This window comes from Oryctolagus cuniculus, chromosome 2 (assembly GCF_051225735.1).
Source record: "Oryctolagus cuniculus isolate XC-2025 breed Fujian yellow rabbit chromosome 2, ASM5122573v1, whole genome shotgun sequence".
In the NCBI taxonomy this organism is placed as follows: domain Eukaryota; kingdom Metazoa; phylum Chordata; class Mammalia; order Lagomorpha; family Leporidae; genus Oryctolagus; species Oryctolagus cuniculus.
Window position 1 is genome coordinate 141,424,960 of NC_142868.1, and position 72,089 is coordinate 141,497,048.

At 40.9% G+C, this 72,089-nt stretch overlaps 1 long non-coding RNA gene across 1 annotated transcript; it reads right to left on the bottom strand.

Moving 5' to 3' along the window:
• Positions 1-17,846: 17,846 nt before the first annotated feature.
• Positions 17,847-33,654, bottom strand: LOC149128075 (uncharacterized). Its single transcript, XR_016229680.1, has 2 exons — positions 33,265-33,654; positions 17,847-18,068 (listed from the first exon to the last, which is right to left on the bottom strand). It is a non-coding gene; the product is annotated as an uncharacterized LOC149128075 (long non-coding RNA).
• Between the last annotated feature and the right edge of the window lie 38,435 nt (positions 33,655-72,089).

Here is a 72,089-nt window from a genome sequence, read left to right on the forward strand (position 1 = left end):
ATTACAGAAGAGGAAAACAGAACTAATTAACTTAGTCATGGTTGATTTAGGCTCCAGCCAGCTTATGGTCTCCTTGTAGGGCTAATGGCAAAAAAATCCAGTCTATAGAAAAATAATGCCACAGGAAATGAAAAAAATTATTGTTTACAAGTGCTACTTGCTGTCAGTGAAACCAAACAGGTGCTGATTTGAATCTGGCTGCTCCACGTCTGATCTAGCTCCCCACTAATGCACCTGGGAAAGCAGTGGAGGATAGTCCAAGTGCTTGGGCTCCTGCACCCATGTTGGAGACTGGATTAAGCTCCTGGCTCCTGGATTTGGTCTGGCCCAACTCTGGTTATTGCAGTTAATTGGGGGAGTGAAAAAGTGCATGGAAGATCTCTCTCTCTCTCTCTCTCTCTGTGTGTGTGTGTCCTTTTCTCTCTGTAACTTCATCTTTCAAATAAATATTTTCTAAAAAACCCTTGAAATGGGATCAAAGAGTATAAGACACTATTACAAATTTAAAAATCACTGAGGAGTAAATACAGTAAATTTAAAATTATCCAATGCTATGATGGAAGTAATATACATATTAGAAAAAGAGGCAGAATTGATGAGGTAGAAAGTAGGGTTTGATAAATGGAGAAAAGACAACTTCTGAAAGAAATTAGCAATGGTAGACAAAACAGGCAGTGGAGATTCAACAAATGGATCCCTATTCTTCATAGAAAACAAAACTAATCACATAAATGGGACATAACCTTAGGAATGTAGTAGAAGCAGTTCTCCTGAAATAGAGGAAGAACTGTATCACCAACTCAATAGGAAAGCACATGTTCAAGGAAAAGTTGATTCCAAATATTGACTTCAACTGTTATCCTAGTGAAATTATCTAAAGATTTATTTAAGATTTTATTTATTTATCTCCACTTATTTGAAAGGGAGATAGAGATAGAGACAGTGATAGTGATAGCAATAGCGATAGAGATAGAGATAGATAGATAGGGAAGTTTCTTTCATCTATTGGTTCACTCCCCAAATGCCTGCGAAAGCTGGGACTGAGCCAGGCCAAAGCTAGAAAACTGGAACGCCATCTCGGCCTTCTACATAGGTGGCAGGGACACAAGTGCTTGAGCTTGCTGCCTTCAAGGAACTGCTTCAGCAAGAAGCTGGAATTAGGAGCAGAGCTAGGTGCTTGCATATGGAATGTGCCCATCACAAGTGGTGTGTTAATCACTGCTCCAAACAACCACCCCCATCTACAGGTTTAAAGTATTATCCATTTACAGGAAGGCAAGTCATATCTGAATGGAAAATTAAAGATTTCTGCATAGCAATTTTCAATATCAATGTGGAACAACATCTGTAGGGTTACAAGGACAGAAAAATGTGACCCAAAGATTTTATACCTGCTGTATGAAAACATTCTGAAATATATACAAGAAAGTGAGAGAATCTAATGACAATAATTTCTTGAGGATACCATATAGCAAAGAAATCTACCCAAACAAGTGGTCAATCAAAATGAGAAATTCAGATATGAAAGACTGTGATGGGCAAGTCATGCCATACAAATCAATCATTTAATGACAATCAAATGAAGCACAAATCCTAAGAGCTCTCAGGGGTAGGCATGAGGGAAGGATGGGAGATGTGGTGTATATCTCAGGATTTGGGTCAATAAATACGATAACCAAGAAACAGAAGCCTAAATATATTATTTAAAATTATAAAAGTAATTACTATAGCAACAACAGATTCTGAATCATGCAAATTAACAGTAAAAAAGAAAACATTATAATGCAAAAAAAGAAATGCAAATAGGACAGCAAAAAATAATGAAAAATGGCAACAAACATCAGCCAAAACCAGTTGTGATCAATCCATGCAAACGGTGTTCACTTTTCAATGCAAGGCCTCTCCAATTGAGCTGAGACAGAAACACCTCTGCCCTATGTATAGTATGAGTCACAGTCAAAACAAATAGGTTCAGAAAAATTAAAAACAAAAGACTGTGTTTATACACACAAGGAAAGAAAACCAGAATAGCAGTGCCAGACAAGTTTGTCCTTAAGGCAGAAAGTATTAAACAAGTCAAAGAATACTAAGTAACAGTGAAAAAATATCCACAGAAGGATTAAACACTTGTGAATATCTATGAACCAAATTATGCAACATCAATCTATATTAAACAAAATATATAAGAAACACAAGTGTCTGTTCACCCTGATTGGATATTATACAATGTACACATGTATTAAAAAAATCACAATGGCACCCATAAATATATAAAATTTTTATGTCTTTGTTAAAATTTGTCTTTTAAAAGAAAAAGATACGAATGTCATTGGTTCATTTACAAATCTTAATTCAGTATCAGGCCCTAAATATCTAAGTACGATCTTCCAAGATACCATGCGCCATGTTTTTCTGATCACATGTAATAAACTAGATATTAACATAAAAATCAAATAAAGGAAAAAGCAACATGAATTCAAAGCTTCTCTCTTAAACTCTTCAGCGAAATCTCAAATAAAATCTAAAATAGTGGAGCATCTACAAAATAATCTAATACAAAAGCACTTCAAAAAGTCCATGGAAAATGGAATTAAAAGGTAAGTTTATTTTTTGAATTCTGTGCATTTGAGGAGGATTCAAAAAGTTAGTGCAAAAATGTGCATTATAGAAAAACCATTCATGGATATCAAAAGTTTTTTTAACTAAAATTAACCTATCATTTAATTTTATTTTTCCATGTTTTTTTTGAAGTATTCTTGTACAAAACGCATATTTGAAGATTAGACCAAAAATATGACCAAATCCCAGGAGTTATCATTACACTACCTTTCTCCAATTTATCTATGTAAACTCACCAGCAGGTTGGTTGATTTTTAAAAAGATTTATTGGTTTTTGTTTATTTGAAAATCAAAGTGATAGAGAGATGAAAAGAGAGATCTTCTCTTCACTGTTTTGTTCCTCAAATAGCTGCAATAGCAGGGGCTGGGTGAGGCCAAAGCCAGGAGCAAGGAGCTCCATCCCGGTCTCCCAGGTGGGTGGCAGGAATTCAAGTGCCTGAGCCTCCACCTGCTGCTTTCCAGGGACGTTAGCCAGGAGCTGATAGCACAGTAGGTGGGACTGGAACTGCACCCCAATATAGAATGACAGTCTCTCAAGCAGCAGCTTAACCAGACTGCACCCCACGTTCCAATTCTTCCCTCCAAACATTTTCCATTTCTTTCCATCTTCATTGAAACCACTCTATTGTAAGTCGTGCTCATCTTTGCTTGTTTGAACATGTGGAATAACCTCATACCGTGTTTCTTGCTTTCACTCTAGTCTTTCTATGATAAATTCTCCATAGGGTAGCTGAATGTACTTTTTGAAAATAATAATGTCATGTAGGACAAAATAGGGGATTTATTCTACTAAATAAAATTCTCATTATAAAGCTATAACAAAAAATATGATAACAACATAGGGATAGATGGACCATGGACCATGACATAGAGACTTTTCATGGCAGACTGGCATAACACAGAAAGATAGGACTTATTAGTGTGAAAGCATGAACTTTTAAAAAATGGGAGTAGGACATATTTAAAAACACATAAAACTGACTCTTATCTTGTTTAGACAACGTCATAGTCAAAGTGGAGGTTCTCTCCTCCCTTCAGAGAAAGGTACCTCCTTCTTTGATGACCTGTTCTTTCCACTGGGATCTCACTCACAGAGATCTTTTGCCAGAGTGTCTTGGCTTTCCATGCCTGAAATACTCTCATGGGCTTTTCAGCCAGCTCCGAATGCCCTTAGGGCTGATTCTGAGGCCAGAGTGCTATTTAGGACATCTGCCATTCTATGAGTCTGCTGAGTATCTCACTTCCCATGTTGGATCACTCTCCCCTTTATTTATTCTATCGGTTAGTGTTAGCAGTTACTAGACTTGTTTATGTGCTCCCTTTGACTCTTAGTCCTTTCATTATGATCAATTGTGAACTGAAATTGATCACTTGGAGTAGTGAGATGGCATTGGTACATGCCACCTTGATGGGATTGAATTGGAATCCCCTGGTATGTTTCTAACGCTACCATTTGGGGCAAGTCAGCTTGAGCATGTCCCAAATTATACATCTCTTCCCTCTCTTATTCCCACTCTTATGTTTAACAGGGATCACATTTCAGTTAATTTTCAACACTTAAGAATAACTGTGTATTAATTACAGAATTGAATTAAACCAGTCATATTAAGTAGAACAGACAAAAAAAACTAGACAACAAAACCAGGCAAGATAAGAGTCAGAGAACTCAGAGGGCTTCCATAGCCTTGGAAACTCATGACTGGAGCATAGGGAGATTACTGATGCCATAGACAAGAGTGTCAATTGGTAAAGTCAACAACAGGAGTCACTGTGCACTTACTCCTCATGTAGGATCTCTGTCCTTAATGTGCTGTGCATTGAGATTTAATGCTATAACGAGTACTCAAACAATATATTTCACTTTGTGTTTCTATGGGGGTGCAAACTGTTGAAATCTTTACTTAATGCATACTAAACTGATCTTCTGCAAAAAAAAAAAAAAAAAAAAGAAATTATCAATTCCCAACTTGACTCTCACTGGGATTAAACATGACAATAGGTCTGATCTGATTTCATCATCATTTAAAAAAATCATCTATTATTTTTCACTTTATGTTTCTGTGTGGGAGCAAACTGTTGAAATCCTTACTTAATGTATACTAAGCTGATCTTCTGTATATTAAGATAATCGAAAATGAATCTTGATGTGAATGGAAGGGGAGAGGGAGTGGGAAAGGGGAGGGTTGTGGGTGGGAGGGACGGTATGGGGGGGAAGCCATTGTAATCCATAAGTCGTACTTTGGAAATTTATATTCATTAAATAAAAGTTAAAAAAAAAAGAAAAAAAAACAAAACAAAACAAAAAAAAACACATAAAACTGTATTGTGAATGTTTATAGACACACACATGTACCAAAAAAAGAAAAAAAATACTTGAGATATCAATGTCAACTTCAGGATATGCTTAGTTTTGTGGAAGGAGAGACAGAAGGGTTCTGTACATATGATACTTTATTTCTTATGAAAAATGTCTTATGCGGGGCTGCCTGTGGCGTAGTGAGTAAAGTCACTCCCTGTGTTGATTCGATTCCCAGCTGCTTCACTTCTGGTATTGCTCCTTGCTAAATGTGCCTGGGAAAGCAGCGGAGGATAGTCCAAGTGCTTTGGTCTCTGCACATCCACATGGGAGACCAGGAAGAATCTCCTGGCTCCTGGCTCTTGGCTTCAGTTTGGCCCAGCTCTGCTATTTAGTGGGTGAACCAGCAGATCGAAGATTCTCTCATTCCCTCTCTCTTTCTACTCCTTCTACTTCTCTCCTTCTCTCTCTGTAACTCTTTCAAATAAATCTTATTTGACTTATGCAAGTAAGGCAACATGTCAAGATTCCCAAAGTTAGGTGGAATTTACATGTTAGTTTGTTATTCAAAAAGTCTGCTTTCAGACTGGTGACTTTTTTTTTTTTTTAAGATTCATTTATTTTACTAGGAAGAGCCACACAGAAAGAGAAGGAGAGGCAGAGAGAGAGAGAGGTCTTCCATCCACTGGTTCACTCCCCAGTTGGCCACAACAGCCGTAGCTGCGCCGATCCGAAGCCAGGAGCCAGGAGCTTCTTCTGAGTCTCCCACAGGGGTGCAGGGGCCCAAGGACTTGGGCCATCCTCCACTGCCTCCTCAGGCCACAGTAGAGAGCTGGATTGGAATTGGAGCAGCCGGGACTCGAACTGAAGGCTACATGGGATGCCTGCACTGCTGGCGGTGACTCTACCTGCTACGTCACAGTGCTGGCCCCGGACTGGTGATTTGAATGAATTGTTGCAACTTTTCTCGTGTTCACTCCTGAGCTTCTTGACTTTCTTTTCTTTTTTAAAATGAAGTTTAGACTCTTTAAACTTAATATAAAAAATTATTTGTTGTTTGAGAGGAAGAGGCAGTAATATAGAGATAGAGATGAGATAGATATATATAGAGAGATAGAGATAGAGATAGAGATAGAGATAGAGATAGAGATAGAGATAGAGATGTAGGGGAATAGAAAACTTCCACCTGCTTGTTCAGTCCCCAAATGTGCATGGCTGAATCCTGAAACCAAGAACTCAATCCAGGTCTCCCATGAATCTGGAAGGGAAAGTGATGGGAACCACGACATGGGAACCACTGAATTCAGCCTCTCAGAAATTATGATGTTTAATATTAATGATGTTAAAATAAGACTTTAAAACTTTTGTCACGTTATTAGCAGGAAGCAGGATTAGGGAGTGGAGCTTAGACTGGAACTCAGATACTTCAATATCCCAAGCAGTGTCTTTTTTTTAAAATTTATTTATTTATTTATTTGAGAGGTAGAGTTACAGACAGTGAGAGGGAGAGACAGAGAGAAAGGTCTTCCTTCCTTTGGTCCACTCCCCAGATGGCCGCAATGGCTGGAGCTGCACCGATCTGAAGCCAGGAGCCAGGAGCCAGGAGCTTCTTCCAGGTTTCCCACGTGGGTGCAGGGGCCTAAGAACTTGGGCCATCTTCTACTGCTTTCCCAGGCCATAGCAGAGAGCTGGATCAGAAGTGGAGCAGCTGGAACTAGAACCGGTACCCATATGGGATGCTGGAACCACAGGCGGAGGATTAACCTACTGAGCCACGGCGCTGGACCCTGCAAGCAGTGTTTTAATTACTGGGCCAATTGCCTGCCCCTGCTTCTTGCTTCTTAAGATGAAATACCTTGTGTGTTTGAGCCACTGCTATTTTGATTTCCCATTACCTGAAGCTAAATGCAATATTACATGGAATAGCTCCATGCAAAAATTTTTAAATGACTAATTAGGATACATAACAGAAAAAAATATTACTGATAACAACAAAAATAAACTCCCAGGACAAAGTGAAAGAAATGTGCTAGATCAACATGAAGAAAACCTTGCTATTCTACTGGAAGGAACAAAAAAAGAAGGCAAAGAAATGAGAAAGCAGTATGTGTTTCCTGGATTTGAAGACTTAAACATTTTTTATCACTAAATTATTCTACAAATTCAGTGAAATCTCCATAAGAAGACCAACAGGATTTGGAGGAATAAGTAAGTGTGACTATCCAGGATGAGTTGCAAAAATAAAAATTAGGCTGGTCTTGCCAGCAATTGCAATGACAAAAACACAATACTTAGAACAGTATGGTACTGATTCAGATACCAGTGCACTTTAAACATTTTATGGAAAAATGGAATCAAAAGATAAGTTTGTTTTCAGTACAGAAATCGAGATTTATGCATAGTTTGTTCATGATACATTTTTCCATGAACTCTTTGAAGATCTCATATATATGTATGATTTTAATTTTCACACCAAAATAAACTTGTCTTTTGATTCCATTTTCCATTGTAGGTAGGTGTGAAACAGAATAGAGCTGAAGAACAAAGTAAATGTGAGTAATAATTGCAGGGTGACAAATGTGGCATAACTAATCATTGGAATTATAGTCCAGTAATCAATGACATATTGACTGACCACGGTTGTTAAGTAAAAGTGGGCTTTCTGCATGACTCTTTATCCCAAAATAAATTCCATATTTGTTTAAAAGTAGATCAAAAAAAACCCACAAAATTCCAAAGCTATAATTATGGCATAAGAAGTATACAGCATGCACAACCTAGGAGCGAGAAAGGAAGCCGCTGATCCTGAGACTTTTTCATTGCAAATTACATGCTTTTTTCTCCTGCACACTATTGTTGAGGTTTATGTAGGGTCTATGTTTTGGTCGCCATGGTATCCTTGGAACCTAGTAAATCTACAATAAATTTGTGTTAGAAACATGGATGAATGACATGTAGATAAGATCAAGCATCCCACCCCCTACAAGGCATCAATTAAAGACAACAAACGAATTGGTGGTGGCTTAGGACTGGCAAAGTGAGTACCTTCTTTAATGCACAATTTATCTTACAAATTAGAGAGAAAAGGATCTGCAATCTCTAATCTAGATCTGCAATCTAATTTGGAGAGTAGACATAGGTAAGAATAAGGGATTTGAGAGAATAATTCCAAATGTTAACCATAAAAGAAATGATCAATTTTGCCTATAGCTAAAGAAACACAAATTAAAATAAGTTCTTGAGAACTTTAATAGTTTGACAAGGATGATGCATATTAGTAAAAACACAGTTGTTGGTGAGAGACAGTGGAAACAGGAATTCTCATACTTTCTAAGTGAGACCGTGGCTTGGGAGATATTTCGGGTCCCATGTAGCAATATCCATAAAACTTTTAAGTGCTGACACCTTTGAGTTCAGTGTGTTGAGGAGATTATCTTACAGACAGCCTTGCACAGGTGGGCAGAAATATTTGTGAGGGAATTTTCATTTTAGCCTTGCTTGTATTAGAGATTCTTTAAATAAATAAATGATAATATATCCATAAAATAAAATGTTAAGAACCATGAGTTGCCTTAAGCAAAACTGTGTGTAGTGAAAGGAGGGAGGGAAAGGATATAATCTCAAGTGAAAAAAGCAAGTTGTACAAGTGCCACCCGATTTCATCTAAGGAAAGCTATCTATGATCGTAGGGAATTTCCAGAAGGCTTCCTTCATATAAAATATTATATCTCCAAGACTACTAATAATACTAATGTTTTGCTTATTTAATTTTTTTGGTAAATATAGCATATACTCTCATTTTGCTTTCTAATTGTCTTTTTGAACTACAATTTGCATTGTGTGTTAGTTCATTCTATTTCTCCCTTGATGTCTTATGGTTTATTGTTATATATAATATAGTATTATAATAATGTAATATAATATAATCACATTATATGTTATATAATAAACTCCTTCTTTCACGTTGTCTCCTTATTTTAAAGATCATTTTCCAAAAGGCATCACTGTCTTTTTATATAGAAAAAGTGAGAAATTAATCATTCCACAACAAATACAAATATGATTAAGAGGTGAATATCTTCTTTCCAGTTTCAGGATTTTTAAAAATTTCCCCATAAATCATACAGTTTATTAGTTTATTTAATAAACACTTAAAGTCTGTGAGATGCAGTTTTTAAAAATGTTGGCTTTTTGGGTCTGGTGCTGTGGCGTAGCGGGTAAAGGCGCCGCCTGCAGTGCTGGCATCCCCTATGGGCCCTGGTTCAAGTCCCAGCTGCTCCACTTCTGATCCAGCTCTCTGCTATGGGAAAGCAGTAGAAGATGGCTCAAGTCTTTGGGCTCCTGCACCTGCTTGAGAGACCCGGAAGAAGCTCCTGGCTCCCGGCTTCGGATAGGCACAGCTCCAGCCATTGCGGCCAATTGGGGAGTAAACCAGTAGATGGAAGATCTCTCTCGCTCTCTCTCTCTGCCTCTCCTTCTCTCTGTGTAACTCTGACTTTCAAATAAATAAATAAATCTTTTTTAAAAAAATGTTGGCTTTCCTTTTTGGTAAAGAATAAGGAATGATGAGCTGGAAAAAGAGAATGTGTCTCTAACAGCTGAGGGTGGAGAAATGCAGTTCTGAAGCCTTTGTGACGCTGGTTCTCTGTTTGTTTACAAGATGACTTTCTGAGGCCATGGCACTCATAAGATGGGTAAAGAGTAAGGGAGAAGAAAAGCATGGGAGGAAGGTGACAACGTTTGGGAAGTTCAGTACCCGGTTCCTGTTTTCTCTCAGAGCCTTTGTTTGACGCCTTTCCATTTGCAGCCATCAGCGTTCCTTCTGCCTCACTCCAGTGCCAGGATCAGGGAGAACAACTTGTGTTGGGACCAGGCCATAAATCATATAATTGGATAGATTTCCACTTTTTCCAATCTAATTTATGGCTGTCTGATCTATTTAAAACATAATCTGGGGATGTCTTAATTTACATACGTTACATAACATGATTTATTAAGGGCACAGGCTAAACCTTTGAAGTTGTACATTCTGAGGTTTAAAACCATCTCTTTGGCTCATCAACTGTGTGGCTTTTTCTCTAGCTACTGAATCTCTGTCTCTGGCTATCTTCTGTAAAATTTAAGAGAGCATCATAGTTGTAGCCACTTCCTAGGTTTGTTAGTAAGTAAGCAATAATGAAATGAATGCCAACTTAAATAACCCAATAAATATTAACTATGACTAATTATCATACTGCTTATATTAATTCCAGGAGCCCACAACAAATAATAGTGCTAAAAGGTGAGTAGTTTATTTAATGTACAATTGCGTGAAAAGATTGCATAGAGCCTGTGCAATAACATCCAAAGAGATGACTGGGCTCCCTGGAGAAGAAGCACTGAGAAAGGCAGGGTAGGACCCTTGAATCAGTCTTCCACCCCGGAATTTCCGTTCATTTATTATTCAAAACAAACTTTCTCTGAGTTGGCTTGCACAGTAGCCAGTATCCTTGAAAGTATGTTACTTTCATCCCAGCTAAGTTGCTGTGTATAATTGCACAAACCTTTTCAACTTCCTTACTTTCTCTCCTTTTGCCTTCTTTTGTCCTCAGTGGCCATGTAGAATAACACTCAACCTATCCACATCACGTACAGAAGGGCACACATTAGATTATATGGGTGAATATGCATTGGGAAGTGTATGACAATGTGTAGAAATGGCTCTATGATTATCATCCTTTGGGATATTTTACTGATTCTTGGTTTCAAACACCCATTGGAACAAAAATATCTTGCCCCCTGAAGACCTTGAAAATAGCATGAGATGGAAAAAGTTTTCTTGATGTTACCTGAAATACTTAGCTGTATGAGAAGGAAAAAATATAAGAAGATGACCTGGAATCATCAATGCCTGATCCACATAGGTACTCTTATCCTCGAAAATCACTCTTAAGAAATAGCTTTATTGAGATACAATTGACAAACAATGGTAAGTATATATTTGAAGTGTACAAAGTGATTACTATTGACTTAAGGATAAACCCATGAAGTCATCATGATAGTCAGGGAACCGAACATATTCATCACTCTCAGACACTTCCTCAAATCTCTTTGTAATACCTCCTGACCCAAGGAATTACTGACACATTTTCTTTTATTTTTAAAGACTTATTTATTTATTTGAAAGGCAGAGTTTCAGAGAGGGAGAGAGAGAGAGAGAGAGAGAGAGAGAGAGAGAGAGAGAGAAAGAGAGGTCTTCCTTCCAATGGTTCACTCCTCAATTGGCTGCAACAGCCAGAGCTGGGCCAGTCCAAAGCCAGGAGCCAGGAGCTTCCTCTGGGTCTCCCATGTGGGTCCAGGGCCCAAGGACTTGGGCCATCTTCCATTGCTTTCCCAGGCCATAGCAGAGAGCTGGATTGGAAGTGGAGCAGCCAGGACTAGAACCGGCGCCCATATGGAATGCCGGTACTGCAGGTGGCAACTTTACCTGCTAAGCCACAGTGCCAGCCCCACTGACCCACTTTCTACTGCTGTATGAGGGGTTCTTCCAAAATGCATGTAATAAAAAAACTGCATGGGTTTCAAAACATTTTTTGTACCCAAATAAGCTTATTTATGAGTCTATTTTCCATGAGCTTTTTGAAGCATAAAATTTTATACAAATGGAATCATAAATTTTTTGGCTGACATTTCATGCACTATAATTATTTTGAAACTCATTCATGTTGTGTTAATTAATCAGTAGTTCCTTCCTGCTTATTATCTAACAGTATTTCTGTACAACATTTTATGTATCCGTTTGCCTACTAATAGACATTTGGATTGTTTTCAGCTTTTGGCTATTACAGATAAAGCGTCTATGAACATTTGCGTATAAGTCTTTGTATGGGGTACTTCAAAAAGTTCATGGAAATGGAATTAAAAGATGTATATTTTGGTGCAAAAATTTCAAAAGCCAAAAGAATTTGAAATGCATGAATAATTTTCTCAGTATATGCATTTCCATGAACTTTTTAAAGTATCCTCATATGGACTTATGCCCTTATTTTTCTTGAATAAATGGAAGGAAAGTAAAACAGCTGGTTCACTCCCCAAATGGCCACACAGGCCAGGAGCTTCTTCTGGGTTTCCCATGTAGGTTCAGGAGCCCAAGGACTCGGACCATCTCTCACTGTTTCCCAGGCCATAGCAGAGATCTGGATCAGAACTGGAGTAGCCAGGACTTGAACTGGCACCCATATGGGTGCCGGCATTGCAGGCAGCAGCTTTATCCACTATGCCAGAGTGCTGGCCCCTTGATCATTTTTAAATTGGCTAATTATTGTTGACTTAATATTTATTTATATATTCTAGGTAAATATTCTTTATCAGTTAGATGATTTGCAAGTGTTTTCTCCCATTCTGTGGTTGTCATTTTGTTTTCTTCATAGTGTCCTTTGAAGTATAAAAGTTTTAAATTTTGAGGAAGTCTAATTTACCTATTTTTTCTTTTATTGCTTGAATTTTTAGTATCATATCTAAGAAACCATTGCCTAACTCAAGGTCAAAAAGATGTTTCTTCTAAGAGTCTTATAGTTTTAACACATTTAAGTTTCTGATCTGTTTTGAATTGATGTTTATATATTATGGGAACTGTGGATAAAAATTTATCTTTGCATATGAGTATTCATTTGTTCCAGTACCAGGTATTGAAAAGATGGTTCTTTCTCCACTGACTTGCTTTTGGAGCCTCTCAAAAATCAGTTGTCCAAGACTGGCATTGTGCTGTTGTGATTAAACCTCTGTCTGTCACCCATATGCACATTAGTTCGAGTCCCAGCTGCTCCACTTCCCATCCAGCTCCCTGCTAATTCACCTGGGAAAGCAGTAGAGGATGGTCCAAGTACTTGGGCCACTGTATTCACATGGAGGAAGCTCCTGGCTCCTGGCTTCTGGCCATTGCGGCTATCTGAGAAATAAAACAGTGAATGGAAGACTTCTCTGCCTCTCCCTTTCCCTTTCCGTAACTCTGCCTTTCAAATAAATAAAATAAATCTTTAAAAAAAAGTAAAACAAAAACCAGTTGTCCTTGTATTCATGGGTCTATTTCTTATTTCTCTCTTCTGTTTCATTGATCCAAATGTCTATACATGGCTGCCATATTGTCTTGATTTCTATAGCTTTATAAGAAATCTTGAAACCATATAGTATTAGTCCTTCAACTTTCATTTTTTTTCAAAAATTTTTGGCTATGGGTTTTTTAAACATTTCTATGTGAATTTTAGAATTAGTCTGTTGGTTTATATAGAAGTGTCTACTGAAATTTTGATTAAAATTGTGTTAAACTATAGAACAATATGGAGATATTGACATGTTAACAATATTGGGTTTTCTGAACTATGAACACAATATGTCTTTTAATTTATTTGAGTCTTTTAAAATTTCTTTAGGCAATATTTTGTAGTTTTCAGTGACAGCTCCTATGTCCTTTGTTTGAGTTATTGCTAAATACTTCAGGTAATTTTATCTTGTAAAATTGATTTTATATTTTAGAGCTGTTTTAGAATAACAGAAAAATTGAGGAATATGGAGATTTGCCATATGCCCCACACTCAGTTTCTCCTAGATTTAACCTTTTACTCTAGTTTACTACATTTGTTAAATTAATCAATGTTGCCGGCGCCGTGGCTCAATAGGCTAATCCTCCACCTTGCGGCGCCGGCACACCGGGTTCTAGTCCCGGTTGGGGCGCCGGATTCTGTCCCGGTTGCCCCTCTTCCAGGCCAGCTCTCTGCTATGGCCAGGGAGTGCAGTGGAGGATGGCCCAGGTGCTTGGGCCCTGCACCCCATGGGAGACCAGGAAAAGCACCTGGATCCTGGATCCTGCCAGGATCAGCGCGGTGCGCCGGCTGCAGCGGCGGCCATTGGAGGGTGAACCAACGGCAAAGGAAGACCTTTCTCTCTCTGTCTCTCTCTCTCACTGTCCACTCTGCCTGTCAAAAAAAAAAAAAAAAAAATTAATCAATGTTGATACATTATTATTAATTGAAGTCTGTGCTTTATTCATATTACTTTACTTTTTTATGTCAAAATGTTTTTGTTATTTATTTTTATGTATTTTAAAGGCAAAGCAATAGAAGAGAGAGAAAGGATGAAAGAGAGAGAGAGAGACAGAGACAGAGACAGAGAGACAGAGAGATCTTTCTCCTCATCCACTGGTCTGTTCCTCAAATGCTTGCAACAGTTGGGGTTGGGCCAGACTGAAGGCAGAAGCCAGAAACTCCATCCGGGTCTCCTATGTGAATGACAGGGACTCAAGTACTTGAGCTATCAACTGTTGCCTCCCAGGGTGCACATAAAGTTGAATCAAAATCATGGGCAGGACTTGATCCCAGGCAATCCAATATGGAATGGGGTGTCCCAAGTGGTGACTTAACCAGCTGCACCACAATGCCTGCCCTACCTTAGTTTTTTTTTTTTAAATTGAAAGTCATTTTCAGGATCCCTTCTACATAAATATCCAACATATCTACATAAACATTACCTGATATTTACATACCTTGTCTCCTTGGGCTCCTCTTTCTATCATCTTGACAGTTTGGGGAGTATTTTGTAGAATGCCCTTCTATTAGAATTTGTCAGGTGTTTTTCTCACAATTAGACTGGGGTTATGTGATTTGGGGAAGAAAACCACAAAAGGAAAGTGCCATTTCATCACACCATATGAAAGATACACGTTATCAATGTGATTTAGGGCAGTTAACCCTGACTATGGCTGAAGTAAGGTTTATCCACTGTACTGTGACTCATTTGCCCCTCCCTTTCCACACAGTACTCTGGAAAGAAGTCTCTATGAGTAATCCATACTTAAGGAGTGAGGAGTTACACTGCTCTCTTTGAAGGTTGAATATCAATATAAATTATTTGGAATTTTTTAATATGAGAGATTTGTTTCTTCTTTTCCTTATTTATTTACTCAAACATTACAAAAATATGAACTCAAGGATATTTAACACCTAGGTGAATATTCAATACAACTTTATTTTGTCACTCAAATTGTTCCAGCTTTGGCCCTGGGAACTCTTTCGGTTGGTGATTGCGCCTCTCTGACCTGTCATCATCAATATGAATGTGTGCGCTTCCCCCAACTTCTTTGCTCTGTGGCACCGCAAATACTCCAGGTCAATCGGGTACATACCTTGCTCCAGGGCTGGAGTCAGCCCTTTCTCCAAGGAGCTCTGCTTCCTTTTATGGAAGAACAGTATTAGAAGCCAAGAGTTGGGTGCTTGTGTTCCTCATTGGAAGGGGGGTTTGTGCTTTCTTCCAGGCCCTCTCCGGTGACAGAGCTAGGAAATCGATGCCTGTAACTATGCAGTTGTTTTCCAAGACAAGAGAAATGTTTATTATGAAAAAAATGCATGACCTGCAAAACTGTTTTTGCACAGAAACGAACTCAAACTTCTAATTCCATTTTTCCATGACCTTTCTGAAGTCCTGTTGGGTTTGTGTACGTTTGTCTCTAGGTTTTCTATTCTGTTCTGCTCACCTATTTTTAACTCTTTTACCAATGTCACACTGCCTTGATTATTGAAGCTTTGTGATGAGCGTTGACATCAGGTAGTATGAGACTTTTAACTGTCTTCTTTAAGGTGTGTTGGACATGCAAGGTCTTTTGCCTTTCCAAACAAACTTTAGAATCAGTGTCCTAATATCTAAAAAATAATTTAGTGGAATTTGATTTGGATTGCATTGAATTTATAGATCAAGATAGGAAAATAACATTTTAATAATATTGACTCTTATAACCTCTAAACACAGACTATTTTTCCATTTATTTAGACCTTTGATTTCTTTAATCAGTGTTGTAGTTTTTTGGCAAATAGGTCTTATACATATTTTGTTCTATTGATATTTAAATATTTAGGTTTTAGGGTAATATTGTAAATTATATTTTAAAATTTCAAATTCTAATTCTTAATTGCTGGTATAGCTTTTGTAAATTAACTTTGTCTCCTATGATCTTGCCATACTCACTTATTTTCAGGATATTTTGGGGGGATTTTCTACATAGATGGTCAAGAAAGCTTTTCTTTTCAACCTATATACCATCTATTTCCTTTTTTTTAATGGTCTTACTGCATTGGTAGGATTTCCAGTGCTATATGGAATGGGAGTCATGGGAGGGATAGAGGGAAAGCCCTTACCATGTTCCCAGTCTTAGCAGAAAAGCTTCTCATTTCTCACTGTTCAGTATGGTCTTGGTTATAGGATTTTGTAGGGGTTATATGTCAGTTTGAGTAAATGTCCCTCTGCTCCTAGTTTACTGAGAATTGATGTCATGAAAGACTACTGAGTTTTGTCAAACTTTCTTTGAGTTTCTATGATCATATACTTTTTCTTCTTTAGTCTGTTGATGTGGTAGATTACATTAATTTACCTTTTAGAAATTTATTTTCATTTCATTGGAAAAGGAGGGGGAGAAAGAGAGAGAGAGATATTATCTATCGACTGATTCACTCCCCAGATGCTTGAAATAGCTGGGGCCAGGCTAGTCCAAAGCCAGGAGCCTCAAATTCAGTCTGGATCTCCGAATTGCTGACATGGATCTTAGCAACTGAACTATCACTCGCTGCCTTCCAGGATGCACAGTAGCAGGAACTGGAATCAGAAACAGAGCTGATCTCTGCTGTGGCCTGGGAAAGCAGTGGAAGACGGCCCAAGTTCTCAGGCCCCTGCACCTGCGTGGGAGACCGGGAAGAAGCTCCTGGCTCCTGGCTCCTGGCTCCTGGCTCCTGGCTCCTGGCTTCGGATTGGCGCAGCTCTGGCCATTGTGGCCATCTCGGGAGTGAAACAGCAGATGGAAGACCTCTCTCTCTGTCTCTACCTCTCTCTGTAACTCTTTCAAATAAATAAAGCAAATCTTTAAAATAAAATAAAAAGAAGCAGAGCTGAGACTCAAACCCAGAAACTCAAATATGGGATGTTGCCTTCAAGTGGCATGTTTTTAATTTTAATTTAATTTATTTTTTTGAGATTTATTTACTTATTTGAAAGTCACAGTTATAGAGAGACAGAGGCTGGGCGGGGTGGGGGTGTCTCCCATCTGCTGGTTCACTCCCCAGATGGCCGCAACAGCCAGAGCTGTGCCTATCCGAAGCCAGGAGCCTAGAGCTTCTTCCGGGATTCCCATGGGGGTGCAGGGGCCTAAGGACTTGGGCCATCTTCTGCTGCTTTTCCAGGCCACAGCAGAGAGCTGGATCGGAAATGGAGCAGCTGGGACACAAACTGGTGCCCATATGGGACACCAATACCGCAGGTGGCAGCTTTACCTGCTACACCACAGCACTGGCCCCTCAAGTGGCATTTTAAGTTCTGTGCCAAATGCCCGTCAGCACATTAATCTATTTTTGCATATTGTACCACCCCTGCATACCTGGAAAAAATTTCACTTTGTCATAGTCTATAATTCTTACTATATATAGTTATATTCAATTTGCTAATAATTTATTGAGAATTTTTTTGCATGTAAATTCACAAGTGATATGTCTATATTTTTCCTTTCTTATAACATGTTTATCTGGTTTTGGTATTAGGGTAATTCTGGCCTCATAGAAAGTTCTGAAGAATTCCTCAGTTTCTGTTTTCTGAAAGAGATTGTGGAGAACTGATGTCATTTTTTCCCTTAAATGTTTGGGCGAATTTACTCATGAAACCATCTGGACTTGAAGCTTTCTTCTTGAAAGTTTGTTAACTTGTGATTCAGTTTACTGAAAGGATATAGGGTTATCCAGATTGTATCTCATCTTACTGAGTTACGGTAGTGTGTATCTTTAAAAGAATTGTGACTTTAAAGCAATTGTCAGTTTGTGTCCTTTCCATTCAACTTATCAATTTGCAAACATAGAGATGCTCATAATAATCCTTTGTTAGCACTTTCAAAATTCCTGAATTGGTACTGATAATCCCTAATTCATTTTTTTCTTTTTTTTTAAAAGATTTATTTATTTATTTATTTATTTTGAAAGGCAGAGTTACAGAGAGGCAGAGGCAGAGAGAGAGAAGTCTTCCATCTGCTGGTTCACTCTCCAAATGGCTGCAATGGCCGGAGCTGAGCCAATCCGAAGACAGAAGCTTCTTTCAGGTTTCCCACACAGGTGCAGGGACGCAAGCACTTGGACCATCTTCTATTGCTTTCCTAGGTCACAGCAGAGAGCTGGATCAGAAGTGGAGCAGCCGGGACTCAAACCAGCCACAGTGCTGGCCCCATTCATTTCTGATATTGACAATTTGAGTCATCTCTTTATTTTTGGTCAGCCTGACTAGAAGTTTATCAATCCTATTGATCTTTCCAAGAATCAACTTTTGGTTTCATTAATTTTCTCTATTGTTTCCAGTTTTCAATATCATGATTTATGCTCTAATTTCTATTGATTTTCTTTTGCTTGCTTTGAACTGATTGACTGAAATTACTCTTTTTCACACCTCTAGCTTCTTAAAGTGGAAGCTTGCACCATTGATTTTAACTCTTTCCTGATATATGCATTTGTTTTAAAATTTTATTTACTTAGAGAAAGAGAAACAGAAAGAGTCAGAGACAGACAGAGATCTCTCATGTGCTAGTTGACTCTCCAAATACCAGCAACAGTTGAGCCAGGCCAAAGCCAGGAGCTAGGAACTCAATCTGGATGTCCCCACATGGGTGGCAGGGACTCAACTACTTGAGCCAGCACCTGCTGTCCCTCAGGATATGAATTAGCAGGGAGTTGGAATAGGAGTGAAGCTGGGACTTGAACACAGGGCCTCCGATATGGAATGCAGGCATCCTAAGGGATGTCTTACCTGCTACACCAACACCCACCCCTAACAGATGCTGCAATCTTCAGGCCACAAATTTCTTTCTTTTTTTGTTATTTTTTTTAAGAAAAGATTTCTTTCCTTACTTATTTGAAAGTCAGAATTACAAGGAGAAAGGGAGAGAAAGTGAGAGGGAGAGAGAGAGAGAGAGAGAGAGAGAGAGATTTTCCATCCACTGGTTCCCTCCCCAAATGGCTACAATAGTCAGGGTTGGGCCAGGCTGAAGCCAGGAGCCAGAAGTTTCATCTAGATCTCCCATGTGGGTGCAGGGACCCAAGCATTGGGCCATCTTCAGCTGCTTTCCCTGGCACATCAGCAAGGAGCTGGATAGGAAGTGGAGCAGCCGGGTCTTGAACCAGCACCCACATAGGATGCTGGCGCTGCAGACAGTGGCTTAACATACTACACCACAGCGCCAGCCCCAAACACAGATTTCTTTCTAAGCACTGCTTTTACAGCATCACGCAGATTTTGATGTTATGTTTTATTCTTTAGTCTAAAACTTTAAAAAATTCCTTGAGACATCGTCTTGACTCCTGTGTTACTTAGAAATATGCTGTCTAATTTCCATATATTTGGGGATTGCTCCAGATACCTTTCTGTTACAACTTCTAGTTGTATTTCATTGTGGTCTGAGGACATTGTGTGATTTCTATTTTTCTATCATTAGAGTGTGTTGATGTGGTGGTAGCTCTGTATGGGCTTGAGGGGAATGTGTATTCTGTTGTTAGATGGAGTGTTTCAGAAATGTCAATTAGATTAAGCTGATTAATAGTTCTGCTCTTATAGATCTTGTATCTTTGTGATCTGTCAAGAGGAGTGTTGAAGTCTTCAACTATTACAGTGGATTTGTCTATTTCTCCTTGCAGTTCATCAGCTTTTGCTTCATGTATTTTGATTTTCCTTTCTTTTTTTTTTAAAGGTGCAATATTTTAAAAGATCCCCAAATGGCTGCAATGGCCAGATCTGTGCAGATCCAAAGCCAGGAGCCAGGAGTTCTTCTGAGCTTCTTCTGAGTCTCCCACAGGGATGCAGAGGCCCAAGCATTTAAGCCATCTTTTACTGCTTTCCCAGGCCATAGCAGAGAGCTGGATCAGAAGTGGAGCAGCTGGGACTCAAACCCATGCCCTTATGGGATGCCAGCAGCACTGCAGGCTGCATCTTCACCCACTATGCCACAATGCTGGTCCTGATTTTCTATTGTCAGGTGAATACATAGTAAAGATTGTGACAGCTCCTTGGAAGACTGACCCTTTATTCTGACAAAATGCTTCTCTTTATGTCTGATAATTTTCTTTTTTTTTTTTTAAAGATTTATTTATTTATTTTGAAAGTCAGAGTTACAGAAAGAGAGGGAGAAACAGAGAGCAAGAGGTCTTCCATCCACGGTTTCACTCTCAAAATGGCTGCAATGGCCAGTGCAGGGGCCAGGCAGAAGCCAGGAGTGAGGAGCTTCATTCGGATCTCCCATGTGGGTGCAGGGGCCCAAACACTTGGGCCATCTTCTGCTGCTTTCCTAGGCACATTAGCAAGGAGATGGATCGGAAGTGGATTAGCCTGGACACGAACTGGCGCCCATACAGGATGCCTGAATTGCAGGCTGCAGCTTTACCCACAATGCCAGCCCCAGATAAATTTCCTTTTCTAAAGTCTGCTTTTTGTAAAATTAATATAACAGGCGTGGGTGTTTGCACAGTGGTAAGGACTCGACCCGGGACACCCATAACCTTGGTTTGAGTCCCAACTCCACTCCTGATTCCAGCCTTCTGACAGTGCACAGCTTAGGAGGCGGCAGGTGATGGCCCAGGTAGTCGGGTTCCCAACACTCACACCGGAGACCTGGCTTTGAGTTTCTGGTTCCTGACTTTAACCTTGCCCAACCCCAGTTATTGCAGGCATTTGTGGAGTGAATCAGCAGATGAAAGATCTCTTTTTGTACTTTGGTCACTCTTTCAAATAAGTAAAATAAATAAATGTTAAAAAATAAAACTAATATAAGTACTCAGTCTTTCTTTTCATTAGTATTAGCTGTACATGTATATTGCAAATTGTAGGTCAAACAATAAAAAATTGGAAAAGAATTACAATTGCTATGTTAGGAGAGGAGGTAAAATGCGCTCAAATGAACTAGAGCCAATCAAGTAGAGAAGGCAGAAAAAGAGATAAAGAACAAATACGCGTAATACAGAGAAAGCAGTTACAAACATGGTAGATATTAATGCACATTATATCAGCAATTACTTTCAAGTATGAGGACTTGTGCTGATTTGCCTTGGGGAATCGGGCTATGTTTAATGTTTTCTGTAGATGTAAGTTTGTAGATGTAAGTAAGATGAAAGTTTTGTCCTGTAAGATGTCACGTTTTACTGGGTCCTTGTTGTTGTCTCCCCTGCTGTCTTTGGGCTTCTCAGAGAACAACTCCTTAAATAGTGTTTTTGCCTATTAACTCCTGCACCTGTAATCCACTCTTTTTATTTCCTCAAGATTTATTTATTTGTTTGAAAAGTAGAGTTACAGACAGTGAGAGGGAGACACAGAGAGAGAGGTATTCCATCCCTGGTCACTCCCCAAATGGTTGCAACGGCCAGAGCTTAGCCTACCTGATCTGAAGTTGGGAGCCAGGGATTCTTTCAGGTCTCCCATGTGGGTGCAGGGGCCCAAGGACTTGGGCCATCTTCTACTGCTTTCCCAGGCCAAAGAGAGTTGGATCAGAAAAGCAGCAGCTGGGACTAGAACTGACACCCGCACGGGATGCTGGCACCACAGGTGGAGGATTAACCTACTGCGCCACAGCACCGGCCCCCTATAATCCACTCTTTATATACTGGAGCCCTGTAATTCTGATAGTGTTTTGGAGACAGGAAGCATTCTACAACCTGATGATTCAATCTCAGTTTTAGTATGCCTGTGCCTCTGTGGCATGGGTGGGGAACCTTTTTCTCTGCCAAGAGTCTTTGGATATTTATAACATGGTTCATGGGCTATAAAATATTATCAATTTAAAAATTAGCCTGCTGAGCATGGGGGGGTAGGGTGGGAAGTATCACTATGTTCCTAAAACTATATATATGAAATACATGAAATTTGTATATCTTAAATAAAATTAAAAATAAATCTTAAAAAAAATAGCCTGCTATAGATTAATTGAATTTTAAGTCTCAGCCATGGTTGCCTTGGCAGGGGCAGACCAATAATCTTGCGGGCCTTATGCAGCCTGCAGAGAGGGTATCCCTCACCCCTGTGGGGTATTTCCCAGCTTCTCATGGCACCCTTGGGTGAGACAGGCCTGTCGGGGGGCACTGAAGCTGGGTCACTGCCCTTCCCCTAGGTGAAGGCTCGGTGCAGTCCAGCCCGAGCAGCTTGGAGAATGCTCCGGGAGTACTTCAGAATGAGCCCTCTTCCCCTCCTCCTGCCAGAGCCACAGGGTACCTCTCTTGGGTTATTCATCATAAGAATTTGGTGAGATTTCTGGAGATGAAACCTACAAGAGTGTGTGTTGGCAGTCCTAGGCTGCAGCCTCCACTGCTACTCCCTAACATATTGGTACTCACTCAGCCTTCGGTAAATTGTCAAAACGACCTTTGAAGAGCTGTTAACAGTTTATACTCACACGTGCTTTTGCTCTGGATGAGCAGATACCAGCTGTGGGTCTCTATTAATCTGGGTCTCTATATTTTGGATAGCATTTTGTCCTGTGACTTCAATTCTCAGATGAGTCCAGTCCAGGAAAAGTTGTTGATTTGCAATTTTTAAATTTTTTTCTAGTTGCAAAGATGGAAGTAATGACTTCTAAGCTCTGTTTGTCAGAGCTGAAACCAAAAGTCCTGAATTTCATACTTTTTGATGTTGTAATAATAGTTTTTAAAATGTTAATTTCTCATAGTTTGTTGTTACTATATAGAAATACAATGAGTTTTGTATTTTGATGCTATGTCTTGTAACTTTGCTAAACTAACTTATTGGCTTTAGTAGCTTTTATGTAATTTACATAATTTAATACGTAGATGGCCATGCTTTATGAAGTTATAGGTACACTTCTGAACTTCCACTTTGACTATGACCTTGTCTAAATAAGATCAAAGTCGGCGAACTCAAAAGGCTTCCATAGCCTTGGCAACTCATGACTAGAGCCTAGGGAGATTACTGACACTATAAACAAGAGTGTCAATTTATTAAGTCAACAACAGGAGTCACTGTGCACTTACTCCTCATGTAGGGTCTCTGTCTTTAATGTATTGTTCAATGTGAATTAATGCTATAATTAGAACTCAAACAGTATTTTACACTTTATGTTCTGTGTGGGTGCAAACTGTTGAAATCTTTACTTAATATATACTAAATTGATCTTCTGTATATAAAGATAATTGAAAATGAATCTTGATGTGAATGGAATGGGAGAGGGAGTGGGAGTTGGAAGGGTTGTGGGTGGGAGGGAAGTTATGGGGGGGGAGCCATTGTAATCCATAAGCTGTACTTTGGAAATTTATATTTACTAAATAAAAGTTAAAAAAAAGGTACACTTCTGTTCCAATGTGAATGAGTTTTTTTTCTTTTCCTTATCATATTGTAATAGGTAGATTCTCTAGAATAGTGTTGAATTGGGTGGTACAAATAGGCACCCCTGTCTTACTCCTGATCAATCTTTCTTCATCAGGTATGAGTTGTAAGTTTGGTTGTTAAGTTTTTCATAGGTGCCCTCATCAACAGTAGAAACATTATCTCTCAGTTCTAGGGGCTGGAAGTCTGTAGGAAAGGTGTCTGGGGAAACAAGCTCCTCTGAGGTTCTGAGTAGAATCTTTCCTTGCCTTTTCTTTATCCCCTTCTTTAAATTTTCAAGAAATTTATTTGAGGGGGGAAGAGAGAGAGAGAGAGAGAGAGAGAGAGAGATCTTCTATCCACTGGGTCACTCTTTAAATGCCTGCAACAGCCAGGAGTGGCCCAAGCTGAAGATGGGAGCTAGGAACTCAATCTGAGTCTCTCCCATGGATCATAGGGACCATCTTTTTTTTGAGCCATCTCCTTCTGCCTCCCGTGGTAGGCCTTAGCAGGAAGCTAGAATTGGGTACCAATACAGGATGTGAGCATTCCAAGCAGCACCTTACTGTGCCAAATGCTTACCCTTCTTGTCCCCTTCCTATTTTTTTTTTAATTTGTATTCATTTTATTTGTTTGAAAGGCAGAGAGATAGAAGCAAAGAAACACACCCAGAAATTATCTCCGGTCCACTGGTTCACTACCCAAACACCTTCAACAGCTGAGGCTAGGCAAAGCTGAAACCAATAGCCAGGATTCAGTCTGAGCCTCCTACATAGGTTGTATGAACGCTAACACTTGAGCCATGACCTGCTGCCTCCCAGGGCGCCCATTAGCAGGAAACTGGAATTAGGAGCAGAGCCGAGACCTGAGCCCAGGCACTCTGACGTGGGATGCTGGCTTCCCCGGGGGCATCTTAGCTACTAGGTAGAACACTTGCTCCTGTTGCATATCTTTCAGGTAGGAGGGCGAATCTGGTCTTGGTTGTTCACCTTTCCCAGGAGCAGAAATCTTACTTGGTTATCAGTGCCTTAAAAAGGGCCCCCACCTTAACACCCTGTGTCTGTGTATCCCCCAATGAAACCTGGCCTTTTCTAGTCAATTTGCCAGTATTGTTCACAAGCCAGGTTTTCAGAATCACCAGGAAGTTCAACAGAAATGCACATTTCTAGGTTCCACTCCAAGAGATCCTTGTTGCCTTGTTCTCAAGTGAGCCCAGTGATATGGCCCTGGTCACGGCGGTCTGAGGCCCACACCCGAGAAGCACTGCGGCTGCTTTACCTACTTTTTCCTCCACCTGGAATTCCTGCCTTCCGGTAAAGTCAGCCTAGTTGTCCCCTGCGAAACTGCCCGGAGAGACCTAGCGGGCAGAGTTACCTACTGCCTCCTTCATGTTTACATCTCATCTCCACCTTGTCTTTGTACTGTGACTTATAATTGGGTGTGCATTTATCTCCATCACTAGATTATGAACTCCCCAAGTTCTAAAACAGTGCTTGGCACCAGAGGGATGCTTGGTAGAGTTGCTTTTTGGAACATGTAAACAAATGATTTGATGAGAGCCACAAAGACTTCCAATCAAGCTTCAAGTTCACCACCCCAGAACTGCTCTCACGCAGTACAGTCTTCATGATGCTCACACCAGATATTATTAAACCACAGCTCCTGCACCCCGGGTGGACCTACTCAGCTGAACTGTGCTAGTGTTGGGACTTGGGCGTGGCATAAAGCAGTGGTTCCTAAGTCTGGCCAATAATCAGACTTGCATAGTGGGAGGGGCGGGACTTTCAGCAGCTCGTGTTCTGTGGTCCCACCTCCAAAGATTCCCACCCCCTAGGAACAGAACAGAGGCCAGCAGGTTGTATTTTGTTAAGCCCCCAGGAGATTCTTCTAATTAATCATCCAGGTTTGAGACCACAAACCTAGGGCTAGTCTTACCCAGGATGTAGGTCAAAATGAGTTTCCGGCCTCGGGGTGTTGGAGTCTGAAGTTTTAGGATGAGCCCCGGCCCCTGTGTGAAGGATTCTGCCCTTCACCCCTGGTGAAGAAATACTGTTTTGAAGTTTGGTACTTGTTGGTAATAAATGAAGCTTTGCTTTCCTTCCCTTTCTTGGAGGTTAGTCTTATGCAAACCGCTCAATTCTGGGCTTGGTTCCTCCAACCCGCATCTCTCTTTGGGGTTATCCTGGCAAAGAGGCAAGACTTAAATGCTTTATTCTCTTCTCTTCATATAGTATTACTGCTTTTTACTGTCTGCTCTAATTTCAGGGGCCTGTGCCTAGAAGCTGCTCAACAAGGGTTTTGCTTGTAACTGCTATTATTTGGAGGTGGTGATGCAAAACTGACTTTCTCTTTAACCCCACCAAGATTATGCAGTCTCTTTCCGTTTTTCAACTATCACCTTCTTTAAAGAAATAGGAGCCACCACCGCAGGGCTGGGGGAGAGGGCTGGTCTCTTGACAGGGGCAAGGAAGGGGGAAAGTTGTAGAAATAGCTGAGGTATGCATGTGAACTTCAGGAAGGCTCATTCAACCTGAATCACCGACATGTTCAGGTCTGCCCAGCACTAACACAGACCTGTGTGATCAGGTTCACTCTGGTGTCAAGGAGCCGAGGTAAAATACGGCAGACCCTGGCTTGATTCTTTCATTCGCTCTGGTCCGGAGGCACCCTCCACTCTGCCTCCAGGCGCTTCCATGCACTGAGCGCCTCTTTGCTGTGGTCCTTTGTTGCGGCCACAGGCAGGACTGACTTCCGCAGTTCTTCACCCTCCGTATATACAGATCAGTGTGACAGTTTAACAGCTAACGACTGTCTGCTCCTTTGCGAGAGGTGATCATTTTGAAGAGTTGCCAACTGCTTGGAGACAGAGAGGAAAATGCCTCCCATGGCAGTTGTAAGGAGTCAGGCTGTGACTCCTGATCTCAAGTCAGAATAGAGGTGGGACTGGTAAAAGCTGTGGACTGGTGGCTGGCGCAGTTCGCTGCCCCCTTTAATCAAATGGACCTGAAGGCAGTGAAGCACACACAGGTGCTTTGCGCAGCTATTAACCCTTACTCTCTCCAAGACTAGCCAGAACCTGGACTCTCGGGGCCAGGCAAGTTGCTTGTGGCGAGCTTCTCAGAGCTAGCAGGTTTCCAGCTGTTTGCAATTCATCATCTGGGGTTTTTAAAGAACTCCTACTCAGAAGGTGCCAAAGTGCCAGTGAAGTGAGCGGAGACGTGTTCAGTTAGGGGCATTTACAAGCGAGCTGTCTGTGCAGTTTTATCTGTAAGAGGGCTCTTGTTCAAAAGATCTGAAAAATAACGCTTTGCTGTGAAAGACATTGCTCTCCATCAACAGGAAGATTCCGCGTGGAGTCACCCAGCTGCTCTCCCTCGGGCCCATCTCCTCTCTGCGAAGCTGCACTGCTGGAGAATGGCAGTTATCAAGAGTATCCTCTTTTGTCAATTTTAGTGAATCAGAGGCTCAGCTTCAAATTAACGGAGGGCTTCCCCCCACTTCTTTTTTCATTTAAATGTCCCTGCTTCTTGAAACACTAATAGCAGAAAAAGGACAGTAAGTGATTGCATATGGAAAATGAAAATGCTCACTAATTTCAGTATGAAAGGTCAGGGGTTCGAATAATTATGCCTGTGTAAGTGGTCTGTCTCTAGCCCCTCACTCCAGTGGAGGTTACATTTCCTTACATTAGAGAGCTTTATTTCAGATTACACGTCTACCTTGTGTCAGATTGATACTGTCTGTATCACTAAAGGAGATGCCCTCTTAGAAAATGCAAAGACATGCTATTAAAACAAGTAGCATTTTTATTCTTTTGAAAAAACAATACAAATCAGACTCCAAAGTAAGTCAAATTTTCTACCAGAGGACCTTCCGATTGGCTATTTTTATTGGAAAATCACAGGCATATCAAACGTCTTTCTTTACGTACTTTTGGCTTATTAAAAAGTATGGCTTCCTGGGCCGGCACCTTGGCTCTCTTGGTTAATCCTCCGTCTGCGGCGCTGGCATCCCATATGGGCACCGGGTTCTAGTCCCAGTTGCTCCTCTTCCAGTCCAGCTCTCTGCTGTGGCCCGGGAAGGCAGTGGAGGATGGCCCAAGTGCTTGGACCCTGCACCCGCATGGGAGACCAGGAAGAAGCACCTGGCTCCTGCCTTCGGATCGGCGCAGCGCCGGCTGTAGCGGCCATTTGGGGAGTGAACCAATGGAAGGAAGACCTTTCTCTCTGTCTCTCTCTCTCACACTGTCTAACTCTATCTGCCAAATAAATAAAAAAATTAAAAAAAAAAAGTATGGCTTCCCAGACTGAGGCCTTGAACATGTTTAACTCCCTGGTGATACTGGAGATTTTATTGCCATGCCCTACACGTGTGTAACTTTGAATTGGGACTGAGCCTACATCCTGTCCCTTAAAAATACAGTCATTCCTCTATAGTGGTAGGGGCTTGATTCCAAGCCCCATTTTAGATATGAAAAGAGAGCATTCAAGCCCATTTGTATAAAATATACAGTATTTGCATCTAATCCTCTGATATACTTTAAATCATCTCTTCATTACTTACAATACTTAACACAATGTAAATGCTATGTCACGAGTTGCTATTTGTGTTGTTTAGGGAATAATGACAAAGAAAAAAGTCTAAACAAGCTCAGTTCAGACACAATTTTTTCCCCCTGAATATTTTTTAATGTGCAGTGTGTTAAATCCTCAACTCCGGATGGCACAGGTATGTAGGGCCAACTATATTTACATTTCTGAGGGGCCATTTTAATTTAGGATCTCTTAGGATACCTGATCTCAGTGCACAGACTGATGACCACATTTGCAATGGAAAACACAAATTTTGCCTGGAAATAATGACTTGCTTTTTTTGTTTTGTAAACACAGTGGCAAACCAAGTTACCACCTTCTCTTCTTGCCTGTGAAGCACCTGGATAGCAGCATCTCCAGGTCCATCACTACACAAATGCCCACGTCCTCAGCAGCGTGGCGGACAGGCTTAAATCCCTCTCCGAGGACTGATCAGAAGAGTAATCACTGCCCAATATGCAGAATTTTCTTTACCTATAATTTCATTGAATATAAATATCAAACATTGATACAAGTAATGGGCATTTTTCGTATTTAATATGGCATCAATAAAATGCTTTATCACCATCATTAGTTAGCGTCCTAACACCATGGTGAACTAATTAGTTCAGTTGGGTTCGTATATTATATTACTTAAAAGGAGTTTTTGTACTATTTCTTGGATAGTTGGAAAACGTAGTAAAATACTGCTTTTTAGGTGAATGCGCAAATTTAATATGAAAGCAATACTTCAGCTCCCATGTTACCGTCTCCCTTCGACAGTCTGGTTCAGGAAGCCTCACTTTGAAGACTTACTGCTTCTCCCCCAGCACTCGTAACTGTGTGACTTTCAGTGGCTCACTCGGGCCTTGGGAGCCGCCATTTCCCCATCTGTAAAATGGTGATTCATCTTGCCTACTTGGATCATGCCAGAAAGAGACTGAATAAAAACCCCAGTAATCAATAAAAAACTCTAAAATTATTACCAAAACTTTCCAAGATGGGGGAGTGGGTACTCTCCCCCACAGTTGCTTTTCCATTCTTTGGCTCAGTGTGCTCTCAAGTTCAGGTTTTCATAAACTTTCTTCACCATTATTATCACACCATTTGTAACATATACATAGATTTATTTTAACAGGGGATTTTATTCTGTTTTCATAAATGAGATTGTAATACTGCTGCCATGAACAGAAGATACTAGTAAAAATAAATATGATGACACCAGAGTAACCAGTGTTGCTCTGCGTAACGTGCAGTGTTGCATACTGGGTGCCTTGACAAGCACTGATCCAGGAGATGGGGTGGCCAGCATTGGTGATGTGGGGCAAGGCACTGGTCCTGCATCGCATGCTTAGCTTTGTTCGCCTTCGTCTTCTTGCCTGATCACTTGACCCTAAGAGCGACGAGTTTGAAACCCTGTGTTGTGACACCAGGCAAGCTGGAAGGGAGAGGTTGATGGCCAATTAGGCTTCTTCTCTTTCGTTATACATAAGGGATCTTTTTTGTGGCATCGGCTCAATTGGAATGTGTGACTAACTGCCTGCGAGGGTCACAGGAGTAAAATAAGAGATGCTGTTAATGCTCAGCCGATAAATAGAGTATTTTATTGGATCTGTGTCTGCATACTGCACTCTGTTTTGAAAAAAACACAGCCACATTTTGCTGCTCTCAGGGTTGAAAAAGTCAAAGACTTGCCTGACTTCCAAAGTGTGGCTTTGCCATGCAAAAAGCGCGGGTTACACCTGTGAGCCACTCAGCCCCGTCTGTCTGTTTCAACGAGGAGTAAATTTCATATGTAAACTTTCCATTTAGAACATGACATGGGGCAAGGGTGGAGAGGAGGGTAAAGGCTTTCCTCCACCTTTGGGAAACTCCTCTCCTGCTGGCATTATGCTGAGTATGTACAAGGAATGTAAATTTATTAGCCCAATTGAACATACTTAAACGAAAATCTGTTGCAGGAACCATAAGCACTTTCTAATATATAAAAATAAATGCATAGAGTATAAATAAATATTTAACCTGTAAGTTTTAAGAATCATTATGTACTTTCTGAAGCTTGGAAAAGTCAAAAGTTACTTAAATTTCAGATCTACATAACATAATTCTTTCATGCGAAAAAATGCCTTCATATATTACCTCATTGAGTTTCTTCAGTTCCACCCAGGAAAGCAAAAAAAAAAATGCTATAATTCTTGCTAAAAATAATTATTGAAATTCTACTTTAAGCATAGAGAAAGCTAAGGTCCAAGGATGTCCAATCATATTCTCCATATTTAGTGGGAATTAGAACATGAGATTTGATCTACCAGAAGTTAAGCTTTTATTGCAATATTACCTTTTCCAAGTAGGATAAATGGTCCTTTGGTTGATAATCATAGATTCCCTGGAACTCTTGGTTTCCCTCCCACCTCTCTAGCTATTGTGATTTCAGCAGATTTTAGTTCAGCCAGGCAAGGATTTTTTTTTTTTTATCAATTTCTATATCCATACAATTTTGTTTTCATTGAAGATACTCTCTGGAAAGAATCTTAATGATCATAAAGAGTTCAACATCAGCGCTAACGATACTAGACATTTCAAACATTGAGACAGGCAACATTTTGTGCTTTGCCATCCTAAAGCTTATATGATGTTGTTCCAAAATATGAGGAGACCTCTGCAGACTGTGCAAACTCAGCAGGGGGAAGTGATAGGAGTGTAAATGGAGCTCTAAGAGTAGACAGGGATTCTCCTGCAAGTGTTCATATACCAAAGTTGTGTATTTGAAAGATCATTGATTCTTTTGAACTTTTTATCTAGATCACTCTAATAATTGTATTCATGACTAGTTTGATGTGTAGATATATTATAAAAAAGCTGAAGTCTTGCATTCCCAACACTTTTATTATTTCCTTCAAGCCATTTTAAAAGGAAAATAATTTGCTTAAAATTCTGTTTCACTGTATATAGACTAAAAACCCATGAGAGTCCATTATTAGTATGCATTACAAATTCATTGATGAAAGTTTGCAATTCCTTAAAATCACTTGAAATGCCAACAGGCAATTCTCTATTACATTGCCATCGACTATAATAATTCTAAAAATTATTTCCTTGACATCTGCCTGCCCAAAATCACATCCACTGGGTTCAAGAAGCACGAATTAATTATTCTTGTGTTCAGGGCTGAAGCTGCAAATGCTTTGAAAAGAAATTGGCCCAATGTCCTAGGCACATTACTAATTCAGAAGTGGAATAAAAATCAGACTCCACATTATGAAAACAAATCTGTAAGCACAGGAACATCAATTTCAGGCTTTTTTTGCTGGTTAGATTTAGCTCCGTTTTTTCCTTGTTATTGTCACAGGCAAATATATCCTGGTTTGACTGAAATCTATTTTGCTTTCCTAACGAATTTATGTAACATCTCTTCATAAGATATTATTTCTCTTGTATTCAGACATGTCTAAGACAATGGAAATGATATACTTTGATTGTGAGGTCTGATTGTTGTTATTCATTACAGAACCAAGAAATACACTGGAGTTAAAAAACCACATATAAGAATTCATAAAGGAATGTTTAAAGGTTAACAAGGCAGAAATTATTACAAAAATTATCAAGCTTATTCAATCTTGATAAATAATGCAAACAAAGAATTAAGATACTAATTAATCTAAGAGTCTAGAGCACTAGCTGTATTTTAAAAATGTAGATTAAGTGAAATTACCTCTTTAATCAAAAAGCTTGAAATGATTTCCAAGTTATCATACAAATTTTGTAAAGATATGATTGATTTCATTGTTTAAATTCAGCTTTATTACTTCACAAAAATTCTCATGAATAATCTTGTATAAGCATTTTTTCAGAAGTAATATACTAATTAATTTCAATTAAATATATGTAAAAGAAGACATACTTTGAAAAATGCATCGCCCTTGCCATTTGTTAATATATTGAAAAAGTGTAAACCTTGAAACATTTAGCATTGAAAATATTCATTTTTGGTAATTTCTCAAGGGGGCAATTTATTAAATGAAAGGCTTTTAACATTAGCTAAAAGCAGCCCTGTAAATCATGGGTGTCGTCAAACTGCTTCATCACTTCATTAATTTAAAAGATTATTATATGCGTAACTGACATAATTTTGAACAATGTTACATGGTTAATTTATTAACGTGGAAAAGCAGAAATGACACACTGACTTGATTTATTTTTGTAATTGTATAATTTTAGAACTTTTGCCTATGACTTTCACTAACAGAAGAAATGACTCAGTGTCTCACTGGTAATTTTATCGAGATCTCTTTCTTGTTAATGCTTTGCCAGTGGCAATTTCTTCTGGTCACTTAGTTTTAAAATATATTTCTAACAGTATAAGACAAAGCTGTCTCTTTTTTAAAAAGTCCAGTGGTCAAATACAGGCTATACACTTCTCTACATTAATTATTAGGAGATGCTAATTTGTAAAAAGTATGTTTTGAGCTTTTTGGAGAATATTCTATTATTACAGCAGTATTGTTCCGATTATACATACTTGTAAGTCATTTTTCCTTTGTATTTTAAACCATCTTTTTAAAATAGCTTTGTATTTATGAAACAACCTTGGAGGCTATGTATTGTAATGATCTGATTGAATGCTTCTTTTTCTTTTGTAGTTGCAGTTGGTAACCTTTCTGCATATGTCATGAAAGACTAAGGAAGTAAGAAATCAATGTCCAGGTGTATTTTTGATCATGACTGGAAAGAGGATTTCTTCCCCTGGTTTGTATCTGAATTTGGGGCCAATAATATATATGTACCCCTCTTTTTTGTTTTTGATATAATTTATATTAAATTTATCTTATAGTCATTTGTAATAATAAAAAGTTTTCTGCTAATAAGAACTTGCAAAACATTTACATTCTTCTTACTTAAGTTTAGATCTTACTCACAAAGCAGTAAGAATACTAGTCCCAGAGAATCTTCTACCCAGTGTTAAATTTCCAAAGGTCTTATTAAGCTACAAAATAGAGATCGCTACAGAGGTCATAAAACCTGTATTTCAGCTTTAGAGCACTGAATTTCCCACATGAAATACACCCATCACCTTAATTCATAGATAGAGATATAATCAAATTAGTAGCTATAGGATCTGTTCCACGTCTCTCATTATTATAAGTGCACGCACGAAACCAGAGCAAAAATGAAAGCTATGGAACATGGTAGACACAGTTTCTACATTCTGTTTATTTATACACCTATAATAAATTCTGCCTTCAAGTCTTTTATTTGATAAATTCCTAAAATTATAGTGTAATTCTAATTCTGTGTTAAGAAATCTCAGTTTGCATCTATATGCTTAAAAGGATTATATAGACCATAATGTTAAATAGAAATTTACAAGAGCATAGGATCGAAAATAAAAGTTTTAAATAGTATTTAAAGCAGTCTAATTTAGCTACTTACCACAGCGTTTTGTCTATTGATGTCGAAGCTGAAGTGTACTTTACATTATCCTCCTTAGATTGCAATTGCTAATTATCCAAAGAGGCAGCCTCCGTGGATGGTAATAATTTATTCAATGATTCATTATAAGCACTGTGGTCGGCACAGGACTAGCATCGTGTGCTGGGAAGGTTCTCCAGTTGTCCTGCAGAAATATGTTAACTGGTTTGCACAACCAGGGAGAGCCTTCTATTCATCTACAAAGAGTCTCCACATTTACTTTTCTCATGAATTTTGCTGCTTCTCAGTATGTACAAAGGTATAACAACTTTAAAAATATCCTAACAAATATTTCCAGGAAGGAATTCAATTCAGTATTAGAGTTGACTTAACTGACTGATTAAATTCTTCTTCTTCTTCTCTCTCTCTCTCTCTCTCTCTCTCTTTTTTTTTTTTTTTTTTTTCGGTAAATAGGGTGAGGAGATAGAAAATGAATAGTTTAAATACATATGTGGGATAATAAAGGTTAGATACACTGTTGACAAATATTGGCAATCCTTTTCAACATGTTTTACCCAAGTAAGAAAAGCTATCTTTAGGTTCACTATAATCAATACTATTCAATAGGGCCCTTCCTTCCCTTCCTCCCTTCCGCCTCCCTCCCTGCCTCTCTCCGTTCTTCCTTCTCTCGCTCCCTTATTTCTTCGCTTCCTTTCTTTTGCTGCATATTAAAGACTAGATCTGGCAAATGAATGATCAAAACTTGACTGCCAAGTTCAGTGAAAGGACAATCAACGGCAAGCATTGAAACTAGGAGGCCAGAAGAGACAGACAGGAGTTAGCGGAGGGCAGCAATGGAAAATCTATTGCTATTTAAGATTTACTGAACTTGTCAGCATAATGTTGCTCTAAAGAAAACACTGCAAAATACATGGTATCTGCCTTGAGGGGTTGCGATCGAAATTAGACTGATGAGACAAGCTGGACAGGAAGTCACTGTAGGAAAGCGTATGTCCGCAGAGTGAAATATTTTTGAGGTCTATACAATTTCAGGATTCAACAGAGTGGAATTTGTCTGAGAGGGTATAAAAACAAACGTCTTCATTCTGCGTTCATGAATTTTCTTCAGTACAGCGTCATAGAAAATTATCTTTTGGTCTCAACAAATATGTGTCTACAATTTCCTTATGGTGAGTTTGAGAAAATAAAAATTCTGTGTTCATGTACAGGGCAAAGAATACGTTTCATCGCAATGCCTCTCGGAAGGCACGCACCTCAAGTTCTCAGTTGAGGTGATCGCTCTCTTTGTGAAAAAAGTTTAGCAGTTAAAACAACTGAGTTGCATGCCTTTGCTCAGGAAAGATTGGCAATTATGCGAAATTATGTCTAATAGTTTTAGAATGTGGAGTAGTGTTTATTAATGTCTGAAGGGAGGTCCTAAATCTCCGTTCTCCCCAACTCCACTTTTTACTCTGTCATTTTAAAAGATGAAAGAACTGGGCTTCATTAAGCAAAGTAGCCTTGGATTTCATTTTTTAATTTAAAACACACGCCCCCCCCCACACCTATTTCTATTTGACAAGACTAATTATCTTTCTACGTTTTCACCTCATTTGTTCATGATATTTTATTAGATGTGAAATATGGACATCATTCTGTAGCTGAAACCAGTTTTTCCTTTTCCTTTTTGGTAACTTGTTCTTGGTGGTTCCTTAGAATTTTTCGCTCTTCTTGGGCTTATAAATTGATATTAGATATTTATGATCTTCATTGCTAACTTAAATGTTTAATTTATTTAAATAAACAATAAATGTAAACTCTGAAAACGAATGAGAGGGACACAAACATACAAATCATCCAAGTAAAAAGAAATTAGAGTTTATGGCCTTCCTAGATTTCTTGTTTGTAGGTTTTCAAGTTTGCAAGTACTTATTATTTGTCTGTTATGGCAAGGTTGTATACAGAACAATTTAATATGAGGTCTTTCCCAGACCAGAAAATAATATACACACCAAGCTGAACAATAAGCAAAGGTTTAAATCGCTGAAGGAAGCAAGAGTTGGGATGCTATGAGTCAACCTCTTGTCAGTTTAACTGAGCAAACACGAACGGCTCTGTTTAGAGAAGGTGAGGTTACTTCAGGCTGAGGTAGTCAGGGAAGTTTTAGAGCATTTGAAATATCCAAGTATGGGTAGGGTTTGCTAGGAGAAAAAGGGAAGAAGGGCCCACGTCTTCCAGAACAAGAACATAGGGCTTTTTTTTTTTTTTTTTTTTTTTTTTGACAGGCAGAGTGGACAGTGAGAGAGAGAGACAGAGAGAAAGGTCTTCCTTTGCCGTTGGTTCACCCTCCAATGGCCGCCGCGGCCGGTGCGTTGCGGCCGGCGCACCGCGCTGATCCGAAGCCAAGAGCCAGGTGCTTCTCCTGGTCTCCCATGCAGGTGCAGGGCCCAAGCACTTGGGCCATCCTCCACTGCACTCCTGGGCCACAGCAGAGAGCTGGCCTGGAAGAGGGGCAACCGGGAAAGAATCCGGCACCCCGACCGGGACTAGAACCTGGTGTGCCGGTGCCGCAAGGCGGAGGATTAGCCTAGTGAGCCGCGGCGCTGGCCAAGAACATAAGGTTCTTAATTGATTGGGCCAACTCGGATACCACTGAGGATACCACTGTGCACATCTGTTACAGCTCTCTTTCGCCCCTTATGGAATCTCTCACCCATACTCACCATTTTCAGATCTGCCCGCCATGCTGGGGGCAGGGGGTTGTGAGGGATGTCGGAAAGGTGCACTGGGTGCTCGGCATGATTATCCACAACATTTGTTGGAAAAGACGCCCTTGTCCACTGGGCATGACATTGCAGGGAGACTCTGTACACGTGTTCTGTCCACACCAGTGGCTTAGGAGCTTCGGTTCATGCAGGGAACATTCTTTGCTATCTGTTTTGGATGGGTGGAGTGGGGAGCAGAGGGACTTGATAGAGAGTGGAGATTACTAACCACTTTCCCAGCACAGGCATGGATGTCACAATCAGTCCATCAGGGTTTTAATGAATTCTGGGGCAGGGAGTGAGAAAGCTCTGCCTCATCTACACTGGGGACTCTGAACAACAGATGAACAGGAAATTGGGTTATAGAGAAAATCCATGCTTATAAAAACTGGAAACAACCCTGAAGCAGATCTAATCAAAAGTGGAAGTCTCTGCTATCATAACCTCCCATATTACTTTCCTCCCTAGAGGTAACCATCATTACAAATGTAGTGCCTACTTAAAACTAAAGAAAATACAAATGGGATCTTATAATGCATGTATTTTAAATGTTTATGTATTAATTTTTATTTATTTGAATGGCAGAGTGACATAAACACAGAGACAGAGACCCAGACAGAGATCTTTCATCTACTGGTTCACTCCCCAAATGTCTACAACAGCCAGAGCTGGGCCAGGCAAAGCCAGGAGGCTGGAACTCCATCTGGATCTCCCACCTGGGTGGCAAGGATTCAGTACTGGAGTCTTCATTTGCTGCCTTCCAGGGTGCACAGTAGCAGGAAGCTGGGTCAGAAGCAGAGGCAGCACTTGAACCAGGCACTCCAGCATGGAATCTGGGCATTGCAAGTGGTGTCTTAACTGCTGCACCAAACACCTTCTCCAGGAACAGTGACTTACTTAATAACTTTCCTATTTGTGACTATTAGACTGTATCTCAGTTTTCACTCTAATGAACAATACTTCTATGAAACCATTGTGCTTTATTTTGCCCATCTTTTCAATCATCTGTATGCTTAATTCCGTAGAGTTCTAAATCATAAAGCAAGCATATTAAAATTTTTAATAAATATATTTCTAAATTAACTCCAAAGGATTGTATCAATTTATGCTTCTACAAAGAATTTATGAGAGAATCAATTTTCTGACATGCTTGTCTACATTCAATATGACCAAGTTTTCTAAATTTTTGGATTCTGATAGAGAAATGGATCATGTTTTTATTTATATTATACTTCCTATAGATCATGCATGTTTTCACATGTCTGCTGTCCATTTCTATTACTTCTCCCATGAATTGCCAATTCTTGGTTTTCAAAAAGCTTTTCTACTAGGTTCTTTATATAATTATTTTCCCACAAATTTACATTATATGCTGTTTTTTTAATTTTTTTTAAATTTTTGACAGGCAGAGTGGACAGTGAGAGAGAGAGACAGAGAGAAAGGTCTTCCTTTGCCGTTGGTTCACCCTCCAATGGCCACTGCGGCTGGTGCGCTGTGGCCGGCGCACTGCGCTGATCCGATGGCAGGAGCCAGGTGCTTCTCCTGGTCTCCCATGGGGTGCAGGGCCCAAGCACTTGGGCCATCCTCCGCTGCACTCCCTGGCCACAGCAGAGAGCTGGCCTGGAAGAGGGGCAACCGGGACAGAATCCGGTGCCCCGACCGGGACTAGAACCCAGTGTGCCGGCGCCGCAAGGTGGAGGATTAGCCTACTGAGCCATGGCACTGGCCTGTTATATGCCCTTTCAAGAGAGCATTTGGTCTCAGGGAGTCTTATTTGCGTAAAGGGCAGTTTCCAATGGTGGCTTCTCTTAGGTAGCTACTGGAATGTATTAGAAAAGCGCTGGCCTTGGGGACCAAGAATCACAGGTGTTCTTCCTTCTACTCTTAACAAGTAATAGGGTGACCAAGGTGTGCTGCACAATCCTCTAACATTATCACTTTCTTACCAGTAACATGAGGGGGGTGAAACTCGAAGAACTGTGATGTCTCACATGTGAATAAAGCCCAGATTCACAGTTTATCATTCGTTCATTTATTCTACAACCACTCACCAAATGCTGAATCGTTATGAAGTACAAATGCCAGGGGCTGGGCATATAACAGAAAATGGCTGCGAGCTCTACTTTCCCAGAGCTTTCAGTTTCTAGAGAAACTTAATCGCACAGGTAAACCTGAAGCTGCGCACTAAGAAGGGCTTTAGAGGATACCGTGGGAGTGGAATAGAGAGTGGAAACCTGGCCTAACCAGAGAGGGCGGGGAGATCTGGACCATCTTCTTGAGGAAGTGATATGCAACCCGAAGGACAGTCAGCAGTTAGCCACTAAAGGGGGAGGGGAGGTTGGAATGGTCCAGGCAGAGATTAGCCTGTGCAAAGATTTGATCAAAGAAGCTGGATAGAGCGGTAGTCTCCAAATTATGTCATGTGAGATGATCCAAAGAGGTATGTGCAGGAAGAAAATATATAATCCCTCCAATGTTTCTAGTAAATGAAGAGATAGCTAAATAATATTCAATATATGACCAACACAGGCGGCCTCTTTCACCAGTTTCACATGGTTAAGTGAACATCCCCAGAAAGAGCAGCGATTCCCCAAACCTCTGGGCTGCTGGCAGCATCCTCGCTTGCTCACTCAGCACGGAGCAGCATATTGCCTGTATACCTTTGCCATCCTAAGTGGCAATTACAGCTGATAATGTTCCACAAAATGGACAAGTGGCTTCAAAGGTTGATTCCAGCAAGAACACCATGAACTAAAGATAATAGTGTATGGGTAAAGCACAGGTAAACTAGAAAGAATGGAGCAGAGCTGGCCTTGGAGGAAAAGCGATGAGTTCTAGTTAGATCTGACCAGAAGCTCACAAAACAGAAAGACATCAAAATCGTCATAGAGATTACTTGAAGCAGGCATTTCCATTCACTCTGGACTTCCCTGAAGTCAATGATGCTTTTAACACTAAAGGAGAAGAAACTACCTTTGGAAATAAACTTAGTACATCCATGAGACAATTTTGGAAGTGGCTACAAAGACACTTCAAAAAGTTCATGAAATGGCTGGTGTTGCTTGGGGTGCTCTCACCCTGTATCAGAGCACTGGGTTTGAGTCACGGCCCTGCCCCGATTCCAGCCTCCTGCTAATGCACACCTTAGGAGGTAGCAGGTGATGGCTCAAGTAGTTAAGTCCCTGTTACCAACGTGTGGAAGGCATGGATTGAGTTCCAAGCTCTTGGCTTCAACCTGTCCCAGCCCAGGCTATTGTGGGAATTTAGGGAGTGATTCAGCAGATGGGAGATATCACTCTGTCTGTCCTTCCCTTTGCCTTTTAGATAAGTAAAGCAAAGAAATAATAATTTCAAAATACTCATGGAAAATGGAATTGAAAAATAAATTCATTTTGGTACAAAAATTTTGAACTCCACACACAGATTTTTTTTCATAACATGCATTTTTCATGAACTATTTGAAGAGCCATTGTATATATGGATTTCAAAAATTTTCCCACCAAAGTTAGAATCATGCCAGGGGATCCCAATACAATCCCATCAAGGTGGCATGTACCAATGCCATCTCACTAGTCCAAGTGATCAATTTCAGTTCACAATTGATCACACTGATAGGTCTAAGAGTCAAAGGGATCACACAAACAAGTCTAGTGTCTGTTAATACTAGCTGATAGAATCAAAAAGGGAGAGAACAATCCATCATGGGAAGTGGGATACACAGTAAACTCATAGAATGGCAGATGTCCTAAATAGCACTCTGGCCTCAGAATCAGCCCTTAAGGCATTTGGATATGGCTGAAGAGCCCATGAGAGTATTTTAGGCATGGAAAGCCAAGACACTCTGGGGGAAAAAAAAAAAAAAAAAAGGAAGACCTAAATGGAAGATCTCTGAAAGTGAGATCCCAGTGGAAAGAACGGGCCGTCAAAGAAGGAGGTTCCTTTCTCTGAAGGGAGGCGAGAACTTCCACTTTGACTATGACCCTGTCGGAATAAGATCGAAGTTGGCGAACTCAAAAGGCTTCCATAGCCTTGGCAACTCATGACTAGAGCCTATGGAGATTACTGATGCCATAAACAAGAGTGACAAATTGTTAAGTCAACAACAGGAGTCACTGTGTACTTACTTCTCATGTGGGATCTGTCCTTAGTGTGTTGTCCAATGTGGAGTAATGCTATAACTAGTACTGAAACAGTATTTTACACTTTGTGTTTCTGTGTGGGTGCAAACTGATGAAATCTTTACTTAATATATACTGAATTGATCATCTGTATATAAAGATAATTGAAAATGAATCTTGATGTGAATGGAATGGGAGAGGGAGCGGGAGATGGGAGAGGTGTGAGTGGGAGGGAAATTATGGGGGGGGAAGCCATTGTAATCCATTAACTGTACTTTGAAAATTTATATTTACTAAATAAAAAATTAAAAAATTTTTTCCCACCAAAATAAACATATTTTAATTCTACTTCCATGAACTTTTTGAAATACCTGCATATATTTGGAAAATTATAACTTTATGTGCTTCTGATTCCTGAAAATCATGAATCCTTCCTCTTATCCTGTTTATATCTCCATAGTTAAAAATTCAGAAAGTAAAATTTTCCAACCATTTAAAAATCCTTCTAATAAAGAATTTCAGTGAGCTCTGAACCAGAGTGTTAAGAATGCTAACACATTCAGTTTCTGACTCATCTGTGACAGGGAACTTGTTGCATTTCAGCAAAAACTCTTTGATCACAGGAGGATGTGACTGGAAACCAAACATAAACATAAAACTTTGGGAAGTGTTAACAAAGATATGCCTCTCTGATTCAGATGTATATACCTTGGGATGCCTGCATTCCATATCGCAGTGCCTGGGGTGGAATCTTGGCTCTGCTCCCAATTCTAATTTCCTGCTAATGTTCAATCTGGAAGGCAGCAGGTGATGGCTCAGATACTTGGGTCCCTGCCACCCACCCATGTGGGAGAGCCAGACTGAGTTGCTGGCTCCTTGCTTCAGCCTGACCCAGACCTGGCTGTTATGGGTTTTGGGGAGTGAACTCGTGGGTGGAGAATCTCTCTCTCTCTCCCCCCACCCTCCGTGTGTGTGTCTGTCCCTGTCTTTCTATTTTTCAGATAAATAAATAAAAAACTGTCGCTCCCCCTCTTCATGGAGGAACGACACTAAACCCTGCCTAGGCTTCATATCCGAGTCACGGCACCATTATGTCGCTCCCCCTCTTCGCGGAGGAACGACACAGGACCCTGCGCTGTTCTTTTGTCTGCTCGGCCCTTCCCGGGTTTGCTGCTGGTTCTTCCCGGGTTGGCTACCGTCCCTTCCACCTCCGTGGAAGGGCGGCTCCCCCTGCCACTTTCCCCACTTCCGCAGGGGAGCGGCACACCGCCGGCCGGCTCTCTCGGGGCTGCACAGGTGTTCCTTCAGATAGATGCTCCCCGGTGCATGTTGTCTCTCTCCTCCTTTATAGTCCTCTTCCACCAATCCCAACTCTGCTACCCACACGCCGAGTACGCTGCTCTCCTCCAGTCAGGAGCAGGTCCTACAGTTTATTGGTTGAACTGGAGGCAGCTGTGCGGAAGCTGTTTCTCCCTTCTCAGCGCCATATTGTGGGAGAGCAGATGCATAGAATAAGTCTTAATTCCAGTAACTTAGTCTAGTCTGAGTTGCTCCCAGTTGCTCCCCACAAAAAACTTAAAAGCGATTTAAATATCTTTATATATTAACTTCGTTAGTTTTGACAGATGATAAAACCAAGCACTTTAAATAAGACAACTGTTAGAGAAGGGTGACATGGTCGTCTTTCCATTTGATTATTGTTATGGCCCTTGCCTACATTCTCACTAAACAGGTCTTTTTGCTTTTTACCTGTTGAACTCCTGATTTGGTAGAGCATTAAACTCTTGACTGTAATGCAATTTAAAAATGTTATCTCAAAAAAAAAAAAAACCAACAATTTTGAATGGCTAATATCTAATAAATGTCTAATAACAAGTATACATATTAATATTTTAGGGGAGAACAAAATATTTTAGAATTGTTGACAAAATTAAAATTTCTTTAAATATTTACTTCATCTTAGCTCATCTTTTGCTACTTAATGTAGTTTATAATGTGTAATTCTTAATTTAAAAATTCACAAGTGTATATGTATTGGTGCCTGCTCACTTTTAAGCTAATTTTAATCAGTGAAAGTGATTGAGAGCCCTTGGTACTGGCCTCAGTGTGAAAAACTTCTGGGGGGGAGGTGCCAGTGAGAGTTCAAGGGTTCCGGAAGAGGGGTTTGATCTGTTCAGAAAGCATGGAACAGCTGAATCAATTGCTTGATGATCTGGTCACGCTGTGGTATCGTTTACAGCTATATATAGATTCCTAATTCGTAATTCACTCCATGCAGGACAATGAACCAACTGTCGGATGATAATAATTTACCAATATTTGTCATTTCAGCTTCCAGGCTAGCTTCACACTCCACCAGGCAAATGGCCCATTGATCAAACATTGGTTTGTTCAGGTGACAACTATATTATGGGGTCTGTTTATCTCACTGGCACTTAGAAAATTCAGTCCCTAAGTGGATCCAGATGATCTAGCTGCCTCTCTTTCTCTCCTTTTCCACCTTCGTGTGAGAGTGTGTGTGTGGTGGGGGGAGATATATCTGAGAAGCAAAGATAGCAGGAAAAACAGTCATCCAACAATACTGAGTAACATATTTTGGCAGTACTTGTCTGCGTGCACGTATGCGCATGTGCATGGTGTATGCGATCTTTCTCCTTCCCACTCAATCCCTGCCCCTCCTTTTAGTTTAATATGCCTCGCGCTTTTTTACATTTACATTCCAGGGAGCTCAACGTCATCCTCTCCTAGGTGTGCGTGTCACATTGGGGGTTTAATCAATGTTAAAAATGATCATGAATCACCTGACCTTTCTTTAATGTGTAGTCTCAGGGTGACAGAGAAAAGTTGTCTTCCTAATCCAAGGCCCTTTTCTACTAGAGTTAGCATCCGTCATTCACATGGCAGCTGGGATGAGTTATCAGTCATGGTATTTCCCATGCTTGATGGTTTCTTCCTGCTTCTCTCCTTGTCCTCAGCCCTGCAGTGGATAGGACTGATGACTTGCTCCGGAGTTTCTGCATCATTTCTTTTGGAGACCTGGGCTGTGTAGGTAACAGTATCTCATCAAAATGATCTTGCATCCTTTAGCTTTCAAACAGACTTGTGTCTCTTGACAAAGAGTTGTTTAGGAAGATTCTAGGGTATTCTACCACAAGCTCCATGAATAAGGTAATGCAAAGAAAAATCTCTTCTAAAAATTAGTCATTTATTTATTTAAAAGAAAGAGCAACAGACAGACAGACAGACACATACATACAGACACGCACAGGGAGCTTTTACCTGCTCCAAATGGCTGCAACAGCCAAGTCCAGGTCAGGCTGAAGTCAGGAGCCAAAAACTTCATCATGGTTTCTCACATGGGAGGCAAGGTTCCAAATTCTTGGGCCATCTTCTGTTGCCTTCCCAGATGCATGAGCAGGAAGCTGGATTGGAAGTGGAGCAGCTGGGACTCAAAGTGGCCCTCTGATATGGGATGATGTCCAAAGCACTGGCTTAAACTGCTTGCCACAATGCTTACCCCATAGATTTTAAAATAAATCCTAAAGGAAACAATACTTTGACTTACAGCTCATTTGTGATTGCTTGTTTTCAAATTGTGTCTTTCTCTCTTTGTCTCATTGTTCTTCCCAAAGAAGGCTGCCGAAAGAAATGTGGCATGCTCTAAAACGAATGCCAGTAAAAACTGTGCGAGTGTTGTTCTTGAGAATCGGAGAAACATCAGATTAAAGTCATCCAACACATTAGAAGCAAAATTAAAGTAACAACAAACCAAATGAGTGGTTAAATTGTAAGTAACCGTTTTGCCAAATAAATAGCTCATTAAAATGCCACAGAGTCAACATTAAGAGGTCAGGGCAGTATCAAAGAACTCGGCTGCTAATGAGCACGCGTACATAAGCACAACTTTAAGGTAAATAGGTAATTCCTCTGCAGTCTTTCTTCTATCGCCTGTAACTTTAAAAAAAACTTCAGTGGTAAGCTTGTTGGTAGTCTATCCTGTTCTTTGCCTAATAACGTAAAGCAGAAAAGACAAGGAGAAACAGAGTAAGCAGAGGTTCAGCTAAACTCTTACGATGATAATAATTACATCTAACTTGTAGAGCGCTCCAATGAAATGCCGGAATCACGTGAGAGCTCTGCTTTCATTTCCTTATATAGACCAAGAATCAGAGAGGTTAAGGAACCCCCAGTTAATGCTGCTGGTCAGTGTGCACTGGACATTGTCGCCTGGCCTCAAACCCGAGAGTACAAATGTGCAGCCTGTATATCACTGTTCCTCTTCCACATTTATTTCCCATGAAGCAACGGTTATTCTTCTGCAGGGTTTCCCCTCCTATTAGTGCATGGCATTCATGGATGTCTGTAACTCGCTTCCCCTCCTATTAGTGGATGGCATTCATGGATGTCAGTAACTGGCCTCTCTTGTCTGGCCCCATTTTATAATTATTCACTTTCCAAATAGATCTTTTCTCATATTGCTATTCATGCGGTTGGTAGGTCTACTCCATCAGAACTTTCAGCACAATGCCTTGCACAAGTAGGTATTAAACTAGAAGTTTGTTGAATGACTAAGTGACTATTTATTATTTATCTACATTATGAAAACAATTGAAACTCTGGAATCTATTGTATAAATCAGTTTTTGCAGCTGGTGCTTTATGTATACAAACACACATACCATAATTTTTGTGTGTTTTTTTTTTTTCTGCAAAAATAATGCTAGCAGTTTGCAATGGGTTTTCAAAATCATGACTGGCTTCTTGCTCAGTAACTGCAGGCTGAATATGTAAAGTTCTCTCATCTTTCCTTGGGAGGGGCTACCCCGACAGCACAGATGTTTTTCCAGTTTTTCTTCAGTTGACTACAACTCAATTTACACCAATGATTCAACTCCATGAATATATAATACTTACGGAGTAGCAGGCATTTGGAGCACTATCAGAAACTGTCAAAATCCCTTGCAGTTTTGAGTGAGTGACTGATTGAGCAGCCTTAGGTGTTTCTGAAAATCAGTCTGAAAAGAAATATCCCTGGATTTATGTCACCTGTGGTGTTCCCAGTTATTAGCTCTTGGGTATTGTTTAAAAACTCTTTCAGGATAAGTGACATTTGTAAATTGATTTGTGCAAACACATATATATTATTTTCCCTTGTCATTTGCATGATGAGTTAGTTTGTTTTCTTCTGCGGAACGTTCTTTGTTTCCTGAGAACCCTGAAGAGCAGTATTATTAGAATAGGAAGTCACAACCGGCGGAAGGGCTGCTGGTGCGTTGATGATGCTGTTTAAGAGACCCCCCCTATTATGCGGACTATTTGAAAATATTCAGCATATGATGGGATCTTAGAACTTTGGTTGTTTTTAATATCCACACCCCTCCCCACAGTGGGTATGTTCATGTATACGTGTATGAATGGATGTGTGTGTGTGAGATTGGAATTACTGTTAGGAATAATTTACACATCTATAACCTTGGTTTGCTACATAAATGATAGGTATTGTACTCATGCCTCCATACCTGGCCTTTTTGCATTTAACAAAGGATCCTAAAAACAATTTCATGCTTCCACTCTGCAGTAGACTTTTTGATGCCTGTATAGCTGGGATCCATTCTCTCCTTTTTCCCTGGAATACTCAGGTTTTTGTTTCAGGTTCATGCCCCTGCTACAAAGCTTTCGGGAAGCACACCACCCTGCACCGACTGATGAAACCTAATCAATACTTTCCATTTTCCTGGCATGTGATCTAAGATTGTGCAATCAAGTGAGCTTCCCTGGAATGGAGCTAGAGACATGTAGCCCTAATTGTGGTTGATACGCCTCCCACTCTAGAGATGAAGCTGTTACACTTGACGAGAGAACAGAGTTGAGAAGAAACTGAGCCCCTAAGGATTTCCCATTTATGTGGCCCCAAAATGTCCTTTATTATTTAAATCAGTTTATAGTGGATTTTCTGCCACATGAAATGTAAAAACTCCTGAGGGGTTCAGGTACCTAAATCTGCCTCGGTATTTTTGACAGCCTCAGTGTGAACACATCACAACGTATGTGGTAAAGGTTCAGATTCCTCCAGTTGTTGCTAGTGCTAACCACACGACAACAAGTACCCTTAACACAGAACTTCATACACATGTTCAAGTCCATCAATATCATAACTTCTTTTTTTCAAATATTTCTACACTTTCCTCATTTTTTAAAAAAAGGATTTATTTTATTTATTTGAAAGATAGAGTTACAGAGAGAGGTAAAGACATAAAGAGAGAGAGGTCTTCCATCCGCTGGTTCACTCTCCAAATGGCCGAAATGGCCAGAGCTGGGCAGATCTGAAGCCAGGACTTCTTCTGGGTCTCTCATGTAGGTGCAAGAGTCCAAGGACTTGAGCCATTTTCCACTGCTTTCCCAGGTGCATTAGCTGGGAGCTGGATCAGAAGTGGAGCAGCTGGGATTCGAACCAGTGCTCATATGGGATGCTGGTGCTGTAGGCTGGGACTTTAACCCACTGCGCCACAGCACCTAATATTATAACTTCTTGGAGGTCAAATTGAAGATCTTGGGATATGTGTATTTTTTATTCAATAGAATAAATTTGGAAATAGAAAAACTTGTGATATAGTTGTGTCTAGGGTGTAGCCTCTGGTGAATGGATATTCTCTGTTCTTTTTTTAATGACTTTTTAAAAGCCACATGGAATAGCATTTTACTTAGAAAAGGAAAAAAATTGTTGCACTAAATTGTGTATCTTGAAAGCATCACAGAAATAATCTGGTCCAGCTGCTCCATTGTACAAACAAGGGAACTGAGTTCCTGGGAAGTCTCCTGACTTTCCCACGTGTCAGTCAAGAGCAGAGAGGAAGTAGGGGTCCAGGTCACCAGGCTACCCATTGGTGTCCGTCCGTCTACAGGGAGTGCGGAAGCAGACTCCATGCCACGGGCAGGGGAGTTGGGCGTGTGTGCCAGGGTGGCGCATTTTCAGTGTGAGTTTACTGCTGTTGGTACCCAGGCTAGAGCTGTGACTTCCCTCTGTTAAAGACTAAATGAAACTTATGAAGAAAGCCTAAATCAACGAATTCTTGCCAGGCTCCCTGTAGAAGGAGGATTAATTCCATTTGGGGACAGGAAAACTGAGGGATTGAGATTAGTGCTTTACCAGGGCCTGCAAAGAGCCAGCCTCCCAGACAATGTGCCCTGAGCTAGGTCTGCATCCGACATTTTCCAAGAGTCTGTTACAGAGAAAAGATGTGCGGAAGAATGCTGGGCTTTGACATGTAAATGCCGACACAGGCCCCGGTCCAGCACGTCTTTGTGTGGTTGTACCGGATGGCAGAGGCTCCTGGCCAAAGGCCTCCCCGTGCTGCCCTGAGGAAGGGACACATAATTACAAGAATGGAACAGCGGAGAAATTAGAAGACGGAAACACATCCCTGGGAGACAGACGGTTTTCAGGAGTTTAATGAAACCCAAAGTCATCTGTGTGTTTATTTATTGAACAAATTAGAAAAATATTTTACTATCGCGTCTCAAATTCCAGAATTTTAAGTGTATTCACTTCAGTGATGCATGGTGGTTCGTGGTTTTTTTCCCCACTCTTAAATTTCTTTAATTTTGAAATTTCACTCGTTCTTCTTTCCCCCCCACCAAAGAAAGTCTGAGTCTTCAAATTCTAAAGTGTCATTTAGCTCAATGTCTTTAGTTTACCAATGAGAAGAGGGGATCCTGTAGGCTCATAAAATGTAGCAGGCCTATCCTCAGCCTGGTCTAAAAGCTTGGTTTTCAGACCCCTGCCTCACGATATCACTAAACATAAAATCACCGAATTCATTTTTGAAAATAAATTATGCTCACCAGAGGATAACATTCCAACTGTATTTAAAAATAGTCATTTTTTTAAAAACACACAATACTGTTAGCTATGCTTCAGTAAGAAACTATCCTGATTTTTAGAGATTTGTGTGCAAGCTTATAGGCTTGAAATTTTATGATTAGAATTTATTTTAAAATACTTCCAAAAAGGGAGGAAAAGTAAGGTGGGAAGTATTATTATGATCTTAAAACTGTATAAAAGAAATACATAAAATTTGTTTACTTTATATAAATAAAAAGTCAAGAAAGATGAACCAGGGTTGGAATGATGGCCTAGTGGGTAAAGCTGCCACCTGCGATGCTAGCATCCCATATGGACACAGGTTTAAGTCCCAACTGCTCCACTTCCAATTCAGCTCTCTGCTTTGGCCTGGGAAATCAGGGGAAGGTGGCCCAAGTCCTTGGGCCCCTGCACCTGTGTGAGAGACCAGGAAGAAGCTCCTGGCTCCCAGCTTTGGCCTGGCACAGCCCCGGGTCTTTGCAGCCATTTGGGGAGTGAACCAGCAGATAGAAAACATCTCTCTCTCTCTCTCTCTCTCTCTGACACTGCTTCTCCTTCTCTGTGACTCTGCCTTTCAAATAAACATATAAATCGTTTTTTTTTTTTTAAAGATGAAGCAAATGGCAAAATATAAACAACTGTGAATTTTTTGGTAAAAGTTTCTTTCTTAAAGGCAATTCTGGGGTGGGGGGCAGGAGACGAGCAAGCGAGAGAGAGTCTTCCATCTGCTGCTTTACTACCCAAATGGTCAAAATGCATCGGGCTGGGCCAAGCCAAAACCAGGAGCCTAGGACTCCATCCAGGTCTCCCATGTGGGTGGCAGGGGCCTAAGCACACAGCCATCTTCTGCTGCTTTCCCAAGTGCATTAGCAGGGAGCTGGATCAGAAGTGGAGCAGCACATGGGACTCTGGTGCTCATATGGGATGCCTGTGCCGCAGGCTGCAACTTAATCCCCTGAGCAATAATGCTGGCTCCTAAAGACAATTGTTAAAGCTAGATGATGGCTCCTAGAAACAACGGTTAAAGCTAGATGTACGCTGTGAAATTGTTATGTTCACATTTCCCCAATAAAATGCAGGTAATAAAAAATTCCCTTATAATTTAGTTTATATTAAAGGTATTATATGTTTCTTATATGTTGCACATTTAAATAAATTTAAGGAATGCAAAAAAAATCTCGATGAAAGCTGATGGGAAAAGGGAAGGCCTTGAATTGTTCTCTCTACTTGTTTTCTCTAATTGTTTGTTCTACTTCAGGACACTGATAGATTTTCCCTAATAGGTAGCGATTCGTAACAAATATCTGCTGAGTATTCTCGGAGCCCACCATAGGTCCTCAGTAGCCCTGGAGTCTTTCTGATGTGCCAGGCGTTGTCCTATAGAAGCTTTATCACCATTATCTTACTTAATCTCTTGGCCTATGAGCACATATTTTTACTACTCCCATCTTACAAAAGCTTAAGGCCATAGCCAAGTGCATAGTCTTAGGCTTGCGTCTGGTAGTCCCCAAAGTCCCTGTTCTGAGATACAGAGTGGAATCATTGTGAGCCCTTCAGAGATTTTGGACAAGTGTCATCATGTTGCCTTATAGAAAGGAACTTGTCCCAAATTGCTGACTATAAAAAAAAAAGTGCTAGTTTGATAGCTTGATTCAATTTTGAATTTTTTTTACTGGTTACAAAACAGTTGACTTTTTTTTTAAAGGGATTTCCCTTTTTAAAGTCTCCATTTCATTGCTGAAACTAAATCCTTAAGCTTAAAGTGCTCTTCTCCACCTCCATTTCCTTCTTTATTTCTCTCAGATTTGAAGAAACAATTAAGGGATGCCATTGGCTCCAACAGACATGTGATTCATCTGTGTATCTCCCATGTCTAATGATAATGTCCTTGCAACATAATTATGGTAGGCACTGTTGGCTAGTGATTCAAATCTGTGTCTTCCTCCCTTTCCTGAGTCCACAGCTAGACTCTATTTCCCAGGCTGCTTTGCAATTTGGTATGGCCATTGGACAGAGTTTGAGCCAATAGAATGTGTGTGGGTATGGCCAGGAGAAACAGCCTATTCCTACTTCCCCATCTCTTTCTCCTTTCCAAAAGATGGAATAGAAACAAGTGCTGGGAAGATTTTGGAAACCATGTTTGGAAGATGCCACAGAATCTGTCAAAGGTGGCACAAAGTCCACCCGTCCACTGGTCACACCAGCATTGGACTGTGAAATGAGCAAAACATAAAATGGTGCTTGCAATGAGCCATTGAAATGTTGAGATTCATTTGTTACAGCAGCTAACATTATCCCAAGAAATTCAAGAATTTGTATTGTATGCATTTTGAGGACATCTGCTGGATTCTTTCTCAGAGGTCAAGGGTCATCTGATGCCTTGCTCTGGGGCTCATGTCACACATGTCTCATATTAATACAACTAAGATATTAGAACAGGAATGGGCATCATGGAACAACAGATTTGAGATGCCCACATCCCATATTGGAATGTCAGTTCAAGTCCCGCTTACGCTGCTTCAGATCCAGTTTCCTGCTAATGCACCCTGGGAGGTAGCAGATGATGGTGCAAGTACTTGGGCCCCTGTCACCTACATGGGAGATCCAGATGGAATTCCTGGCTCCTGGCTTCATCTTGTCCCAGCTCTAGCTGCTGCAGGCATCTCGAGCACGAGGTAGCAGATGGAAGATCTCTCACCCTCCTACCCCTCGCTGTTCTGATTTTCAAGTAGATAAAAATACACCAAAATATATGTTAAAATATAATATACTGATAGTATTTGCTTAAAGAGATGCCACATTGTTGGGAAGGGGTAAAATTACAGTATGTCTTATTTATTTATTTTTAAAATGCATTTCTTTCTTTTGCACTGTAGAGGCAGAAAGTTGAGTTAGACATTCTCATCAGTTTCTGGCACATTACCATTATTGGCATCTGAAAACTCCAAGTTAGAACATAGTTTTCCTTCCTTCCAGATCCTCCCATTGCTCTCCCTCTTATTGATACATGCTCTAAAATGTTCAGTATATTTACTTGCATTTTTATACATTTTTGCATTTTAAATTTATGTATATGAAATTTTGCTATAGATATCACTTCTACTTCTTACTGTTTTTATTCTACAAACCAATCCCAATACCTCGCTATATTATGTATTTATCTCTAATTTGTTAATCCTACCTGATCCATAAAATTTCACTTCATTTTCTCTTAGAGATAGACTTATAAATTGCCTTAAGCTCATCATCCCAGGAAATAACACAGTGATGAGTGGTGTGTGCCCTTTTATGGGCCTGTGCAGGAGTCACTTGGGGCTGTGGGAACTTTGGAAATGCCACATTGCCAGGTTGTTTTCCAGATTGATTGGCTCACCAATTCATATGCATGATATGAGGGTACCTATGGCCCTACATCCCCCTAACCAATGGAAGTTATCATCCCTTCCAATTTTTTTCCCATTTCAATGGGTACAGAAAAAAATTATTTTTGTTTCAATGTATGTATCTATGTTAATAGGCTGTCTGGGCACCCCTTCAGCAGCAGCTTAGCCATTCAGCTTTCCCTTCTGTGAACTGCCTTTGCTTCAAAGACAAAAGAGCATGGCATCCCATTTCCTTATCCATATGAGACATCCCGGAAGGCAGTGTGAGAACATGTATCTTCACCCTCTGTGATGTTCAGCTGAAACTTCTGTTCAGATAATGTTACAAGCCATCTATAACCTGATAGGTTCATTCACCCATTCGTTTTAGAAGCATGTTTCAGGCACTACATCATACCTTAGGGATGTAGAGGGGAAAGTAAATTACACGGCAACTGCCCTCACAATTTCTCTGAAATGATCGAAAGGATAGATTAGTGTTTTGTTGTTTTAGTTTCTGGAGCAGTAAACATCAAGTGTGAGCTACTCATATCTTGATAAATGATGAAATTTCCCTCCTGTCTTTCCTTTTCTCAGTTGGACTTTTCAATATCCCTGATAAGTTTAAACTGTGGATTGCTGGTAAAAACTAACAAAGGAAAACATTTACCTCTGCTTCCAATGCTCATTAATTCAAAAGCTCTATGTGGCTTCTTTTCTTTAAAAGAAAATCTTAAGCAACAACATGCTTTAGAGTATATACTTGTCCCCAGCCAAAAAAAAAAAAAAGAGCTGTAATCTAACCCCTCCCCCGCCACCCCCCTTTCATCCACACACTTTTGTAGTTGAGGGAAAGAAGTTCAGCAAATCCTCAGTGTAGAGCCTTCTGGAAGTCTTCCCGATACACCACCCTGGTTCCATTTTTATAATGTTGTTTTCATTTGAAACTAGATTCATGCAACTTGTTCATGTGAAATGAGAATTTAAAAAAAGTTGGGGTCTGGAAAGGAAGAAAAGGATTAAATCAAGAGTTCTGCTAGGATGTGGCCATCATGATCTAATGCACCATGGGCAGCCTAGCTTCAGGGAATACTGCCTTTCAAGGGCTGGCGCTCAGGAGGACAGCTGGCACTCAGCTGGTCATGTTGCTGGCCTCACATTGCCTCAATGTCTCTCATAAACCCCAATGATGCTATGTAGGCATTTTTTTTTAACTTGCAGCACAGGAAATTTTTCTTCAGTGCATGTGAGAGCTGTTTGATTCCCCAAAGAAAAAGACTTGGCAAGTTAGTTACTAGAAAAGTAGAAGCACTGAACACATGAGCACATTTTAACAATGTCCAAGTGTAATTTTTATTGCCAACAGTAGACATGCGCTAGAATTTGAAACTCAGTCCAAATGCTAAATGCAGTTGTTTTTATCTATGAGAAGAACTTGGGGGTTTCAAGCTGAGATGAGTCACTTTGTTCTGATTTATCCAGCTTGTAAATATCTGATTTGTTTTCATTGAAGAATTGAGTTTGTTTGTTTATTTGCTTTGCTTTTTTTCTTCACTGATAAGTATAGGAATAAATGTAATTCTATTGAAAAGCTCAATAAAGATAAAGCCAAGATGTCACCTGACAGTACAATGAGAACCATGGAGGTTTGGGCAATAAGAGGGAAAGTTGGGATTTCAGAAGCCCGGGGACTTTGCTGTCAGAGTCTGTGACAGCATCTTTACAAGACCATCCTGGGTTGCCAAATCAGAAATACTGAGCCTTTTGTGTTTTGTGATCTCAATCGTGTCCAGCATACTAGACGAATTCCTGATGAGGCTTACGTGACATCTCCACATTTGCTAAAAAACTCGAGGCTTCTGCAGGACTGGATCACGGGTCCAGTTAATCAATTAATTCAGCAATCTGATAAGAAATATGTACAGAGTACCCACTGCCTGTAGATGTTTTTTTGGGTCAAAACACTGTGGCTTTGTGGGTATGTAGATACTGTGACTGAAGAATTCAGTCACAGTTATGTGAATGACTGTCAATTGTTTCTTTATGTTTTTATAAGCAAATAAATTACAGCAATTAGATGGCATGCTTTCCATTGATTTTGCTTCTTATTCTTGAACTCAAAGCAATAGCGCATTATAATGCATATATTCACAAGACCAAAACCACCTGTTAATTTGACTAATTTTTCACACAAAAGATGGCATCATGTAACAAATAGATAATATCAAATAGATGTACAATATAGACTTTGACATATAATAAATATTCTCACTGAAAGAGGAGCAGTACTGAACTATCCAGGAACTAACTCAACATATTTTGAAAACAAAGTGAACAAGTGCCATTCAGAGTTTGCATGTGAATCTGAGATGTTGGAGGGATATCAGATCCAAACTGAGGTTCCTTGCTGAGTCTGTAAACGGTATGTACTCAAACAGAAAAAAAAAGAGGAGGCACAAATACAGGAGCCTTTTTCCCATTCGTTCCCCCCAGGCCTCCATAACTGTTATTCTAGTCCCCCTGAATTGCCAACATGTCACGAAGAATACTTCGCTTTAAACTTGGTGGAGTGGATTGTCATCGTGGTAGCTTTTTGCTTGTGAAGAATTTATCAGGCTCACTGGTCTGTATCCCTTGGCATGACAGAAAAGCCCATTTCAGTATCTCTGGGCATACCTCATATTTAGAAAGACAGTCTGTGTTGCAAACGTTAAAGAGTTCCCTTCCATGCCCTGATGGCTTTACTCAACCATGTTTCCTCTTTTATCATTTATTGGAAAAATCTTTTACTATCTCTTCTTGGTTCCTTGTCCTTTGTTAGCTACAAAGAACAGATTTTCTTTTGTAAATCCTTAGTAATTAAATGAGCACTGCAGTGGCGGTAGCTCTCAATGGCCTGTTTCCTAGGTTTTGCCTGTGACAGTCATATTTTGCAAAGGGCCCTGAGATGACTCGGCACCTTCCCCTACTTAACACTACACCAATTGAAGCCCGTGCTCACTGCATGAAGGAGGAAAAGATTCATTAAGGGCACTTCATTAAGGGGCTGAAATGGGAAGCTCTAAATGTGCCTGAACCAGCTACAATCCCGAGGAGCTGTCTATTAGGAGAGCCACAAAGACAGTTTCGGAAACTGAACTCCAGCTCCACTGCATCGGATTAGGAAGAGTGATGGGATTAGTGTTTAATGACTTGGGGCAGGAGACAAAGGGAATTTTGACAAAGAGGCTTAGATATGGAAGAATTAACACTCTCTATTCCAACCAAGCCTCCGATGACTTCCAGCATTCTTTTCACATTCAAAAGCCAAGGGAAGAAGAGGGGGAAGAAAAAAAAGAAAGATGAGTGAAGCTTTAATACTTTCCTAACTTTTTCTTTTTATTACAACAACAATACAGAGGAAATAAAAGAACTCTTTTCACTCCCTTGCACTTGAAACCTCTTTTAAAACTAAGCATCTACGACTGTATAATTAGCCCCAAGGTGAGCTTGCCCAGAGCCTCAAGCTTGTGCCAGAAGGCCCCTCCACTTCCCAGCGCCAGAGCGAGTCGGTGGACACCGAAGCAAAACCCAAAGGGGCGGAGGCCCAGCTAAGTGGCTTTAAAAGGGCTTTCCTCTCCATAGCTGTTTATGTTACAGGTGCAACGGAAGGGACACAGAGAAACCCTGCGCCATTGTAAAACCTCCTCCTGGCCCCATCTGGCTCAGACTCAAATGATTCCAGTGTCTATGGCCTGAGAAGTGCTTCATGAAATGAGGTGATTATCCTGACTACGTGAGGGGATCACTTTGGAAACGTGCTTCAAGTCTGCAAGTGCTCTTGAAAAAGAATCAAGACAACTTGGAGGCAATGGCTGAGCTTATCTGTAGCGTCTACCCCTGCTTGGAAAAGGCCACAGTATCGCTATCTAAACACCGAGCCGAATTTAAGTGGCTGACCCTGGAGTGGCATTTTATTCCTGGGGCTGTTAAGTAAATAGACTCTGAGCACCAAATGCCTGCGAGCAGTAAGTGCGTGCTTCTGCCCTGCTGCTACGAATGGCAGAATGCAGGTGCAAATGTTACTGTAGGCAAAAGTACAATCCAAATAGTGCCGTAAATGATCTCGCACTGTAAACCAACTCAACGTGTCCTTATTTTTAACCAAACTAAATCACTTGCAGAAAAGCTGGGTATTCATTTCATGTATTAGCCCTTACGAAACAGTCCTGAAGCCATTCTAGACCCCAAGGTATTATTTAACCCATGTGGTTTAGTGGGACAATGGCAGCCCCCTGCCGTAATCCATTCAGGGCAGTGCGGGGCCGTCAGTGTGAAATCAAATACATTACAGGGAAAGAGCTTAATGCATTTTATAGGCAGTTGTTCATCCACATCAGACTTCAGTTTCTAAAATCCTAACATTTGATCCCGTGACAGGAACAGCGCCTCGAGTCAGAGACTGGCATGTTGTTCTGCCAGGAGGTAGAAAAGAGACACGGCCCAGACTTCAGTGGAGGTACGACGGACTGCAAGAAACCATTTCAAATCGTCTCAGCTCCACTGGGCCACTCAGATGCCAAAGGCCCGGAGAGCATTTGATCAAGTTGCTGTAGGGCTTGGACCTGCCTTTATTGCTCCTCACTCTTTCTACTAACATTTTTGCTTGAGGAATCAATGTTGTTCCAGGGTGCTAGAACTCCCATTTCTCGCAGCTAAATCGAAGTAGGGCAGAACCGGCTGCCCTCCCCTCAACTCTCAGTGCCTCTTGAAACCAGCATGGTCATGGAGTCTGGTCTTTGTTACCTTGAAAATGTGTAGAAATTTTTATAGATATCTCCAGCTATATAAATTGCTTTGAAAATTGTTGTAACTTTAAAAACAGATCAAAAAGGAAATTGAACAGCTAGTGAGTTTCATACCATCCAGTCAGCTTTTTGGAGGGTTGCACTGGTCTTCGTAGTAAATGGTTGTTTTTATTGTTGAGGTTTCCACCGCCTTTTTTTTTATTGTTCTTAATGGAAAAGGGAGCCTTGGTGGAATTTTCTGATAGAATGTCAAATATGTCACTATAACAGCTCCTGGCATCATAGTCAAGCCTCACGAACAGTTTTTATCTTGGCTGTGTGACCGATATGCCACGGCTCTGCTAAACATCCGCTTCTTTCATGGTGCTTTCCTCTGCATGTGACCTTGATGTGGTTCCCAGGCTAGATCCTGAACTTTTGTGGCTGAAGGGTGAAACCTGTGTCCTCACAGGTGGTGTTCTTCTAGCCTGGGGCTTGCAAACTCAATTCTGCCTCTTTGGACACAAAAACTGATCAAAAGGCTTTATGGATGGGATCTTTTTTCAAAAGCAAACCAAGGGTTTATATAGTTCTTTCTAGTGTGATGAAACTTAGGCATGCGTTTTCCCCTCAGTATTCTATTGAAAATCTATAAGCTTGAAAACTATGGTTCCCAACCTTGGATGAGGAAAGCAGTAAGTTATTGTTAAGTTGTCTGTTAATCCTCTTGTGCAAGCATTCACTAGAGTCTGAGCAAGTGACATTTTAAAAGCTTTACTGAGATTATAGTCATTTTTGTATACTTTTCTCAAGCCAGCTAAAAGTGCAACTCATGTCATTTAGGGTCTGAAGCTTTTTAGTGGGAGGGTGGGATGTGGTCTGAATTCCATTCACAGCCAAGTTATAGAAACCAGACTCATACTAGCTAAAGTAAAAAACAAAAATTACTGGCTCAGATAACGCAGAGGTTTATCGAGCTTTGCTTTCTTTCTTTGGCTTCATTCCCAGGTAGGTTTTATTCATGGGGTGGTAGGAAGGTCCTTGTCCTTGTTGCATGACTACATGGTCATCAACTCAAGAGTGCCTTTATCCCAACCTCCACATCAACTCCAAAGCTGAGTTCAGGTTGTTCAGCCAGACTTCACATACCAATCTCTGATTAACCAGAGGTATAGTGGCAAGGAAGACATTCTGACTGATCAGTGCAAATCACATACTCAACTCTGTCGGATTTGGGGGAGAACAAATGGAGTTCCTTGATTTCCAGTCTGACCGTAGTCACATGGAGGTCATATCTAGATGAGCAAAGTTTACCGTGTCCAGACGAGCTCTCATGCTCACACCCATTTTTGTTTGTCTTGGGGACATTGTTCTACAACTATTATTATTGATGTTTTAACTACAATCCTCTAAGCTAAGCCTAAATGAGATCAGTGAAAGTTCGTGCCTCTCATCCCAGTTGTGGTTTGCATGCTTGTGTATATTTGGGTGGGAGAAGAAGAATGAAGTATCAGAAGAGAAATTAAAAAAAAAATCAAATTTTTTAAAAAATGTACTCTCCATTCTCTGTAAATGTAAAACAAAACAAAATACACACACACACATACATACAAACACACACCATCACCAGCATCACCAGCAAACAAAGTTATAAGGGTTTAATTTAAAAAAAATCTGAGAACATGTATCTCTAAGTGTCACCATATTTCTTTCATTATTGTGTTCTTTTGCTGTGGGTACCTTGGGTAAGGTCCCTGGGATCTGGATTGCTGAAAAACATGGCTAAATCTCCATTGTGCAGTTTTCCCTGGATAATCCACTCCTCCCAGAAGTCATTACTTCTGTCATTAATACCCATTTCTTTTCCTTATTGCTCACTTTCTATCAGTCTATTCACCAGTAACTTTATGCCATTGCTCCCCATTTCCTTAATTGTCCCTATACTTTCACTTTCCATTCTTTGAAATAAAACACTTTAATCCTTTACTTCCTTCCACTTTGCTACAGGTACCATGGACAACTGGTATACTGTTAGAAGAGGTGACTTGACTCTTAGAGTAATAATATGATAATGATAATAGAGTAGACATTGAATCCAACTTACATTCTAGACAATCTTTTTATACTATTTAATCCTCATATCAACTCCTTTAGTGGAGTAGTAGATCCATGTTAGTTTTATTTCGGATGATTGTTCAGCCCTGAAATCCATGTCTTATGTTTGAGAAATTCCTTATTATATGAATTTTGGTGATGTTCTCCAGTATAGAAGCCAAAATTATTTAGATACTTGTCCCAGACTCCCTTGCAGCTAGAGTGTGGACACACGATCTATAATCAGCCAAAAGAGGTACACCTGCCTGGATATTAAATTGATAGTGAGAGATATAAAAAGAAGGAAAGCAGAGAACTCATTTCTCAGGTTACGGTGGCAGAGGTAGCTTCAGCACTCAATTTCTGGGGTTTGCAGGGATCGTAGGGTTGGTTGTGGTATCAAATGTCCAAGGTCGGCAGCAATGTTGCAGAAATTCCATTTTTCTATGTCAGCAGTGCCAGTGATGGAGTCTCCATCTATCTAGATTAGTAGTGTCATCTTGGCTATAGTTCTGGCTATTGCCTAGACCCAACTTTTTTTCTCTTGAGATTTTTGAGCCTGATTCTCCAGACTTCTTGATGTTTTTTATCAACATAAAAGACAATGTTCCTGGAATTGAGCTACATAGAAGTTTTATCCTTGCGCTCTCTCATACTCTTGCAATAACTTCCTGCTGTTTAATCAGTCATTGTTAGCTTATATTGCTTGAAACAAAGAACCTTGGTGGATAGAGGGATGCTATTTTAAATTTTGTTTTATAGATTTGGAAACTGAAACTTAATGAAACAAATACACTGTGCGAGGGTAAGCAGAGAGAATGAGGGCCAGGCTGATGTGAAAGCTTAGATGCACCTCCCACCTCCATATTAGTAGGGAAGAAAAGACAGTACCAGTGAGTGAGATCGGTCTGAATGTAACTGAGAGAGAGGCAGGCATTCTTGATTAAGCTCTCGGTTCTGTTACAACCAGGAGCAGCATAATTTATTCAGAAAATCTTTATTGTTTTAAAGATTTATTGATTTGTCTGAAATTCAGACTGGCAGACGGCGTGGGGGGGAGGGAGAGAGATCCTCCATCCACTGGTTCACTCTCCAGATGGCCGTGATGGCTGGGGCTGGGCCTGGGCCAGGCCAAAATCAGGAGGTGGGTGGCAGGAGCCCATTTTTTATTCTGTCTACAATATGAAAAGTTTCACCTACATCAGTGGTTTCTAACTATTGGGTATAGTGTAGGAAAACCACACAGAAAAACCTTGAAAACTGTGGGTATTTTTCTTAGCAAAATGCACATGCAAATGTGTTATGTTCAATTTTACCCCGAGCCGGTCCTGGGATGTTAATGGACCTTAGGGCAAAGACCCTGAACCTCTTAACTTGGTGCCTTTCAAGTAAAAATTTGTATGATTACAATGTCTGGGTGAATTTGCTATAATTGGTGACAACAATATTCCTATCTCTCTCTGTCTCTCAGTCTGTCTCTGTCTCTCAGTCTGTCTCTGTCTCTCTCTCTCTGTGTGTCTCTCTCTCTCTCTGTCTCTCTCACATACTCTGTTACAGGTCAGAGTTCTTTCCTGCTTTCTGCTCCCTGACCTCCCAGAACTTGACATCTCCCTAGCTCCTCAGCTATGGAGTAGCATATTTCCAGTCAAAATGTACAAAAAACAACATTGATAATTTTCTTTTGAAAAGCAGGTTTACTCTTGTTACTGGCCTCTACAGAGTAGCAGGTACTGACCTTGCCCTTTCAGTGAAAATAACTATAAACCTGACAGATCCATGAGGCAACTATCTTCAGAGACAAGACTGCAAACCCTGAGAGATGGGAGACATTCGTGGGGAGCCACACCTGTCTACGTGGGGACATTTTCTTGCTGTAGCACAGGAAGTGCAATAGAACAATGGTTCTTGCTGAGCTAAGGAAGCGGAGACCAGAGTATCTGGCTCCTGAAGCAGCTGAATTCCTGGGAGGGCCTGGATGAGAGAGCATGTGGTAGGAGCCCTGAGGTCTGTGAACCCATGACAATCGCCTGGCTGAGGGATGGGCTGTGCAAATAAAGGTTGAGACCCTGTGAGATTTGGCATGGACATGCAACTGAACAATGCACACAGAGGACATGTGGAGTAGGGGGTGTTGGAATCCTGACCCACAGGAGAAAGCAAGATCTTGCACATCCAGGTGAGATCCTAGAAAGGCCATACCTTACAAGGGAATGAGAGCTATGCCCGGGAGTCAATATCTGGCCCTAAGACTAGGTAAAGAAACTCAAACAGACCACTGCATTAAGAATAAAACCAAACAAGGGGATCAAAAGGATCTCTCAGTAATTTAGTTGTCTGACAGGACAAACTCAAGGCCTTTTAAAGGAAAATGATATATTTCAGATCTCCCGCAACATATCTTTCACCATAGCTGGCCTATAATTAAACATTCATAAACATGTAAAGAAGGGAAACCTGTCTCATCACCAAGAAGAAAAAGTCAATAGAAAGAGACCACAAGATGACTCACGTGTTGAAATCATTAGATCAGGATTTTGACATTTTATGAATTTACTCAAGGACTTCAAGGGGGAAAAATGGCTGAACTGGGCTCGCCGGGTCCTCCTGTGTCCTCTTGGCATTGACTCCCTGCTCTGGTGCTACTTCCCTGGGGAGCAGGTTCTGCAGGCTGGGATGAATCCGGTCATCATGGCGCAGTGCAGAGTTGGGATTCCCTCAGGCAGAACTGCTAGGTGTATCAGGCACAGGCACTTGAAGAGTTTGCCTTCCCCAGTGCTCCTTGGTTATTTCAGCTGTATTTCCAGAAAGCCCAGAAGTGCACGTGGACAGATATGGGTATAACCATAGACCTCCAAGCAGACCTCGCGTAATCTCTTGCTGGCATGTCCCTCCTCCGCTATGAGTTACTGGGAGATGGGAGCAACGTGCCTGGCTCATAGGAAATGCTCAACAAATAGCTGTTGAACGAAGCCATATTAATCTCATAAACTATTTCACCTGGTCTGAACTTGTAACAAAGCCTGCGGAAGACTCCAAAATTCACTAATGCACTTCCACTTACCTCCCACCCCAAAGAGAGGATTTTCCTGTAAAGTCTCCCTCAGCATTTCCATCCTGCATTTCAGACCTTTTCAAAAGATCGTGGAGAGAAACACTCACACACAGCAAAACTAAGAGTGATGACTCTTGTCTAGAGTTCTAGCTCCAAATTTAAAAAGTGATGATTTCCCCATTCCTCCCTCATCATTCACACGAGAAGGGAATGGCAAGAGGCTTCTCTTCTCTTCCTCAAACCACGTCTGCTGAAAATAACTGCTCAACACTGGGGCTTGGAGATTTGGACCTAAATGTGCTCTTGTGATTTTCAGTAAAGAGAAAGCAATTGGGAGATTGCTGTAGTAGAGGCATGGAGACTCCTCTCCTCCTCTCCCCTCCCCTCCCCTCCCCTCCTTCTACCTCTCACCTGTCTTTCCCTTCTTCACTTTCTCCCTTTTTCTTTTGCTTTTATTTATTTTTTTTTTTGGTTTGGTGAACTTTACTCAAAGTTTATAGTAGCTGTCAAAGCTAGGCATGCCCATTAGCTGCAGGCAAATCTTGTTTGTGAGCAGGAAGCTGTAGGAATTCTCCCCTAGTGGTGTTTTCACTCTTTATGTGAGCTTAATCCAAAGGATTAACAAATGGATCATCTGGAGACCTCCTCTTACTGCGACAGAACCGACAAGTTGAAGCAGGACGAGTCCCTGAAATGTCTGGTTGTGCTGAAAGCTAACAAGACAACACCTCCCAGCCGCTGTGCGGGGTGTGTCCCCAGGGAGGCCGTGGTCATGGAGGACATGGCTTTGCTGCATGGTGCTTCTAACACTGCTGCCTGCACACTGCATGTCTTCCTCTCCACTGGTTGTTGCCCCTGCTGGAAGCCCTGTCACACCTACTTCCCTATCCCCATCTGGCTCCTAAGGTTTCCCTTATCCTCACCAGTTGTAAGCCTTGCCCCTTTTCATGCTGTGTCCTGTGTTACATGTTGTCTTTTTAAAAAATTTATTTTATTTATTTAAAAGGCAGAGTAGCAGAGAGAAAGGGAGAGACAGATACATAGAGATCTTGCATCCACTGGTTCACTCCCTAAATGGCTGCACTGACTGGGAATGGGCCAGGTTGAAGGAAGAAGCCAGGAACTCATTCTGCATCTCCCTTGTGGGTAGCACGGATCAAAGCACTTTGCCATTATCTACTGCTTTTCCAGGCTTATTAGCAGAGAGCTGGGTCAGAAGTGGAGCAGGTGGCGTTGGAACCTGTGCATCGATATAGGATGCTGGTGTCATAAGTGCTGGCTTAATCAGCTGCACACACAGATGCCAATATCTGGTGTTGCAGGTGGCTTGCTTAGAAGGAGCACTTGAAACGAGGACTGTTGGGGAAGTGATTTTGGTGAAAAGTGCTCTCAGCAGGAGAGATGTGAGACAAACAGTGACGCCCAGAAGAAGAAAGTTACACAAAGGTAGGGAAGAGCTGATATCTAGCTTCAGCCTGGTCCAAGCTTTGGCTGGATGCAGCTCTGCAGGATGACTTTTTAAAAAAGATTTACTTATTTGTTTGAAAGGGAGAGTTATAGAGATAGAGAGAGAGGGAGAGAGAGAAAGAGAGTGAGAGCGCGAGAGCTTCCATTGGCTGGTTCACTCCCCAGATGGCTGCAATGGCTGGAGCTAGGTTTTCTTTTCTTTCTTTCTTTTTTTTTTTTTTTTTTTTTGACAGGCAGAGTGGACAGTGAGAGAGAGAGACAGAGAGAAAGGTCTTCCTTTGCCGTTGGTTCACCCTCCAATGGCCACCACGGCTGGCGCGCTGCAGCTGGCGCACCGTGCTGATCCCTAAGGCAGGAGCCAGGTGCTTCTCCTGGTCTCCCATGGGGTGCACGGCCCAAGTACTCAGGCCATCCTCCACTGCACTCCCTGGCCACAGCAGAGAGCTGGCCTGGAAGAGGGGCAACCGGGACAGAATCCGGTGCCCCGACCGGGACTAGAACCCCGTGTGCCGGCGCTGCAAGGCGGAGGATTAGCGTAGTGAGCTGCGGCGCCGGCCTGGAGTTAGGTTTTCTGATATGGGACACAGGTCTCTTAACCAGATCTAAACTGCTAGCTAAACACCAGCCCTCATATTTTTAAACATTATTTTACTTTCAAATAATTTGTTTTCTTGTTAGTTTTTATTTTATCTTGTGATAATGTACACATTTGTAATGTATCTTGAATAAAGAATTGTGAAATTAGATACGTGGGGAAATCATTCCTCCATGTTTTCTACAAAGGTTATTTCCCTGACATCTAACCAGCAATTATAAGGGATGTCAGTGTCACAGGGGGCAGTTCAAGCCATTGTGACAAAACACCAGTCCCCCCAGAATGGAAAAATTTTAGGGGAAATATGGCCACCTAGACAAACCCAACACTTCTCAGCCTCTCTTGCAGCTATGTAGACATTGTGACCAACTGGATATGGGAAGAAGTGATGTGTGTCATTCCTCCATTATCTTAGAAGGGACAGTCATGGCTTTTCTTCTCTCCCCACAGCTTTTTGTACCAGTTGTAAGTCATATCCTGGGCAGACAAGTGAAAGTATCAGAAGGCTTCTGCCAAAAATGGTGCTCAAACTTGCACCACTATTTCACCTGCCACACCATCCTGTCACATTAGCTCAGGCCAGACTCCCCCCGCCCCTCCACGAGCACTTAGATCTAATGCCACTAGTTATTCAACGTCCTTATGAAAGACAGGATGATGGCACTACAGACTGTGTCCACAAGATCAATACCTGGGATGGCCAAGTTTTCAGCGAGGATGTCTGCGTGTTCAACACTGTGATGATGACAAATCAATTTGGGATTGCTTGTGTTTGAACACAAAAGCGAGAAAAATTTCTTTTTTTATATCAGCCACTGGGTCTAGTTCAGTACCCAAATATGTATCTTAACTAATTCAGCCCAGATGGGCTGGGCTTTGTTGAGACACTAAACCAATTGAGTGGAACTCAGGATAGCTAAGACAAAGGGAGAGTGGCTGCAAAATATCTAAGACATTTCAAAGTTACAAATTGAGATATTGGAAAAGTAGTTGTTTTTAATGTCAAAGTTTTCCCTCAATTAAATGCGAAGTGAATATCATAGTGCTTTTTTGTATCCCAGCTACTCTGCTTCCAATTCAGCTTCCTGCTATGTGTCTGGGAAGGTAGCAGATGATGGCCCAAGTGCTATCATCCATGTGGGAAACCTGGATCAAGTCCCTAGCTCTCGGCTTTGACTTGACCCAGCCCTGGCTGTTGCAGGCATTTGGGCAATGAACCAGCAGGTGAAAAAAAATCCCCCTCTCACTCTCCCCATGTGCCACCCCCTCCCCTGCTCCAAATATATAAATAAATGAATACATAAATAATTCTTAAGCTATGTTATGTGGAATAATACATTTAAGAGAATTACAACTACAGAACTGAACCAATAACAATCCATTTCCAGTGACACATTTAAGTTATAGTCCATTTTTTACACCTTCAGGGAGGAAACAACCCCCAGTTCTAAGTTAAGAACAATGAGTTGTTTTGTTTTGTTTTATGATGGGGCATAGAAAAAAACATCAACTCCCTTTGTCTAATATTGCATTTTTGCAGATGATATTGAATTAATGAGGAGGGGTGTTAAAATTACCCCGTGTTAGCTCTTTAACATTCAAGTCACCATGAATTCACTTGAGCCATTGTGACAATATTTTCAGACTCATCTGAGAAATGATGTGTACTCCAAAGGGTCTAAATATCGCCTGGTATTAATTGAGGGAATCCAGATGTTTACAGTTAATGTTTTCTCTTCACAGAGGACTTTCGAGTTTTATAAGCTGGGAATATGATGAAAGCTCAGCTAGGCTGCCTTAAAAAATAAAGCCACCATCATTTATCTATTTGTTATAGAGATGATCAAATTTCCTCACATGTCCTCGGAACGGCTGATCCTCTGGTCCAGGGAGGCGTATCCTTGAGCACAGCCAGCAGGCTGACTTAGGGCTGGGATGGACTTGTTCAGCTGGTTCCTGCAGGCCTGGGAGCCTCTCCCAACAGGCCACCCCATGCCCACGCCCAGGCCCAGGCCTGCATCTGCATTTTGAGGCCTGCTTTTCTCTGCAGTCCCTCTTCTGGAATTCCCTCCTTCTCCAATCCCAGTCCTGCCCTCTGTCCATTCTTTAAATTCTCTCACCAACCATAAAGTCATCTTCTATTCATTAAGGCTTTCTGTTTCTATGCTGGGTTGTGAAGCACATACCTTCCATGTGCTTAGAGTTCATACCACAGGATTTAATTCTTTGGAACACTGCGGCTTGTACCAGCTATCAAATGTAGAGTTTTATCCCCCCAACTAGATTCTTAAGGGCAGAAATCACATTGTACCCAGCTCCTCTCTTTCCTGCATATTCAAGCATGTGTGGGATGTATAAGAAGTACTCGATAGAGAGTAATACATATGCTATTAAAGAAAGGGATTGGTTGTTAGTTAAAACTACTAAATACCTTTAACTCTTTCTTCTATATCTTCCAGTTCTTTCTCATTGGCTTTTGTATGTGTGTACAAATAAATATGTGTGTTCATTCAGCTGACAAATGTTTATTGAGTAGCTACCATGTGCCAGGAATGGTGCAGGCTCCTAGCAATAAAAAAAATGGATGTGGAAAGACCCTGGTTTTCTTTAATTGGGTGGCTGGGAAAGTAATTTTTTTAAAAAAAGATTTATTAATTTTTTTGAAAGTCAGAGTTACACAGAGAAGAGGCCGAGAGAGAGAGAGAGAGGGAGAGAGAGAGAGAGGTCTTCCATCCGTTGGTTCACTCCCCAATTGGCTGCAACGGCCAGAGCTGTGCCAATCCGAAGCCAGAAGCCAGGAGTTTCTTCCAGGTGTCTCATGCAGGTGCAGGGGCCCAAAGACTTGGGCCATCTTCTACTGCTTTCCCAGGCCATAGCAGATAGCTGGATCAGAAGTGGAGCAGCCAGGTCTTGAACCGGCGCCCATATGGGATGCTGACGCTTCAGACCAGGGTGTTAACCCTCTGTGCCACAGTGCTGGCCCCTGGGAAAGTGATTTTTTAAAGAAAGAGCAGACTGGGAGGAGGGGCTGACTTGAGCAGAAGAGCCAGATGGATAGGTGGCCATGCTTGAGGTGCAAGGGAGACACCAGGTGGTACTTGGGATTCTTTTTTTAAAAATGCATTTTATGTATTTGAAAGGCAGAGTTACAGAGAGAGGTAGAGAGAGAGAGAGAGAGAGAGAGAGAGAGAGAAAGAGAGAGAGAGGAGAGAGGTCTTCCATCTACTGGTTCACTTCCCAAATGGCTGCAATGGCTGGAGCTGAGCTGATCTGAAGCCAGGAGCCAGGAGCTTCTTCCAAGTCTCCCATGTGGGTGCAGGAGCCCAAGGACTTGGGCCATCCTCCATTGCTTTCCCAGGTGCATGAGCAGGGTGATGGATCAGAAGTGGAGCAGCTGGGACTTGTACTGGTGCCCACATGGGATGCCAGTGCTGCAGGCTGGGGCTTTAACCTGCTGTGCCACAGTGCCAACCCCTACCTGGGATTCTGATTCTAGGAGAGCAATGGGGGGTTTGGGCTGGGTGTGAATCTCCAGAAGACATTTGCTTGGAGGTGGCAGTTGAGTTCCTGGATCTTGCTCAGTTTTCTGGTTGGACAGAATAAAAAGAAAAGGCTGAGCAACAATGACAAGTAGAATGTGGAAGGAATTCTGAAAGGTTTAGAAGATGACCTACAATTTTATTTAACCTCAAAATAGCATCTATAGTAAAGGCTCCAAGAAATGGAGGAAATTCTGGGGCTGCTACAAGGAACTGCTTGCACCAGAGAAGAGAATGCAGGACACGGACAGACTCTTCCACAAAAAGTAGACACATAGGAAGAGTCTGAGGATCCTGGACAAACTTCAGACCAAGGGCACCTGAACCTGGATACTTGTGGAGCCCAGGAAGTTTTCAGTAAAAGGAACTACCAGAAGTCTTGCCTACTTTAACAGCCAACAGCCAGGAAATCATGATGCTGGCACCCATGTATGTGTGCATCTTGGAGCTGGTGATGTCTCCCTTGCTGTCCAAATTTCTATCTGCAAGTGCATCAACATAAAGGGATTTCTCAAGAGCTCTGTTTTATGACTTCAAGCCTTCAGACCCATAGGTGGTAAATGAGGTTATGCACCAGGTGGTGTGGGGAACTATAGGATCAATGCTGTGAATCACTTCAGGGCATCGATTTAACTCAAAATTTTAGGAGGAAAAGCAGTTTTAAGTCAACCATAAACACTATGGGATAGAATCAAAACTTTGTATAGGTTGTAAAGATTGCTCAAGAGATAGAAATGAAACTTGGAACTTTCTGGTTGCTTTGGGCTACCAGGTCCTTTCACAAAGACCAAAGCTTCTCTCTTAGCAATGCCTGGCACTGTTGCAAAGTGTGTTGTTGCTCAGTGGATCTACTGGGGAAATTACCACTCTCAAGGCCCTGAGCATTGTTCCTTGAGCTAGAACAGTTGATTTTTTTTTTTACTCTTAGGAAATGCAAAGGTCCAAATCTGGGAAATTTTGCTGACACTGTGTTGAACTCTCTATGCATTTACCAGAACAGTGCATTGTGGAAGAGTTGGAGTAATTTGGCATTGAAAGTTCTGATTCTATTAGTTACATAAGGTGTTCATAAAAGAGTAGCTGGGTATGGCTTCAGAGGACCTAAAATTCCCTTCAAGTCATGATTTGATGACTGTCATCTGGAAAATGCACAGTATCTAATCATTTGGACTCCAATAATTAGTTTTGCTCTTGTAAACTCATGACTGAAAGCAATTATTTCTCAAGTTTTAGGGACAAATGAACCATAGAATAGCAGCTGTAGAACTTGTTGCAGGAAAATATGATAATTACTAAATTAGACATGTGGTAGGACAATAGGCCTTTGCTAATCAACAGCTTCCCTCCCAAAGCAGCCATTGTAAACACGCTGGGCAGCCAGTTCTCAATTCTATGTGCCAGTGATAATCCCCAAATCATTGTTGTTTGGCCTCAGGATGTATCCTGTTTGTTGTTGTTGTTTGTTTTTGGCAGCAGATTCATGTCCTTTAATTACATCTGATGCATGTTATTATCAATACCAATTTGATTGTCTGAACAGATAGATACTCATGGCTGGCAGGAAAAACCACCCTGGACACCAGGGGAAATTCATTTGGGGATTAAAAATTAGCAGGAGACAATCTGACACAGATAATCCTCATGTGAGAGACTGAGCATTGACTGGCATTTAGAGAAATGTGTTTAAGGCAGAGGAGCGCGTGGGATAGCATCGGATCATTAGGTTGGAAGAGAGAGTCTTCACTTCCTATAGCAATGAGTTGCTCTGATACTGCAAAAACTAAACTAAACTGAAAACCAGGATTTCAGATTGCATGTGGAAGCAACTAGAATATCCCAAGCAAGGATGTTACAAAGGAGGAGAGGGATTTGGCAGCTTAATAGTTTTCAAAGTATTGCTGAATGAAATGTAAATCCAACCATACATCTTTCCTGTGGTGTTTTATTCCCCAAAGCCCTTCAGGCTTCCTTTTCTTATCTCTGGCTATGTCCTCACAGATGTAGACTCAAAGAGGCATGGGGGCAAATGAGGAGGAGAAAACAGATGTTGGAGCTATGTTGCCTTCCTTACTCAGTACAATAGGGCATCAGTATCTACCTTGCAGGAAAATCATAAAAATTAGAGAAAACTATGCAGAGCCCTTGGTGTTGCCACCTGGTGAACAACCAATCCTTAAAACGTATTAGTCTTATTTTTAATAATGATATGATATTCACAACAGCGATAATGACATTTCAGAGGCAATATCATTGTATATGGAAGTGTTGCAAAAGTAAAACATGTTTAAAAACAGCACTACCCTTTAGAGTTCATTTTCATCTAGTATTCAGTGGCAAAATTAAGACTTGAGAGACTATTTTGGTGAGGAAAGTTCAGACATTGAGACACCAGAGGGAAGATCACAGGGGGTTCTCTGCAAACTTCATGAAAACTCAATGTGCATCCATTCAGGGTAGGTCGAGGAGAAATGTAACTTCTGCTATCTTCTTGTCTGTTGTCCGGTTCTTTCCTGGCTCCTGGTGAGAAGGCATCCGCTGGAACTTGAGTTCACTTGCATATGGGATGTTCTAACCAGTAGTTCATAATACATCCACTCGGAGTTGTTGAAGAGTACTTCAAAAAGCTTTGAGGAGTGGGCATCTGGTGGAGGGGTAAAAAGCTGCTTGGAAGGCCCACCGCCTACATTGGAGGGCAAGATTCTCAGTTCCAGCTTTACTACCAATTCCAGTTTCCTGCTGATATGCACCCCGGGAGGCAGCAAGTGATGGTTCGAGTAGTTGGGTGGGTCCCTGCCACCCACATGGGAGATCCAGATGGAGTTCTCAGCTCCTGGCTGTGGTCTGGCCCTGCTCTAGCTGTTGCAGGTGTTTGGGGAGTGAATCAGCTGATGGGAAACCTCTGTCACTCTCTGTTTTGCCTTTCAAATAAATTTCAAAAGTTAAAGTTTAAAAGGTGTGTGGAAAAATGGAATTAAAAGGTGAAGTTTATTTTGCTGTGAAAAATGTTGAAGTCTAAACACAGATTTTTCATAATATGCATTTTCCATGAACTTTCCAAACACCAGACTACATACGGAATTCAAGTTTTTGCACCAAAATAAATTTACCTTTTAATTCCATTTCTAGGAACTTTTTGAGGTACTGTTGTACTTTTAAAAAGATTTATTTATTTGAAATCAGAGTTACGGAGTGGGGGTATTCATCCTCTGTTCACTCCCCCAAATGGCTGCAACAGCTGGAGCTGTGCCTACTTGAAGCCAGGAGCTAGGAGCTTTCTCCAGGTCTCTCATCTAGGTGCAGGAGCCCAAGGACTTGGGCCATCTTCCACTGCTTTCCCAGACCATAGCAGAGAGCTGGATCAGCAGTGGAGCAGCTGGGACTCAAACCAGCACCCATATGGAATGCCAGCAGTGCAGGTGGCCGCTTTACCCACTACGCCATAGCGCCAGCCCCAGGTACTGTTGTAGTTTATACATCATTACATAGTTTCATAATTATTTGTTGAATGAAATCAACAATGTGCCACCCATGTGGGAGACCCAGAAGAAGCTTCTGGCTCCTTGCTTAGGCCTGCCCCAGCCCTGGCTGTTATGGCCATTTGAGAGTGAACCAATGGGTAGAAGAGCTATGTCTCTGTCTCTCTTTCTCTTTCTCCATATCTCTGCCTTTCGATAAATAAGTCTTTAAAAAATTAAAAAATAAAAAGTAATCTATTTCAAGTAAAAATAAATGATTTATGTATTTTCAATGGAACTTAAATAAATTATGCATAGAAATTCAATGGAATATTATATAGATGTTAAAAAGGAGTTATGGGGCCAGTGCTGTGGCATAGTGGGTAAAGCTGCCACCACAATGCTGGCATCCCATATGGCCGCCAGTTCAAGTCCCGGTTGCACCAGTTCCAATGCAGCTCTCTGCTATGGCCTGGGAAAACAGTGCAAGATGGCCCAAGTGCTTGGGCCATTGCACCCATGTGGGAGACCTGTAGGAAGCTCCTGGATCTTGGCTCCTGGCTTTGGATTGGCGCAGCTCCAACTGTTGCAGCCATCTGGGGAATGAACCAGCGGATGGAAGACCTCTCTCTCTCTCTCTCTCTCTGCCTCTCCTTCTGTCACTGTGTAACTCTGACTTTCAAATAAATAAATAAATCTTAAACAAAGGAGTTAGGCTCCTATGTATTGTGATGGCAAGATGTTCATATTTTGCTTTTTAAAAAAAATTAGAGAAATGTGCTATGTGTAATACTGTTTTCATTTAAAAGTATAGTCTTAAAGTATAATGTGATATAAAAATGTTTGAATAAGCCCAGAAATGTTTGGAATAATAAAAAGATCTGAACAGTAGTTGTCACTAAGACGAAGGTTAGGAGGTGGAAAAAATGAAGAAATGAGGGGAAACCCCTACCTTCATTTCATGAAATAGTGGCCTGTGGCATATATTGCTTTCATAATAATCAAAAGCAAGCAAAAATGTAGTTCAACTTTCCTTTTTACAGATGAAGAAACTCAAACTTTGAGAAAGTCCTGAATTACAGAAACTTATAACTGAAAGACAATTTGGCATGTAAATGCACCTGCCTCTTGTTACTGATAAGGAAACTGAGACTCAGTGAAGTGAAGTGAGTGAGTTAGATACATTGGTGTGGCGAGCAATGTAGGTAGACAGTACATACTGAGGATCTATTAAAATTGACTCATTCGTCTTGGATGGGGTAAGTGTTGGCATTAGTCAATTTGGCGGGCAGCTTTTTTTTCCTATTTATTAAAATGTCAGAGGAGTGATGGCACCTCCTAAAAGGTTTACAGGTGGTGGTCTTCAAAAACCAATCCTCAAAGAGCATAAGAACTCCAATAGCTTAGCTGAGTGATAAAAGTAAGACTGAATAAGTAATCAATGATATCAAGGTGGGGACAGTTCATGAAAAAGTCTATGAAAGTAAAGCACACACATCTTTATAAAACACATAGGCAATAAGCCACATTTAAAAGCTACAGAGCATTAAACTAGAAAAAGTCACACTTCAAAGAAATTTACCAATGCTTTTGCAATAATTTACTTCTCATTTCACATTATATATCCCAGTGGCACACACTATTGCCTCTGAAATGTTAAAGGAAGCGGAGAGAAACCCAAATCTATTTATACATTCTTGGCTAACTGGTCTATTAATGTAAGAATGCAGTGACCATATTGTGGTGCAAGGAGACCGCATCTCTTATTACACT